Source organism: Zea mays, chromosome 10, assembly GCF_902167145.1.
Source record: "Zea mays cultivar B73 chromosome 10, Zm-B73-REFERENCE-NAM-5.0, whole genome shotgun sequence".
Lineage (NCBI taxonomy): Eukaryota > Viridiplantae > Streptophyta > Magnoliopsida > Poales > Poaceae > Zea > Zea mays.
In genome coordinates, this window is record NC_050105.1 from 150,063,753 (window position 1) to 150,133,371 (window position 69,619).

A 69,619-nucleotide genomic window follows, 5' to 3' on the forward strand; every position below is an offset into this window, starting at 1 on the left:
GTTAGAGCGGATTTTTCTAGGCTGAAATAAATGCAGATGATTATTAGAGGGTTTATAGAACTTATTACGAGCTAAAAAAATGATGTACATATATGTATGCTATGGTTGATGTATATATTTGGGCTGGTGATTATGGTAGAATAAAGTAAACATTATTTTTTCATGCATATAAATATAATTGTGTGTGATATACAGTTGCTTATATATGTCGTTGTTATAGTTACTTATGAAAAGTTAATGTTTAATAGCAAATATAACAATTTTTATTATTTTAAAAAATAGTTATAGACGATTTAATCTAATAAATGACCATCTAAAATCATTTTAATGACGACAGGTCTATAAAATTGTATTCAATTTAATTAGGGTTTCGCTTAAGAAAACTGTCAGCGTAAATAAATTTAACAGCCGCTTGTAAAATTTATGATTTACTGTTCTTTGATACTAGCGGAATCTAGAAACACACGGATAAAAATGTCTTTGAGACCGACGGTACACATGTGGACTGTACTACGAGTGGTACACATGGTGTTTGCACCTGTTCCCTCTTACGCGCCATGCGCCCATGCATGCCCCCTACTGTCGCGTAGACACGACGGAGCAAAGGGCTCAGAGTGTTACAATATTTTGTGACCAATCCAAGGGGCTCGACGAACACATCCCCAAGGGACACACCTCTTGGGGATGACCCCTGTCATTGTATATAAGTCTGTCTTCCCTGCAATAAATAAAACACAACTGTCATTTGCACTATTCTCTTGAATCTCGTTTTCACTGAGTTACAACACGTTATCAGCACTTTTGCTCGCGAGAACCGAGAGAATGGCAGAAGAAAAGGGATCGCTCACTATTGAAGGAAATTGGGGGCTCGGTCTCTAGAACAACAGGAAGGTATGGAACCATTCCCGTTCCTCTTTGCGTTCGCTGTTCCTCTTTGGGTTCTGTCGTTCGCATAAAGAACTTTGTGACGTCGATGGCGTTGTCCGACGACGATTGGCCACGGCGGCACGCACCTGCGCGGACGCTGCTCGGCCGGCCGCTCGGCGCGACTCGCCCCCGGAGCAGGCTCGGCCGGGTACAGGCATGAACGGCCCGACGGCGACCGGTCACAGGCGCGGCCGCGGTCGGCCCTGGGCGCGGCAAGCAACAGCGGCGTTAGCCTCTGGCGGTGCTCCCTGGTGGCGTGCAGGGCAGCCGCGGGTGCGACCCGTCCCCTGGGCACGGGCGCTGCTTGGCCCTGGCACGGGTGCTCCGGTGTGGGCACCCTTGTGCACGGGCGGCGAGCACTATCGCCCTCGGCGCGCGTGGCTCGGCCCCGGAGCGGGCGAGCGACCCCGGCCACTCGGCTCCGCTCACCGACGGGCGCGCCGGCACGGCTCACTGGCGCTCAGCGAGATCGGCCACGGTGCGGCTCACCGGCCCTCGGCGTTCGTGCCATGGCGCAGACGAAGTGCTCCAGCGCAGGAGCGCTCGGACACGACCCGGTTGTGGGCGCGGTCGCCGGCCCCGGCGCACGGGCGCTGCTGCCCCAACGCGGGCGCGACGTCGCGGGCGCGTCCGGCCCCGTCGCGGGCGCGGCCGACGCCGACGTGGGAGCATCCGGCCCCCGGCTCGTGGGCGCGGCTGGCCCCGGCGCGGGCGCTGCCGGCCCCGGCGCAGACGCGGCTGGCCATTGGCGCGGCGGCACGGTGAGCCCGGCGCGGGCGCGGCTGGATCGCGCCCCCCCGGCGGCGGCCGAACTCCCTGGTGGCGGCTACTGCAGGAGTTGTGGGCGGTTAGGGTTTGAAACCCTAGCCGCCCCTATCAGAAAAGGCGTTTTGGTCCCTTGTTGGGCCGCCTGGGCCGGCCAGCCAGGCTGGGCCGGCGTGCAGGCCGTCAGGCCGCTGCCTGGTCCGCCTGGGCTGTTTTCCAGGGCCTAGAATAGACTATTTTACCATTTTTTTTCTGAATTTAAGTATAAGTCTGTTTTATATGTAATTTCAGTTCAAAGTTATTTTAGGCGTCTAGATTCGTTATTTAGATTGCTAAAGATATATGTAACTGTACATATTTGTCCATTTTATTATGGAAATTACAGACTTGTTAGTGAATTATATTTTCCATTTACATTTATAATTCACATTTTTTCGACTTGCTTATGTTTTTGCATTCTTTTATGTTTGCATGAATAACATAGCACTTTAATAAGTCGAAACTGAATGGTCTACATGCAAAATGAGGTTGCAATTTTTGGGGAAAAGCATAGGGTGATGGAGTCCTAAGCACTGGCTGCGCTAAATTCTTTATAGAGTTTAGTAGCCCAGAGACCGTGCTTTAGGCCGCATTTGAAATGCCTATCACTATGAGGTCTACATCTTTCAAGATGATTACCTATACGTGCTATCCAAAAGATCACGGACCATGCAGGCGTCGCGGGCTATGGAGCCAGGCTGGACGCTGCAGTCATGTTGACTGCTAAAAGAATTCTTTTAATTAAGTTCTACTTCATTAAACGATGAATTCTTGCAAAATATGACACATATCTTGAACTTGAGATAATTCAACACATGATGGAGATCTAAGCTTTGGCTGCAATAAGTTCTTGGAATTTATTTGCCCAGAGACCAAGCTCTTAGACAGCAAAATGTTATTTGCCCATCAGTAAGAGGTCTACATCATATGGTTATGATGATTACCTATGTGTTCTCCCAAGTAGATATGTAGGAGACTTGATGTTGGTTATTCACCTTTATGGTGATTACCATTTTGTTTTTGAAAATTTGGTCAAGCACAGGGTAGTGGAGTCCTAAGCATTGGCTGTGGTATGTTCCTTGAATATATCTGCCCAGAGACCATGCTTTCAGGCAGCATAAGTTTGCCCACTACTGAGAGATCTACTCCATTGTTTCATTACATGGAGACTATCTACGTTGTGTCCACCAATTTTTAAAAAATCATTTGGTACACTTTATGTGATACCTAGAATTCTCCAACATATAAAGATATAATATATTTTGCGGCATGATAAAATGGTTAAGCCATTTGAAGGATAATAATTTAATAGAGTTTGATGAACTCGCCTAATGGGCTTAATTATCCTTAATGTTCATTGGATATGATCATTTCATTTTTGCATGATATGGGAATTCGCCTCTCATTTTTGGAGGAAATGAGATGCTCGCTTTCTCTTACGGTTCTTATGAAAAGAACTAATGTGCTTTTGTGGCCTGATGTGCAAGCCCAAAATGAATAGCAAAGAAAATCATAAGACTTGTGGACTTATGAGTATGTGTCTACATTATGTTGTAGACTAACACTTTGTATTCATATATTTTGCTTGAAAGCAAATATATAAGCACATTAAAAAGGGAAGGGCAATGAGTATGACAAACTTTTTTGTCATTACACTATACGTTGTATAGTGTTGTATGCCTAAGCATCTAATCATGTATATGAAATCCCAATAGATGCATACTACTCATGAAAGCTAAGATATGAAGTGTACTTCAATCTTCCATCTGACATGATAACAGTGGTTAGTTGTGTAAATCATGATTTGGACTAATCATGTAACAACACTTCTTTTTCTAAGAGAAGACCACTTTGTTAGATGATTTGCTTTTGAGTAATATCTAAATGATGCATGAGATTTGGTATAATCTCATAATTGATGTTGTGATAGGTTCAACTCATGCGGTGTGAGTTGAACACACTCATGTGATTTGAGTGTAAAAACTCATATGAATTTGAGTTAAATAAACTCATCGATTGGAGTTGATCACTCATGTGATTTGAGTTGAACAAACTCATCGATTAGAGTTGAACCAACTCATCAAGGGAGTTGAAGACTCATTGATTTGAGTTGTGCAAACTTGTACAGGGATTCTTCTAATTGAGAAAAAAAAATGCAATGTGGAGAATTGAGCCACAAACTCTATAAGTGGGGAAACAAAATATTCTCATATTCCTTTGGAAAGAGGAAAGAATATTTTAACAATCGCTTCGCGCGATATCATGATATGTTATTATCATATCCCCTTTGGTATTGGAAGTATCAAGGATGTGTTGATATATCCTAATTGTTATCATACCATATTATAGAGATATCCATATAATTTCTATCATGTGGAAACACAAAGTGATAGTGATGGATATTGCATGTGTTTCTCGGAAACATTTCTTATGGATTGTATTTTACATACATCCTCTCGTACAATGTGTTGCATTTGTTAAACTTTTCATGCGATGTTACTTACCATGCGGGTAAGATTGAATTGGTCACCCCATTGTTGGGATGAAATGAAAAGTTATGGACAATTCTATTGGTCATGTTTTTCCCATAAGATAGATACTTGATGAGTATCATCGGAAATGAGATTTAAGTCCCTCTTATCTTAAAATCTGATCTGAATTGGTTAAGTTCTTTGAATTGTTTCAAAAGAACGAGTGTGGTCCATTACAAAGATGGTATGGACATTGAAGGCTTTATATGGTTCTATGGTGCATCTATATGATGACCTGAAGTGTGTCATTCGGACAACACGTGACCATTAAGTAATAATGTCTCAAGCTTGAGCACATTAGCCTCCACACTGCTGAATTTACCAAATCTGCTTACAATGATGATTGTTTGTCCTGGTATTCAGAATAATATCCATAAAGGATATGATGAATCTGTGATAGATTCGAAAAATTTCAGATCATTAATGACCATCAACAATGAATTGTCATTTCCAACTGGTTATGGTTGGAGTCAGGAATTTTGCACGCTCCTGACTTGTGATTAACTGCATGTACTGTATGTACAAGTTCCCCTATGGTTTTAGTACGTGGGAATCCAAGAAAGATTTCCCATGCGTACATTGGGTATGTTCCCAATCTCACCACCGCAGCGTACATATATGGGCACACAGAAAACTGGGGATCTATGTGAGAATTCATTCTCCGTCGATCATTAAGTTTTAGAATCTCTTCATGAGAATCTATTTATGGCCCGTACGCTTGCTTGAATCATGAGCTTTTCCAGGCATTAGGGGGAGATTTCAAGTACCAAAAATGAATGCCAGGAAATTATAATGAATGCAGTAAGCATTCAGGCTCAGGATCACGTACTAAAACTGAACCTTTGGGTTCGAATGATTTGCAAGAAGTTGCAAATTAACTGCCACGTGCATTTACTATGAGGTGTCACTCAAATTAATCCTATGTGGAAGTGCCAGAAAGAGTGGTTAAATGGAACACCACTAAACTCCCTATTATAATGATGTTGTAAATAAGAGGGGGAGAAGTATGGTCACAAATGGGGATTAAGATGCTTGCAAGCAGCTGAAGGCAAGACCTTCTGAGATAGTAAATGCAGACCAACTATTCGTTGGTAACCAACCTAGTGTTGGTAGACACCTAGAGGATATGGATTATCCTGTGAATGGAAGACATTCACAACCTAGCTCAGTGCGCACTGATGAGGCTAGGTTATCGGAAGCCCTTGATTCTCGTTTTGGGATTTCACGAGGAATCATAAGGGTACATAAAAATGACTTTATGTCAACTAGAGAATTGTGTTATTTAAAAGCTACAAGTGTCGACACATACATCTCAGCAATTGTATATGCACTCCAAGTGATCCAAAAGACTATGGCCATAGCAGAGCACAAGTATGCTCAAATTGGATCTTGTTGAGTGATACAATGTTGCAGAGATAGCCTTGCTCACCGGAAAGAAGTGTAACTTATTTTCACTTCAAGGTATCTTACTGTGGATACAAGTTTGTTTTCATGGACTTGGAAACAATGAGGTGGTGAGAAAGCATGGCTAGTAGCAACTGGGTTTATACGCAAACCCAAGCATTATTTTAATGCTATAAATTCTCTTCTACTGTGAGTAGTTAAATTCCGATACAATAATATGGGCAGTAAATCATCTATCTGTGCAGTTGATAGATGTAGTGACAACATGTGCATATGTGGTCACTGGATTATGGTATTTATGGAGTTTTGAAGGATTCCAAATACATAATCACCAATCACAAATTTGCAATGCTTGGAAAGTCTTTATGACTTAGAGCATCCTGGTCAAATATGGTACATTTGACCTAGTGAATCCTTCCTTCTGAAAGGATACACAAAGTATGGTATGTTCAGTGTAAATATGTGCAACATATTTTAAACATACATTATTTATCGACGGAGTTCGAGATAGAGGATATGAATTGAAAGAGATTTTCAATTCAAACTAAACTATCTTGAGTATCTTGGATACAAAGTTGTCTATATCCAACGTATATTGAAGAAATTCAATATAATGGAATCATAGTCATTTGATTCTTTCAGATCATGAGATGTGCTATTGTATCTTGCAAGAACATCCGGCTGGATATTGCTTTGCAATGATTTGCTAGCTAACAGCACATGAGATCGAGTTATGATCTCCAGGTGTACTCATGCTCTCCTTATGTTTGGATATATTGATCTTGGATATCTATAGAAGATCCCCAGGTACAAGATCAATGACATACTTCTGGTAAGTTGGACCTACTGTTTGATAAATGTTAATCAACAGAGATTAATGGTCACTTACACTAATCATTCTATAGTACACTTCGTGGGATTGTACAGAATGATATACTACATACAGAGGGTATGTGGTGGTCATGATTTTATATCAGTGACCTTATTATCTATGAAGATAATATTACTTTGTGTTGTTTAGATGAAAAACAAGTTACGAACTAAGTCTCTACTTACTCCACATTTTAGATGTGTTTGAGAGCAGGTATGGGATGACTTAGTGTTTTGTAAAGATCAGGGGGAGTTTCCCTCTTGATCGAAAGAACTTGTTTATACATCATGTTGTACTCTTTTCTTCGCATGAGTTTTTCCCTGCTTGGGTTTCTCATTCAAAGTTTTTAACGAGACAACATCAACACAAGGTCTATGTCGTATCATCTATTTTTCCCGTAGAGGTTTTCAAGGATGATATATTATGACATAGTTATTGTTGTATTTGAACTAGGATATGAGTTTATATCCCTAGAGTTCAAATGGATCAACAATAGAGTATGACTACTCTCCTTATTTTTCCCGTTGGGTTTTTAAGGAGACTCAACTGATATGTTGATTTCTCAGATTTTCTGGCAAGATTATCTTGGAGAAATATTAGCCTGAGTTATATGTCTCATCATTTATTTTCCCCACGGGGGTTTTTGAGATGATGGCTATATACATATTATTGTTCTTTGGGCTAGAGGTCCATGGGAGAACAATGGCATACCATGGTTCAATTGAACCACCGACAATTATCTATAAGGATAATTGAGCTTGTGTTGTTCAGATGGAAACATGTTATATCAGGAGCAACATTAATCTGCATATTGCTCCTAAATTGAATTATCCATCTTGCAAACAAAGTCTTGTGATAATCTTGCTGATCTATTCACAAAATCTCTACCATACTCAACGTTTTCAGAAATTTGTTGAGGTGATTGGTATGAGAAGACTTAAGTGCTTGCAAGATCAGGGGGAGTAATTCTCCGTGATATTCGACCTGTTTTGTACCATCATATTACACTCTTTTCTTTGTATGAGTTTTGCCTTGTTGAGGTTTTCTCATCCAAAGTTTTTAACGAGGTAATATCAACTAAGCTATATGCTTCATCATTAAATTTTCCCCACTGGGGTTTTTATGAATGATGATTACATGCATATTTTTCTTTTGGAGGTCAGTGTGAGTTATACTCATAATCCAAAAGATATTGTGTACTCCTTATTTTTCCCACAGGGTTTTTGAGGAGATAATATCTTGGAAGACAGCTGACAGATGATCAAATGAACTTGGATTGATCAAGGGGGAGTGTTACAATATTTTGTGACCAATCCAAGGGGCTCGACGAACACATCCCCAAGGGACACACCTCTTGGGGATGACCCCTGTCATTGTATATAAGTCTGTCTTCCCTGCAATAAATAAAACACAACTGTCATTTGCACTATTCTCTTGAATCTCGTTTTCACTGAGTTACAACACAGAGGACTCGAAAGACCGATCGAGCCCCTCTGTTTGGTGAGGTAGGTTGCTATATATAAAGGTCGACAATATGCCGGAACATGTTTGGAACAGCTTTACGAGTTCTTCGCTGTTACGTTTTGTCTAGTCGGCAGCAGTCCGGTCGTCACGACACCTTTTTTTTAAAGAAAGAAGAGGCCACGTCACCACCTGCTATGCCTACGTGCAGGGTGCAGCTAGCAGTGCAAGTACGGGGAACAGTCGTCGGCAATAACATATACGTAAACGCCCCTGGACCGATCGTGTCGTACGGTTACGTGTGTGTCGTCCCAGGCCCAGCAGCAGCTGCGTGCGCCGTATGGTGCCCATGACTGGATGTTTGTTTGCATCGACGACCTCATGTGTACGTCGTGGTGTCCGAGGTATGCATGGGCCGCCGGCGCCGCGTACGTAGTACGTACTGCTACTGCATGCAGCTGCAAGCACTGCCCACGCATGGGCATAGGGATGGCAATTGGATCCGTGGGTATGGATACCCACGGGTTTCGTACCCGGTGGATATGGATTCGGGTTTGAAATTTTACCCGTGGATACTATCGGGTCGGGTACCCGAAATACGTCGGGTAGGGTACGAATATTATGTTTTACCCATGGATATCCACTGGATACCCGAATTGTGTTTTAGTTGCCCATGAAAAAGAAGCCCAAAGGTTAAATCACTAAACCGCTAACCCTAACTCCCTAAATTCCCTACTCCCTTCCCATCCCAGCTGTCCTGGCCGCCCACCCCACTACCCCAGCCGCCACTCCCAGTCGTCCCAGCCTTCCCTGGAGGCCAGGACCCAGCGCCCCACGCGGCCACGCCGGCACGCGGCACTGCGGCAGTCCCAGGCCCCCAGCCGCGCGCCCCCGCCCAGGCTCCCAGGCGGCGGCCAGGCCCCAGGCCCCAGCCCCGCGCCCTTGCCCAGCAGGCAGCAGCCCGCTGCCCCGCTGCCCAGGACGGCCACCAGTCGGCCAGTCCCCAGGCTTCAGCCCGCTGCCCCGCTGCGACGCTGCCCCGAGCGGTCGAGCTACGCCTGCGCGGCTGCGACCAGCGACCGTCCCCAAGCTACGACGAGCGGTCGAGCTACGCCTGTACTATGAATCTATGGTTTGTAAATTGGTGATGTTGCTTATATATTTCACATGTTGTGATGTTGTTTATTAACTCACATCTGTCATAAACTGTGTTGTTCATCAATTTGCATGCAGATTTATATTTTACAGTACCATATCCACCGGATACCCGATACCCGACGGATACCCGGTGGGTACAGGTATGGGTCCAATTTTTTACCCGATTGACTTGGTGGGTATGGATATTTGTATAAGGGTCGGGTATGATATCGGGTCGGGTATTATCAGACCCGAACACAACCCGACCCGCTGCCATCCCTACATGGGCATGGAGCCTGGCCGTACGCGAAGGAAAGGTGGGGCGCTGCTCCGAGATCCGGCCGGATGGGGGTTGGGACTTGGGGGTGGTGCCTCAGGTGGAGGGCCGCCGTCGGCGGCGGCGGCGGCGCGCCGGGGTACGGTTACGGACAGCAGCGCGACATGTACGAGAGCAACACCGCCTCCTTTATTTGGCTTTTCGACGCTGGGGGCAGGCCGGCAGGGCGGAGAGGGAGAGGGAACAGCGCCGGAGCCCCCGCGCGCGCTATAGCTGCGCCAAAAGCTGGAGGGGCCGATTGCCCTGCTGGCCCTGGTCCGCGCGGCCTGCTGTCCCCGGCCGTGTCCATCGCTCTCTCTGCCGACGACCACCACCACCGTGCGGCCGCCGGGCCCGGCGAGCTGGGGCAGCGCGTCGCCTGCGTGCCGTGCCGTGACGCGCTGCACGCCTGCGACGGCGACTGCGCGAGCGAGACTTGTGCTCAGGCTGGCCGCGCCCGGTCCCCCCCGCCCGCCCGCTTGCCGTCCCGTCCCGTCCCCTGCAGGCCAGGAAGGACGGACGGATGGCGCCGCGCCGCGGGTGCCGTGCGCGTGCACGCGCACGCGTGATCTGCTCGCGCCATCGCACTGTTCTCGGACCAGTTGTCGCATGCAGGCGGGACGGTACTGTTCCGGCAGGTGTAGCTGCAGGCGGCTGGACGGCACCGTATAGGCGACTGCCTGCCAGAGACCGAACTGCGGAATGCGGCTAGTATGTAGCTTGGGCCGGTACGTACGTACGCAAGGCCGGCGGAGCAGAGGATGCATGCGCAGCCTCACGGTCACAGTCATAGGCTGACAGCCAAGTTTGGAGCGGAAAATATCTCCCGCTGCTCGCAATCTCCCTTTGCACCACCGCGGCCCCACGGCGCACTCGCTCGCTTGCCCAATCGCTCACGTCCCCACGGGTCACGGACCCCCCCGGCCCCCGCCCCGAGCAAAACGGTCGGCCCCCGATGCAGGCACGGATCATTTCTCCATGATCTGAGGCCCTCCCCTCCCTAGCTCCGCCCAGGTCCAGGCCACAAACGAGCGCCGCCCCGCCACCGCCACAGGCCAGGACAGCCTTTTGCTTTGGCCATGCATCGCTGCCTGCCTAGCCTTCTCTAGCAGTGGTACAAGTACTCAACCTACCCGTAGTGGCAAGTGCCGGCAGACGCTCCGCGCCTCCGCCCGTCCGGCCGGCGAGCGAATCAAAATGCTCCCTATTCCCACGCGTACGGCGTACCGGTCTCGGATCCTCTCACCACTCACCAGTCACCACCACCAATGGTTCGAGTTCGAGGCCTCCCAGGAATCCGCTGTGCGTCGCAGCGCGGCGACGTCAAGGCGGCGGCCAGCGAGAGTGTGGTGGGGACTGGGACTGTAGGAGGACAGCTAGCTAGGGATGCACATGCACGCATGGACCTAGTGCTGGGAGCCTCCGACATTGCCTGCAGGCTGCAGCTACGATACAACCGCGCGGCTACTTTGACCCCTATGGACATTTATATAGGTATTAAATATAGTTTAATGCAAGGACCGAGGGAGTACCTGATATATAGAATGTTTGAATGATACTTAGAGATATTAAATATATTTTAATTACAACTAATCCGTATCTAATAGGACAATCTAATCTTTTGCTATCTTTACAAGATGGATGTCATAAAAAAATGCTACATTAATGACTAAGCCGTTAGTCACTAGTAATTTAGTGTCATACATAAAGATGACAAAAGATTAAATGTCCCCATCTGATACACGCTACACGCGCACCACGGCACCGCCCTCGTTCCAGTCTGCGTCCTAACTCTAGCCACCCAATGTCTGGCGCATGTGTACCTGTTAGTCGTCGGCTCATCGTTGTCTGTCTAGCGATTACCCTCCATCTCCTCTGTAGCACGTCAACAGTCGACAGATACCCTTACCCATGTCCAGGCTCTAGTTCGGTAGATAGTTGTGTCTAATTAGCCAGGTTGCCCACTACAAGCTGATATCAGCTGTCCGTTGCGGGGTCACCAGCGTCATAAGGGCATGCACAATGGATGTCTTAAGTTGTGTTTTAGAGTGTGTCTAAGGGGGTGAATGTAAAAAAACTCAAGATATGCATCTTGACGAAGACACAGTGTCTTAGCTCTATGTTCGAGACAGGAGACTAGCTGATTGGTCACTTTAATTTATTGAATGCTCTGATTGGTACAATAAATATCGTAAAACACATGTTTTAGATATGATCACTGTATTATGTTGTATTTTAGTTGTGTATTACACTTAGAGTACCGTGCAGCAGTGTCTAGGTTGTACATGCCCTAATTGGTTGGCTTACTATCCTCTCCTTTGATCCATTTGTGATCTATTTCTGGACCTGCCACTTAGTAAAGATGTATTCAATAGATCTTGTATTCAACCGTGTAAAATATATTTTGTAATATAGACAATATTGTTTATAACTTTATATAGCGAAGTTTAAATAGAAAGAGAGCCGGATAAACAAAAGAAACAGAGAGTGCTGCTGCATGCAGCTGCAAGCCTGCAACGTGCAGGCTGCAGCCACACGGTTGCAGCTGGCCACAGCGCGCGAGTTCAGTCGTCCTCGCACATCGGAGACCACGCTGCCCAGCTGCGCGCAGGCAGAGTTGCGCAGGCACACGCACGCACGCATGCATGCGCCGGCGGGCCGCTGCCGCTGCCGCTGCTTGGTCTCGATCGGACTGGTCGGTGGCGAGGCGTGGTGCTCTGCTCCCTCCCCGTGAGTCCGTGACGCGCGAGCGGGTGGCCGTGCATGCATGCACGCACTGGCAAGTGGCAGTGGCAGTGCGAGATGAGTGGAGAAGTGCGGGTGCGGGCGAGCGGCGGGGGGCCATGCGCTTTGGCCAGGTGCGCGTGGCAGTGGGACGTGCACAGCCGCGGCGCAGCCTTTGTTCGCCCCGTGGCCTGGCACTGCCGGCAACTGTGAACCGGCGACCATGCCCAAACCCCACGCCCACGCCCACGTCCCCGTGCCAGTGAAGTCGACCGCCGCCGGGACTTGGGATCAGTCAGAGCACAGAGCAGTATATATATATAATAAAAGCAAAAGCCACCGCTCATCCCTACCACCATTGTCGAACTGTGGTGGACCTTCCTTTCGCGCCTAGGGTTTGCATACGAGTGATGCCATGCCTGTGCATGGATCGGAGGCGGCAGCAGCCAAGCAGGGAGGTTGGCAGCTTGCCATTGCGCTGCTCGTGCGCGGAGACCCCACACAAGCGCACACAGTCCTCGCTGGTAATAATAATAATGGTGGCCGGAACCGGAAGAGAGAAGGTGCGTGCGAGGGTGATGAATGAGCTGATATGAATGAGATGACAACCCGCTGTCTGCCCCCCCCCCCCCCCCCCCCCCCACCGCCTCTATTCTCTCTTTTCTTTACCATGCATTCTCCAATGATTTTCTTCTTTTACCATTCACCATGACTTTGTGGCCATTTCAATCTGGCAAAACATTTGAATTAGCTGCTAGCCGCTAAAAAATCAATAACCTGCTAGTCTATATATAATATAGCTCATAATCGTAGCATAACAGTAGGTAGATTATCACAGCCTCTCTCCCCCTATCCCTCTCATGCGTGTCATATTATATGATAATCTAAAAAGATGGCATAAGTATTACATGATAATCTAAAAAGAGGGCATAAGCTTTTAGCCAAGATTAGCTCCATTATTCTTTCTATCTTCATATGATAAATCAATATAGTCCATTCACCGATAGATTAATTTGAACATTGAGAACCCCACTACAATTTTTTTTTGCTTTAGTATCTTCAGCGAGAGATAACCCTTACAACAAATAATTTAGCAAAGCGTAACTGAAAGGACAACAACAAAAAAATGTTGCTTTAGCAATGGCAAGAAACAATCAAACACCTCTTTTTTTATTGTCATCATCACATCATGCTAAATCGATTTAGAGAGTTGTTTCCATAACTATTGGGTTGAGATAACCAACTTCGATTTCTCGCATGTTTGGAAGTTATTAGCTTCTGGGGATGAATCTTAAACTAAGAAAGGTTATCCTCCTAGGCGCAGCTACAATATAATACGTTGGGCTATATGGCGCTTCCGGAATAATACCCAGTTTGACAAAGCAAAATATATACTCTCTCTGTTTCGTTTTAGTTGTCGCTGGATAGTATAAAATTAAATTATCCAGCGACAACTATAAAGAAATGGATGGAGTATCTTTTTATACAGCTTGACGAGACAAAGAGAGCCGTTCAGAAAATATGTTTATCCTTGGAGATAATATCCATAGAGGTCTACGCACGCCACACATAGAAATTAAATAATAGAATATTTATCAAGGTTTATTTTACTTTGTTTAATATGTGATCAGCTAAGAGTTGATAATTTGCGATAATTAAATGTTGTATGCGTAAAAGCAAAGGCAGAAATTTATTTTTAAAATGTCGTGATTTTCATGATGGGATGGCACAGTAGACGACGAATACTGATTCCATCTATACGACTCGGGCTGGGGTGGCACAGGGCAGATGAGACGACGAAAAAAGAGTTGCGTGGTGGCAGGGGTACACCGTACTGTCAGATGTTAGTGGACAGGCGAGGGTGTACCGTACAGTATTGAGATCTGTAATCTGATCCTACGTCGGTGGATGCATGGAGCACGGGTGTTTTTTTTTTTCCTTTTTCTTTTTTGGAGTCTAGCAGTAGCACGAGTGTTTAGATACAAGAGAGGATCAATGAGAGCCTAGGCCGGTCTCATTGTCTAGACGTCGAGCGGCCTGACCTTCACTCACGTGTGGCTGGTATTGGGCCGAAATCGAGTTCTTGTTTCCTTTCTACGCAGAAGCAGCACGCGACGGAACTGCATGCTTACTCTGTGGGCCGTAACGGGTATGGCGCCTTTGGGCCCACCTTCCTTTCCGGCGTCTGACCTCCTCGCGCCTGCACTGTATGTATGTGGGCGCGGCCTGTCCGCCCCCGTTCGCGCACCAGCAGCATTTACAGGCACAACAATGGAGATAGATTTTTTTTTTAAAAAAAGTATCATTGGTGTAAATCGTACAAATAAACACAACAATCATCAGGCTATTTTGCGCCTAAAGCAGTTAACATTATAAGTCATCAGAGTATTTTACACGCCCATTTACACGACATGTTGGAGATGGTCTAAACCCTTTAGAGACTGCTGCACTCTAAAGAAGTTAACATTATAGGTCATCAGGGTATTTTGCGCCTTAGGAACCTGAGGGCGTAAGTCTTAAGGCCTCTGAGTTTAGGGGCATCTGATGAGGTAAGCCTCTAGGTATGTTTTGATTGGCGCTACCATGTGTTTCCCCCGATCAACATTTGCATATCAACAATCCATACAAATCCACTCACACGAGCACAATGCATGAATATCAAAACATATATTTACACACATATTATGTCCAATAACATGTAAAACACTTTACAATGTCAATATCAATTCTTAAACCATATTCTAATATCAACTAACATAATTTTTTTTTATCATATGCAAGGCTTCACAACAGTACTTAGCGGAGAAAAGAGGACAAATATGAACCGAACTCTTTAGACTCTGTTCTTAATCCGTCCTCCGAAGCTTGACTATCTTGTCTTCTTCGCTAATATTTCTCCTTTCCCAACAGCGTTAACTCCAGGCTTCTCTACTAGCTCCATCTCTTGGATAGAAGGACAACCAAAGATCTTATATTAGAAACCATTTTCAGTGAAAAATAAAGTAGCAGCTTTCTTTTTAAAAAACCCGAAGTACAATTTATGGTCATTAGGCTATCTCTAGCAGATCTCTTATCACATCCCCTATTCCACCCCTATTTTAAACTTATTTTTGCATACAGTGTCATCTATAATTCTACGTTTTCTATTTTAGAGTGACAGTCTTATAACTAGAAGAAGGGCCATGTATAGCACTGTACCAGCCCTCCTGTATATATATCACTGTTCAATTTATGGTCATTTGTCTTATATTTACTTGGCTTTAATTCATACCAGCTTCTACTGTTATAGTTTTTTTTTGTCTCTATGCATTAAAACTGCAGGAGTCCAAACAGCCGGTTTAATCCGAATTGAACTTCTCTGCCGATCTGTCTTCAACAGATCTCCTGTTATATACATGATCTGCTGCACATAATTGAAGACTAAAAAAGTCACATCAACGATTCCACCAATATACATACACGCGAGGAAGAATGACACCCACTGAAGCAGTCTCTCACTCAGTCAATGGATACAGACACCTGAGCGGCAGGCTGCATCTAATCTCGCCGCGGCAGCTACCTCACAAACAAAAATAGAGAAAAATAAAAACTCAAGCTCGGAATGTACTGCCGCCGCCCGCTCGCCGACGCAAATGGTGGTGGTGGGTGTCTCCAGGCGACTAGGCCTCCGCTTTGCTGTTGATCGCCAGCGTGAAGTAGATCAGTATCGTTGTCCCCACGCTCGACCTGTATATGGCGCGCAGGAGAACCAATGTCGGTCGGGCATCAGAGGAGCGGCCAGGAAGGTGGCGCTTACAGGAGAAGAGAGCAGAACTGCCCACTTACAGCGTTGCGAACAAGAGGAGAATCTTCCGAGGGTTGATGGACGTGAACCGGCTAATGAATCTTTTGCTCCTCCCTTCCCCAGAATCAACAAGAACAGGTGTGCAATGTGGAGCGACCAGCGCCTTGTTCTGACCCAGGGGCTGCTGCTCCAGTTGAGACGGCACAACTGCAGAGAACAGCCAATGCACGATTAATAAATGGAATAAGCCATAGCCATTTCATTAAGTATCAAGAAACTGTTACCTTTGATGACAAGTTTTTTCGCCAAATCCTCTTGCTCCTGCTCGCCGCCGCCGCCGCCCCTCCTCTCCATCCGGTTCGAACCCTTACGCGACAAGGCCCTCTGCAGGCGAAGAGAAACCACGAAGCTCAGAAAAACTAAACCATTGCTTGTTCAACAATAATCCTTCGAGTGAAAAGGACGTACGATCATCTTCGGACTCCCAGAGCAGCATTTATCAGGCGGTTGAGGAAGGCTCTCGATATCCAATACCGCATTATTGGCAGTTCTGTCCATGCTCGTGATCGGGGGGCCCTGCCACAGAGAATCGGATCGATTCATGATAAAAGTACTCCCAAATACCCTACCTAGCTACTACCAGCATAGATTTTTTCATCACCAAGGTACCAGATCAGTGGCACCACCAATGTAGCAGCAGATCCAGCAATGTAGGCCACATCCTTCATGGTCATAAATATGAGTTTACCAAACGGAGAATCATGAGGCAAGGCAAGGCAAGGCAATGCGCTGCGCCCACTGACTCTACAACCGAAAAAGGAAGCAAGAAATCAATGGCTGGACCTGGCGTGCTCATATCCTTCGCAACATGCAGCGGCTATGTCCTATCCTATGTGCTAGGATAGGAACACAAAACCTGCAGCTTTGCAGCCGTTTGTTTATGTTTTATACTGGAGTATATATTATGATCCCATTCTACGCGACGTAACGGCCGGCAAAATGTGACAAGTTGGTGGCAGAATAAAAGAGAAAAACAAAGGATAACACATGCATGCTCTCGAGACTCGAGCTCAAACTGGACACATCGCATCGCAGGCTAAACAAAACAAAAGCTGCACAGGTTTGGTTGTTTTCTTTTGCTTTTGGTTTAGGCTCATTTCTTGGACCGTTGCGCAACCAACCTGTGAGAATTTAGAACAGCGGAGACAAGAACTGGGTCAGATCTTAAAGGTACCTGCCCACCGGTTCCCTCGAGCTCGAGGCGGATATCAACTTATTGAGCTTCCTCCACTTCCCAACAGACAGCAAGCACAGCACAACCTTGTTATCTATCTATCTATCTTCGGAAAGCTGAAGAAGGAGGCCCAGAAGTTAACAGTCAGGCCTTGTAATTAACCGGAGGGAAATACGAAAACTAGTAGCGAAAGCAAAACAAAGAAGTAAAGTGGATGGACTGAGCTGACGAATCCATATATATCACATGCATGATATCCATTGCGGAAACAGAGATTTTCGGTTGAGCGCAGGGCAGGGCAGGATTGCGCATAGAGTAGAATGGACAATGCATCGGACTAGCAAGCGGTGGCTTCCTTACCGGTGTCGGAGTAGGTCGATCCAGATCCGTCCGGTTGGATCTCCGCCGCGCCGTGGCGGGTTCGGAGGCGGCGGCGAGAGGAGGGAGAGGTGGGGCGGCGGCGGAACGGTGATGAGAGACGGACGGAGCGCGGAGGAGGGGGAGAGCCTACACGAGATGGGGAGGCAATGAGTGCTCCTTGTACCCGTCGGCGTGTGCTGCCGATGCCGCAGCTTTAACGACGGACTGGTGTGGTGGATGGAGGAGGCGCGGGCAGGAGCAACGCAACGGACGGGAGGTGGTGGGAGGAGGACGACTCGAGTCACTCGAGTGGAGTGGTGCGCGGCAGGCAGGCAGGGGAGGAAGGGAGCAGGACAGGAGGCTGGAGCTGGAGGCGGTTTGGTTTGGTTTGGCTCACTCGAGACCGTATCTTGTACGCAAAGAGCGTTGCTGCTCCCACGAAACAAAATTAATCTAAACCACACCCTCCACATCCAACGGTGCTGCGTCAGGAGGTTTTTATAAAATATATAGAGTTACAAAGAATATTTTACAGAAACCCCCTGACGCAGCATCGTTGAATATGGAGAGTGTAGTCTGGATTGATTTTGCCAGCAGGGATCCTTGCTAGAGATGTCAATGGGTAATTCCCCATCGGGTTATAGCATCCCAGACTCATCCCCATCATGTTTGATACATCCCTATACCCATACCCATACCCATCATGGGTACAAAACTCATCTCATACCCATTCCCATTCGGGTTTCGGGTCCCCAATGGGTCCCCATCCCCAATTAAAGAATAACTAGGTACTAACATCTAGCACAAACTATCCAGATTTCATACATCACCACATCGACAAGCACTCATCTATGAATAATTATCCATTCATCCATCCATCAGAAAAGAAATCAGTACTTGGGACCAATATAAGAAATGGAGTCTGCCGGGTTTGATGGTTGATTCGGCCTCAACTCATTCATACAAACAGGACAGGTGTACGCGTATGAAATACCCATGGGTAATCGGGTTCGGATTATTGCTTCCCAAACCCATACCCGTTTACTCAATGGGTGGAGATTTTGTCTCATATCCATACCCATGGGGACAATTTTTGTCCCATACCCGTACTCTAATAGGGAAATTCCCCATGGGTTATCGGGTATCGGGTCCCCATTGGCATCTCTAATCCTTGCGCAGATACGGTGCCGGCTCACGAGGCGCTCTCCCCCCGGCCCCTCGCGCGCCCGCGCCGCGAAGACCAGGTCCATGAACCGGAGGAGGAGGCGCAGGCGCAGGCCAGACCGCCAGCGCCAGAGCTAGCCCGCAGCGCGGGGGGGGGGGGGGGGGGGGGGGGGGGGGGGCTGTCAGGCGATAGGCTCGGTGCAGCCAAATGGGGGCCAGCCAACCGCACAGCACGGGCGCGGCAACCGAGGCGGTGCCAGTGAGCGAGCGTGGCGGTGTTGGGCTCTTGGATGGATGGCGACCAGACGACGTTTGTTGTTGAGTAGCAGCAACGGCCATACGCTGCCACGAACGGCGCCTGATGGGGACAAAGGGTTACGTCAGTGTGACCGAGAGGGATCCATCACCGATGCGCTAGATCCAAGCTCGCCGATCGGCGGTGTGCATGCATGCATGCTCGCTGAGCACCGCGCTCGTGCACAGTGACGTTGCTGGCTGCACTGCTGCACCTAGCCGAGGAGCTTTTGGCAGGCCACGGGCGGTCCTCGTCGACGACGAACAGCGCTAGCTAGCTGTTCATACTCCGGTCGCCCGACGAGATGCGGGCCGTGCGTTTCAGTCCAGAGGACGCGCACGCTAAAGCTGGACGGATCTCGCGCCCACATGCATGCGCTCGCGGCCGCGCCACCGCACGGCGCCGTGCCATCACGGGCAGCCGCTGCCCCCCACCAACCGGTCCGACCGTCCGATCCCACTTGCCTACCTGCGCACGCTAAGACCAACTCCAGCAGACTCCCTCTCCGTATCCCTAAAACGCGCGGCCAACAGTTTCTCTCTCCTCTCCGTATCCGTCTCCGTTTCCAGCAACACTTCCCATCCCACTCCGCATGCAGTCTATGACACCTGGGGCCCGCCAGCAGCCGCGCGCGCCCGCAGAGAGCTGCGGAGAGGAGAGAGAAAGTGTGGAAATGGGGAGTGCAGGTACAGGCCGTGCGTTTTACGGAGCCGGATGCGAAGCCTGCTGGACTGATGAATAGTGTGCTAGACTCCGCAAAATAGGGATACGGAGCCGCATGCGGAGCGCTGCTGGAGTTGGTCTAAGGCTCCCACGCCGCCCGGCCGGCCGCGCGCAGGCGGCACCGGCACCGGCAGTCCGGCGCCCACCCTCCGATCGGAAGACGACGACCTTTGGTGTGTAGCCATGTGGATACCCGGCCGGCCGCCATGAAAGAATTGCGAACGTGGGAGGATCACGAAGCACGACGTACGCCGCATTTTTTTTCTCTCTTTGAGGGCTCTCAGTCTCACATGTCACTTGTCCGTGCGCGTGCAGTGAGTGGTTAGCACTGCCAGGTGGTGCCAACCTTGACCTCCTCTGCAGCAGCCAGCAGGGAGGGTGCACGGACGGCTAACGTCGCAAGTACAGCGGCCTCGACGCCGACACTCGGCCATGTGAGCCCGGAAATTCCGGCCGCTGAGCCCGGGGCTGGACGCTGGAGTGGCGACCGGCGACATGGATTCCGCTCTAGACAACAAGGCTGTCAACTGTGCTGGAGGCCTGGAGCTGGACTGTTTCAGGCTGCAGCCGCGGTCCCATGCTCTGTGTGGACTGTGGTCGCTGCCTGTGCCTGCCCACTGCATGCATGCATCTTCTTTCTTCCACTGCTCAACTGCGCTCCTTGTCTCATCTGCTGGCTGTTACGTCCGTGTGAATTGTGGTCACACACACACTACAGCTGAGCCCAAGTACAAGGCCTATCTGTCTGTTAGCACTAACCACAGCTGGCCTGGCCTGGCCTGCGCCTACTTCATTAAACCTGGGTGGGTGCATCGAGTTGTTCCTTAGGCTGATTGATCCTTAGAACTGGGGCAACTTGACAAGGAAGCAGGCAATTTGCCACTCCACCCTCCCTCCCACAACACTAAAGCTGAGTTCAAGAACAATTCTTCTTTGTTGCTGTAGTTAACATGGACCACAACGATGTTACTGCTCAGCATGTTGGAGAGGCACCCTTGTCCCTCCCAAGAGAGAGCAATGTAACCTTCAGAACCTCCCACACACCGTGGCAGCAGATTGGAATAACAACCTATAAGCATAACATCCATCATATATGGTATAGCATAAGTTCAAAAGATTATGATGACAATAACTGAGAGAGTATTTATTTACTAACACGAATCTGCACTGTTGGCATCTAAGCATTTCGGCTTGAATTTAGCTGCCTTTCTGTAATCTCGAAAAGAAAAAAAAAGAATAGACACATAGTTTTGCCCCAAGTTTAGCGTTTATGGGAAACATTTGACAGAGTACCCAATAACGTCTGTCTCAGCTATCAAGGTACCATGAGTCCATGACCAGCATTTCATTGGGAGTTTCAGAGAAACTACCAAAGTACCTTGACCAATATTTAATCAGGAGTTTCAGATGTGGCATTGCCCAGATACACGGAGTATCAAAGAACCTATCAATTACACTAAAATACGCAGACCTCTAGGGCCTTGCAAAATGCAGTGCATTCCAGACCATGATGTGAGTGATCTGTTTAGAGGTATACATGTCCTGGTGTTCATCCTCTGATTGCAATGTTTGATAACAGTCCAGACATTGCTGTACGACACGGCAAACTGGAGAGGAAATTCAGCTTTGTTAGTGATGATGGAATGCTCCCATTGAGATCAGCGTTTCGAAGCTTGCCATGTTTGACAACTCATAAGGAATTGGCCCTGATATGTTGTTCCAGCTCAAGTCCAGCACATGAAGGTTGACAGGATGGCCAAAGCTTGACAAGATTGGCCCAACAAAGAAGGTGGGAAGCTGCTGACTTTGATTGTACTGCAAAACTTTGCTAGTTGAATTCTTCTTGAAGATAACGGGAGGCCCTCTGTTGGTGACTGCTCATTCAAGCCATTGGTTGGAACCAAAATCCTCATCCATGTGAAGCTCATGGGAAGCACCCCACTGAAGGAATTGTTTGATAGGTCAAGGTACAAGAGATTCATCAGATTCCCTAGCCAGGGTGGGATATTCCCATTTAACTTGTTCCATGAAATGTCCAGAGATTGATATTTTCCAAGCCCTGCAGCCAAAGCGGAATTATGCTTGTGAGTAAGCAGTTTGCAAGGACAAATACCTGCATCGAATCCATTAATGCCATCGACTAGCATTGCCTCATCACCACGGGAATTCCCGGTAACCACCAAACTTGAGAGGTGTTAGATGCCTATGCATGTGTTCTTGTTGTATTCAGTTTCATATATAGAGTTCTTGTTAGATGTCTATGTATGTGTCCTTGTTGTATTCGGCCTTGTATATAGAGTTCTTGTTCTACATAGTCCCCATCCTATATCGGTGTATATATTTGGGCCTACTAGCCACATATTAAATATAGCAGTGACGGACGCAGGACGAGAATTCATGGGGGACCAAAAAACCATGTGGCAAAATTAAGCAAGATCGAAAACTAGTGTTGCATAGAATTCAAGTTTCATATCAATACACGATACAAGTTAAAATAAAAAAAACAATATAAACAAAAAAATCAAACATGTCGCTAAGTTCTTGTTGACCGAGTCGAAGCCGTACTTACATGTCCAATGTTTATCTCCTTGAACGGCAGGGGCATCGGGAAAGGGACGGTGTCAGGTGGCCTCTCCGACAAGAAGCTAGGGCTCGCTGGTTCACCAAACTCGCCGACCGCCGAGAATGGGTCGCATCGTCGCGACGAGCGAGATGGGACCTGCCAGATGTGTCGGCGTCGTGATGATGAAAAATGGGGTGAGGGTGTCAGGAGGGTTTGGGGTCGAACGACGTCGCGTGTCGGGAAGGAGGCAGCGGCAGGCGGCATCGGGGCAGACTGGCTCGAACGACATCAATTTTCAGTGTGTATTTGACAGAGGACAAGTTTTATAGCCAGAAATTCTACTGTTCATGATGGAGAATCTGAACAGAAGCAAATAGGCACATTGCTTAGTAGGCACATAGAATAGAACATAGGCTCAAACTTGCTTGTTTGTAAGCATACCTCAAAAATTGTTGGACGCTTGATATATAGCTTCTCCTATCATTTGTTGTGCTGAAAAATCTGGTTATACTCATCAGCTTTCTTAGTGCCATGAAAGAAAGCATGTCATGCAACAGAAATAAGTTCATAGCAACTTAGGCATTTTCTGACCAAGTCAACCCCATTTCCATTAACAACAAAGGCAACCTAACCATTTAACACTATTTCATTTTCATAACTATCCAACAGTACCATGTTTTCCATTATTCTAAGTAACTCATCACGACAATCATCAATGCGTGTGTGGCATTCATCGTCTGCAGAAAACACATGTACCATTTTCTCAATCTCAATCCAGCTAAGCCCAGGCTCCTTTTCAATCATGAGCCCTCTGATCTTTCTCCTAATTTCAGACACACTATCCCATTTTCCTATAGAAGCATAAAGGTTTGAAAGCAGTATATGTGTTGAGAGATCATCTGGATCCAGCTCCAGTGCTTGTTCAGCAGCATGAACACCAATTGACAGATTTTTAAATGTCACACTAGAGCTTAGTAGAATTCTCCATAGCTCAGGATATCTCTTGGCAGAAGGGGATTTATTAATTAACTCAACTGCTTCCTCCAATAAACCTGCCCTACTCAACAAACTCACCATGCTAGTGTAGTGTTTGAACCCTGGTACAATGCCGTCATTTATCATGCAGAACCAATAAAGCTTTCCTTTCTCAACCAGTCCACAATGGCTACAAGTAGAAAGGAGTGAGATGTATGTTACATGGTCAGGTTGCAGATCACTACGAATCATGTCACCAAATAGTTTGAATGCCATTTCAGAATCCCCGTGGTTGCCATATCCTCCTATCATAGCATTCCAGCACTTCAAATCTGGCTTCTGTATGGTGCAGAAAACAGAATAGGCACGAAGAAGAGTACCATTTTTCGCGTACATATCAACAAGGCTTCCAGAGACACAAATATTTCCTTCATAGCCACTTTTTACCACTTGAGCATGGAGCATTTCCCCTTGCTTAAGACCTGCAAGATCTGCTGCGGAGTTCAAAGCACTGCTAAGAGAGAAATTATCAGCCTTGTGCCCAACCTCCAGCATGCCAATAAAATATTTCAATGACAATTCTCCTTCACCTAGTGCAGAATGGCCAGCTACCATCTCAGTCCACATGATAACATCTTTCACCATAACGGAATCGAACAAAATGTGAGCAGACTCTGGATCCTCATTTGTGAAATACATATTGAGAAGTGTATTCGCAACAAAGACGCTGCTCTCCAACCCAGCCTTGATCACACAAGCATGAAGCGGTTTGCCGCTACACATTGCTGGTAAAGAAGCAGCTGCAGCCACCACTGCCGCAAATGTGTACTCATCTGGAGCCAGCCATTCAGAGGACACAGCCTTGAGCTTCACAAAGGCCTGCACTGCGGTCCATCCGTCCGCAACGCCAGAAAATCCAGAAATTATGGTATTCCATGACACCAAGTCTGGTGTTTCGATCCTCCGAAACACAAGTACTGCAGTGTCTAGATCACCACAGCAGCAGTACATATCAAGCAGCGCATTATGCAAAGGCAAATCAGGATCAAGCTCCTCTGATTTCACCACCCATCCATGTAGCGCACGCCCATGGTGCAAGTCCCCAGAGCGCCCGCACCCACTCAGCACCGAAGAAAGGGTGCTCTCTGTAGGCGCCAGCCCAGTGCTCACCATCCGGCAGAACTTCCGCAGGGCGCGGTCCAGGTAATCGTACCGTACGTTGCAGTGCATCACGCAGTTCCACGCCACCACATCCGGCGTCATCATTTCGTCGAACACCTGGTTAGCGTCCCTCGGCGACCCGCACCCGGAGTACATCTGGAGCAGCGCGGTCGGCACAATGTCGCTGGCGAGGAAGCCGAGCGCCGAGGCATGCGCGTGTGCCGCGGCCCCCGCGCGGCCGTCGCGCAGTGCGCCGGCGGCGCGGAGGACGGCGCAGAGGCTGGGGGCGGTCGGGCGGAGACCCGACGAGTGCAGGCCGCGGAAGAGCCCGAAGGCGTCCTGCGCGTGCCTTGGGGTGCGCGAGAGAGCGGAGAGGACGGTGTTGTAGGAGATCACGGAGGGGCACGGCGTGGAGCGGAGGAGGGCGAGGGCGTCGGGGACCGCGGAGAGGCGGCAGTAGAGGGCGAGCAGCTGGTTGACGAGGAAGGTGGGCGGGCGGGGCGCGGACGGCAGGGACGAGACCACGAGGAGCGCGTGCAGCGCGCGCGCGCGGCGGAGGACGGCGCGCGGCGGGGAGCGGGTGCCGAACAGCGCCTCGGCCGCCGCGGCGAGCGCCGGCTCCAGGTTGTGGAAGCCGAGGCGCAACGACATGGAGAGCGGCACGCGCGCTGGGGCAGTGCACGTGCGCGCGCAGTGCTGCACGGGTGTCCGACAGTGCCGAACCATCTTGCATTTTAGACAATAGTTCCTGCACTGCACAACCCTCGTTCTCATAATTGAGGACATATCCTGTGCAATCACTCATTTTGGTGCAAGCGTGCAATCAAACTATCCAGAGCATCCAATCTAGATCCAACGGTTTCATATGGAAGGGGTTAAAAGTAAAATAGGTACCATGTTTTAGATGGAAGGGGTTAAATATAAAATAACAGTCATCATTAGATCTAGATCGGATGCACCAGATCGCTTGATTGCATGCTTACACCAGGATAAGTGATTGCATAGCATATTTTCCCCTCATAATTCATCTATAATTTCAATACACGTAAACAAAAAAATCATCATAATTCAGTTTATGCATCGCATACCTATATAAATTTATATGTCCACATCCATTGAATTCACGATTACATAACTACATAGAAAATAAGTTCATACAATGCCATATCCTGACAAACGAAGTCTGTGCAACAACTGCATGCAGCATAGAAACAAAGATGTCACTAAAGGTTGACCACCACCATCATCTCGTTGATTATTTGAGTTTTGAAAGCTACATCCACCACTAACGAATAATTGATTCGCCCATTGATTCACTGGATCATAAACCAGTGCATCCCCCTCGGCCCTCGGTGCCGCTAAGTAAGGAGTTCCAAGGTCGTGGGTACTCAAGGGAGACGTCCGTCACAGCTAGGGGCTCCGGATAGTCAGGGGGGCATTAGAACTTTCTGGAATCCTATGTGTTCAAGGGTTAGCCACCTTGGCGTACTTCTAAATAGGGCTAGACGAAATGCTCGTGACTCGCTGGCTCGCTCGGTTCATAGTCAGCTCGGCTCGGCTCGTTTAAACTTTTTCACGAGCTGAGCTGACAACCTAGCTCGGTTCGTTAACGAGCCAGCTCGCGAGCTAAACGAGCTACCATATTCCAGCAAAACAAAACTATACGCATATCATTTACAGAATAATTGATGAACATGTTATATATATGTGAGGTGCCTATGGCTTATGAATCAATATAATAATTAATGAACTATGTCTATGTGTTAATTTGGTCTATGCAAATATAATTATGGATTAAACTGATGAACATGTAAGTGAATTATGAATTAATGAGTGATGAATTGTGCTAATTTGGTGTTATATTGACGTGGTTTGTGAAACTATGAATATAATTACTATTTCTATTGTTAAATTAGTTTGAAATTAACTAAAAATAATTATTATATATATTTTATTTTTGTTCTGTTCTGGCTCGCTAGCTAAATGAGACAGCTCGAGCTCGTAAACGAGCCGAGCCGACTCTATGACTCGTTACCTTAACGAGCCGAGCTGGCTCGTTAGCTTAACGAGTCAGCTCGAACTCGAACGAGCCGACTCGTTGTCCACCATTACTTTTGAAGTGGTGAAAAAAAAGAGTAGAACATCTGGACAACAAATGTTTGGGTTTCCGTGTCCAATTAGTCAGAAAATGGAGTCGCTACTGTATACAGTTACATATTGGGAGCAATGCAACCCTGTCCGGTGACCGGGGGTGGGGGAGAAAAGAAGAAATACATTCATGAGCGATCAGAGAAACAAAACATGGAACGCCAGCAGCCGTCCGATATTTACAGGTCATTTGCAGAGACCAGGATCCACTGTCTGATACTCTGGTCTACATGCTGGATAACGGAAACAGAAACAGCAGCAAATAGCTTGCGGCTCTCGAACCACAACTGCAGACTTCTTCCAAATGCTTCAAGAATTGGTGGGCAGGCAGGCTGGCAGACGGGTTGGAAACAATCAGGTCACTGCGAAAACATTATCTGGAAAGCAGTGACTGTTCCTGGCACTTGGTTAGAGTATAACATGCAAGACTTCCTCAGCAGCACGTTTACAGAATTGCAGGAGGGGTCCGGCCATCTGGTCCTCTCATTTTTCCCTGGGTTTAGTAGACTAGCTTCATGGCTCTTGCTTCGTATGATGGGAAATGCTTGTTGTGCCATATGATGCAACCTTTCAGGATAAGATAATGTTACTTAGACATAATTGAGAGCCTGCTGTTAACGTCGCACAGAAATATCAACCATCTCTCCTGTTTGCTAACAGATTGTGTGTTCTTACCAGTCTGTTCAGTTGAATAAGAGAATTTATATGGTCTTCGTTTATGGATAAAGGCAATGGGGGCATCTGACTCATGATACCAGGCGTTTCGCTCATTCTGAAACAGAGTACATAAGAATAGACGTTAACATCAGTAGTGCCAGGTCTCAACTCAATGTTGTAATCAATTGCAGAAGGTTTCAAAACTCAATGCGGTACCTGCTTAAAATTGTTTTGATGTTGTTACTCGTGCGGAGAAAAAGATCTGTGTTCTCCACTGTCTGCAAGAAAATCAGGCATGAAAACAGTTATGATCAGTTGGATTACTAAACTTATCATGTTTTTTTTTCTAAAATGCATGGAAGCTACTTTAGTCCTTCATCAAACCAATAAGAGCGACATGTTCCAACAAGTTATATAATGATAGACACATTTATTTCACATGATATCATCAGATATGAATATTCTTGATGCAACAAATATCAAAACTAAACATCCAAAGAACAAGATTAAATCACGGTCCCTGAAATGTTAAATGAAACTCAAAGTGGTGGACTTCGATGTGTTCATGGTTGTACACAGGCAGTGAAAACGAAGCCAAAAGCACCTTTACAGCTTATATTACAGGTCATCTAAGGCATCTACTCTTTATTGATTAATTCTACATTTTCCATTTAGTTTCAATGTTTCATCCTGGATCCAACTAATAACAACTATAGCGGTAAGAGTATAATATCCATTTCTGGTGGAATCATGGACAAAATAGTGATGTAATTTTAATAGACGGTAATTGTATGACTAACAACCATAATTAAATATGAATAATTTACAGGTACCATGTACCATGTGGCTGACACTCAAGAGTATGAAAAGGGCAAGTGTAGACCATACATATGACATGTATAAATAAAAACAGACCTTGAATGTTTCATTATTTGCAGAAATCTGGTTAAGCAACTGATTATTTTCCTCCAGGAGACGCTGGGTTGCACTGTCGACAACAGGAGCTGCTTCAGAATGCAACCACATGAGTATTATTAGAAGTAAGATCACCATCAGATATATGTATGCAGGTCCACAACAATGAGTTTTCTTTTATATTACTCATCATACTTTCACAGAATTAATAAATAGAAATGGACTTTGATGGAAGAAACCAGACCAACAATGTATAGAAAGATGCAGTTACAAAAGGAAAGTCCACTTTTTAATTTTCCATAAAGATAGATGAATCTTTATGAAAAAAAATACCTACATGCTATAAATATGCATTGCATCATTAATAAATCCCAAAATTTCTTAATGTGCCAACTTACTTGAATATTACATAGGAGGACAATAGCAAAAGAAATCTGGGTGTATAGTGTAGGCATGGTAGCAGGTTATTTGTGTTATATGGAAATGACCTTTCATAGCTATAGTACAGCCCTACAAATTTATCTTTAAAGCAGCGAGTCACTTGCTCATCCAGTTGTGGCATATCCAATGGCAGTATAAGCTTGTCGCCATGAAATCAGTAAAGCAGATCCCCTAAATGTGATAGGGAATGGGACCAATACACTTTTCTGGTCGGACAGATGGTTAAATGGGAAGATGATACAAGAGTTCCCCTGAAGTTGTCTGTATGGTGGGCAGCAGATCCATTTCTTCAAGAATTGTTGCTCAGGCACTGGATAATTGGCAATGGGTTAGCGACATTGTGAATCCCTTATCTTTGATTGGGCTGCAGCAGTACTTGCAGTTATGGGATGCTTTAAGTGGGGTTGTGCTTACCCATGAGGAGGATAGACATGTGTGGGTGTATTCGGGCTCTAGGCAATTATCCTCAAAGTCTTGCTATAAGGCGTTTTTTATGGTAGCTATTTCCTTTGAGCCATGGAAAAGGTTGTGAAAGTCGTAGGCACCCCCTAAATGCAATTTTTCCTTCTGTTGGCAACAAGGAATAAATGTTGGACTGCTGATAGGCTTCAAAGAAAAGGATTACTGCACCCGGTGGTATGTCCTTTATGTGACCAAGAACATGAAACTATCCTGCACCTCCTATGTACTTGCAGTTTTGCTAGACAGTTTTGGCATGCTATCTTTTCGTCTCTGGGGATGGGCCATCTCACTCTTGATAGAGATGTGAGCTCCTTTGTTGTGCGGTGGGGCAAGGTGCATAGAAAAGTGCACAAACAAATCAGAAAGGATATTCATAGTATCATTATTCTGGGGGCCTAGTGCTTATGGCTCCATCGCAACAGGGTTGTTTTTTATGGAACAAGTCCTTCCTTGAGGACAATTCAAAGACTGTTTATGGATGGAGTGGAGTGTTGGAGTAGAGCTGGTGCAAAGCAGCTTGAGAGCCTTTAATAGGGTCAGGGCTATTTCAAGCGGCCGGGCGGACAACACTGGTGAAGTTTGTTCTATCGGCCATTCCGACCTATCTCCTTATTGCTATCAATGTCCCTCAGTGGGTTATTAAATCAATTTATAAAATTCGGCGAGGATTTCTTTGGAGAGGAAGAAAGGAGATTAATGGTGGTTGCTATCTTGTTCCATGGGAAGTTGTCACGAGGCCTCTGAAGTTTGGCGGGCTTGGGATCCCCAATCTTAAATTCAAAAGCTAGGCTTTGCAAGCAAAATGGTTATGGTTGGAAAAGACGGACCTGAGCAGACCTTGGCATGGGTTGTCCCTCCCAGTGCAGCGACAGGTTAGACAGTTTTTTGATTTGTCGGTATTTACCATTTTAGGGAATGGTGCTACTACTCTCTTCTGGTCGGATAGATGGATTCATGGGAATACTATCCAGGACATTGCCCCTCAGGTGGTGGATATGGTTGGCCGCTGTTGGAACTCGCTCTCTGCAGCAAGAAGGCCAACAAGGGTGAACGGTGGTGACAACAGGGTTACGCGCACGGGGGCAATAGCTCTGTTGATCTAGCCTCTCACGGGCACTGTGCGGGGGTATTTATAGGTATCTGAGTGCCCAGCGTCTTGTGTTAAGGACGCATGTGCCCTCAGACACCTATTTTATCCCCAGAATATTCCCATAAAGCAGGGTTACAGACCGTAATTACAAGTACTCCTTTACAAGTCAGGCCCGTAATACAGAGGCGGCCACGCGGGGCCCGTTACAATGGGCCAGATCGCACGTGGGCCTTGGGACTGAACGAGGACGCGCCGTGGAGGACGTCGCCGCAGGCCTTCGTCAAAGTGCCGAGTCTTGCGAAGGGTGTCCCTGCCCGCTTTGTCTCTGTCGGACCAGCGGCTGCAGCGAAGGCCTCGAGCGAAGGGTGGCGTCTTTGCCTTCGCCCCAACATTTGCCCTCCGAGGGACCAGTTCGACAAAGTCACCTGGTGCCGAAGACGTCGCTAGATGGCGGAGACGCTGCCCTCGCTCGAAGTGGTTCCGCGGGGGTTTTTGATGTGACCGTTGATGGACGGCGTACTGTTGGATTGCGGGTTTCCCGAAGCGTCGCGGCCTGTCGGATTGCGGGTTTCCCGAAGAGCCGCGCCCCGCCTATAAAAGGGGGGCGGGGGCGGCGCTTTTTGAACTCTGCCTTCCGCGCTCCGTAAAACCCTAGCCGCCCGCCGTCTTGCTGCTCCTTTTCCTCCGCTGCTCCCTTAGCTCGCCGGCGTTCTGGCTCGAGTGAAGCAGACCGCCCGCCGCCGACGACGGTACGTAGCAATGCCATCCTCTTCTTCCTCCGCCGACGCCGCGTCGCCGGCCGCCGCCTCGTCTGAGGAGACGTTGAGTAACGTGGAGGTGGAGGAGTTGCGCGCCGGCGACTCTGTTGAATTTGGTGTGTCACGGATGACGTCAGCCCGCATTGAAGATATGCAGCGGTTGGGCTACTTTGGCGGCGGGGTCGCCCGTGCTCCGGGGACGGAGGAAGTCCCCGAGCCGGAGGGCGAGTTGGTTGTTTTCGAGGCGTTCTTCGTCGCCGGACTCCGCTTGCCGGCGCACCGTTTTGTCAGCGAAGTCCTGCGTAGATTCAGCGTTCAAATACATCAGCTGACACCGAACGCCATAGTGGCGCTGGCGAAGTATGTCTGGGCGACGACTTCGTACGGCGGACAGCCGTCGGTTGAAGTTTTTGCGAAGAATTATTGTTTGCATTGGCAGAAAAGGATGGTTGAGGACGGAGTTGCCCAGTTCGGGTCATGTACATTCACGCCGAAGACCGGCAAGACCACAATGCCAGTAGTGGAGTTGGTCCCGTGCGCCCGCAACAAGTGGGGCAATTGGAATGAATTTTGGTTTTATGTTGCTGAGGCTACTGTCGAAGGCCATGAAGGGCTCCCCGTGTCCTTAATGTGCTCTCACTATTACTCTGCGTATCCACCTTATGAAGTGGCAGAAGAGGATGCAGACGAAGGGGCCCTTCGGTGCGCCGCCGGTCAGAGCAGCGGTCGAGATTTAGTTGAAGAGTTCGTGGCGTACGGGGTCTGGCCCTTGGCGCACGGCTGGGCGCTGGGCGAAGTATGCCCTCGCCAGATGCCCTTTCACGGAGGGAGGGTGGTGCGAAGTCCTGCCTTCGCACTGAATTTGCGAAACCGTGACCCGGCCGCCTTTGTGCGTGATGCGGAGGGCTTGGCGGTGCGGCTCGTGGGGCGTTACGTGCCGAGGACGGAAGGCCAGCGCAGCTTTGACATCCGCGGGTCAAATGAACGTTTGAACAGGGTCTTCGAATTAAATCAACTGCCGTACGACGGTTACCCTGGTCAAGACGAAGCGGACCGCCGTGGGAAGAAGCCGGCGGTGGAGACTGGAGGCGACCCTGCGCTGGTGGCCGCCGCCTCCTCGAAAAAGAGAAAATTAGGTACTGCGATGGGAAGACTTGGGGTGTCTGATAGTTTCGCTAGAGATTTGATGAGGACGTGTGCGGCCCCGGGGGAGAGGATGTCTTCGCCCGAGCTCCGGGAGTCTTCGGCTCGGATGCTGAGGGTTACCGGGGGTTGTTGGCCTAAAAACATTCCTATCCCCTGCGCGGCTGAGGAGGACTGTTTTACATCTCGTATGGTTCATCGGTGGAAAGTTTTTCCTTATGGGCGAAATATCGGTCATGTTGTGTGGGCAGTGATGGACAAGGATCGCCAAGGCGCGGCGCGAAAACGCCAGGCGACTGTGAGGGTTCACGAAGCCCGGCCGAAAAGGCATCGGGGAACGGCGAAGGCTGAGGCCTCTGGCGGAGGCAAGCCGCCGCTGCCGACGAAGGTGGGCGCCTCCGCGCCTGGCAAGGCGCCGGAGACGACGGTGGGCGCCGGAGGCCCCAAGCTGTCGAAGGTGGTGCCGTCTGCCAGCGGGGTGGCGGAGGCTGCGAAGGCGGCCCGATCGCTACCGCTGCCTGGCAAGCGCGTTGCCGACTTCGGCACCGAGATTGATGTGGACGACTATCTTGGGGGTAAGTATATATGAATATATATACCTCTTCTTTTTTTTTTTAATTGTTGACGCGTTGCAGGGTCGGACGAGGGCCCGCTTGCTCTAGTTGTGCCTGGCGCGGCGATCGCGACGGCTGCGCCAGCGCCGAAAGCGGGGGGAGAGACCCTTGGCGCCGGAGGCGAGGTGTCTGCCCTCGCGCTGGTCAGAGACGAGGCGGGCGTGGCGACCCGTCGGCTGAAGGGAGCGACGGAGGCGTTGAGTCGAGCGACGGAGGCGCTGAGTCAGGTCCGCCGAGCTATACATTTTTTTTTTACGCAACGACCTTACGTGTGTTCTGCAGGTGGCTGACTTCACCAGCCGCACTGCGTCGGGGGCCCTTACGGCAGCGTTGTCTGCCGAGGTCGAGAGACTTCGGACGCAACATGCGGACGCTGTCCGTGAGAAGTCGGCCTCCGACAGCAAGTGCCGCAAACTGGCGGAGAAGGTGGCCGTCCTTGAGAAGGAGAAGGCTGACCTCCGGCGCCAGCTGGCGGGGGAGAGGAGGGAGGCCAACGAAGCCATCGCCAAAGAGCAGGCTGCGCAGGCGGAGGCCAGGTTGGCGCGGGCGAAAGGCAATATCGCCAAGGAGCTCGCCGGAGAGCTGCAGCGGCGGCTTACTGCCCAGGAGAGCCGCGCGGAGGGGGCCGAGGCTGCGATGCGAGCGGAGGCCGAACGGACGCGCACGCAGCTCATGACTTCATATCGCGAGCTGGGTGTGCGGACGGGTGACTTCGAGGTGCCGGAGCGAGAGGCCGGGCTTCGCTGCCTGGAATGGGTGCAGGAGGAACTGCAGGAGCTCCCCACTGTCTTGGCGGGGTTGATGGCGTTCACCTCCCTGGTCACCTGCGAGGCAGCGATGAACGCGCTCTCTCGCGAAGGCTGCCGGCACTTTGAGGCCCTCGACCAGGTGGATGAGGATTTTGGGCGTGATATCTTTGAGGTCGAAGACCCCGTGGTGAAGGAATCCGCCGGGGCCCTCTATGACCGGATGTGGGGTTCATACGGTCGTGAGGTGGTCCGGGCGCGGGCCGAGGCTGCGAGGGCTCAGGTAACGCTGTCGTTTGCCCGGCGTGTGCTGGATGCGGTCTGTGCGTGTGTTCGCTGAGTTTTTGTGCGTTTTGTTTTAGGCGGAGCGCGGCGAGCGGGTGGACGACTTCGGGGCGCTGAACAGCGAGCTGCCTGAGCCGGAGACGACCCCTGCGGAGGCCGCGACTGGAGTCGCCCCGGGACCTACCCCGGAGACTGCGGAAGATGCTCCGGGCGCTCCTGCATCTGCCGCGGCCGGCGAAGACCTTCCCCCAAAGGTGGCCGAAGGCGCGCCAGATGCCCCCGCAGCTGCTGTGCCGAGCGCTGAGGATCCGGCAGAGGCTGCGGCGGAGGCTCCCGCAGCGGCCGGGCCTTCGCAGGTGGCGTAGGTGGTGTTTAGGGTTGAGGGATTTTTGGATGTTGTACTGAATTTTGGTTGCTGCGCAGGTTCAAGATTTTGGGCCTGCGCACGCAACCGCTACCACTGAGTTTTTGGCGGCTTCGACCGCGGAAGATGGAAATGAATGTGGTGGGTCTGTTTCTGAGTTTTTTGATGTTACTGACTCTGGGAGCTCGGTTGAGTGGACTGAGGAGTCGTCGGAGGAGGACTTGGATTATTTTGCGGCCTTGGACGTGGCTGCGGCGGAGGCTGCACCACATGCTGCGGACGCGCCAGGCGTGCCCGGTCCTAGCACCGGGCACCGACGACGAAGGGCGGTTGCAAAGCGTAGGATTAGTGCGGAGGAAGGGGCTCGGCTTCGCGTTAGTAGGGCTGGCCGGCAGGAGCTGCTGTCTTTGCCGGCCGCCTCGGGTGTAGGGGAAGGGGAGCTGCGAAGCCTTTTTGCGGGTGAGGAGCTTAGGATAATGTTATTTAATTATAGAGAGATGGGGATTATTCCTAAGGTTGAGCCGATGTAGGGCGAGGTGCCCTCGCTTGTGTATGTGTAAAGGCTTGTAAAATGGAGTTGTGTGCCCTCGCGTGCCTGTGCCTGCGAGGGCGCTGTGTACTTTGTCTGGTGTGATTGATTGATTGGTCTTGCTGTTGTTTCTGCTTTTTGTTATACTGTGCTGGCTGCGCCCTTAGGCGGTTCCTGCGATAGACTTCGGATTTTGCGCACTTGTTGTGCTAAGTCCGGCTGCACCCTTAGGCGACTTCTGGGCGGATAGTCTTCGCGATAGACTTCGTTTTTGCGCACTTGTTGTGCTAAGTCCGGCTGCACCCTTAGGCGACTTCTGCGCGGATAGTCTTTGCGATAGACTTCGGATTTTGCGCACTTGTTGTGCTAAGTCCGGCTGCACCCTTAGGCGACTTCTGCGCGGATAGTCTTCGCGATAGACTTCGTTTTTGCGCACTTGTTGTGCTAAGTCCGGCTGCACCCTTAGGCGACTTCTGCGCGGATAGTCTTTGCGATGGACTTCGTTTTTTGCGCACTTGTTGTGCTAAGTCCGGCTGCACCCTTAGGCGACTTCTGCGCGGATAGTCTTTGCGATAGACTTCGTTTTTTGCGCACTTGTTGTGCTAAGTCCGGCTGCACCCTTAGGCGACTTCTGCGCGGATTGGTCGCACGCGAGGGTGGCTAGCGCTTAGCCTCGCGGTGACTTCGAATTGGTCGAATGCCGAAGACCGTTGTTGCGGTCTTTTTTCGACACATGCTTTTGTGGGGGATTTTTTCTCACATATATTACATGGCTCCGCCTCGTTAAAAACCTCACCCCCCGGGAGGAAAAGAGTGCGGGCCGGTACAAGATTGTTTGCGGCGAATTACAAGGGCGAAATCGGCCCTAAATGGGTCAAACAAAAAATTTGCGAAGGTTGTCGACGTTCCAGGAGTGCTCTAGGTCCTCGCCGTTTGGCGTTGTGAGCCTGTAAGCACTGGGGGAAGCTTTTGACTTGACTATGAAGGGGCCCTCCCACTTGGGCTCCAATTTGCCCTTGGACTCCGTCCGAGCTGTTCGGATGAGTACGAGGTCCCCCTCGCTGTACTCCCTCGGGATGACTGCACGGTCGCGCCATGCTTTGGTCTGGGCCTGATATTTGTTCAGGGCCTGTAAGGCGAAGACCCGGTCTCCGTCAATGAGATCTTTTGAAGTTGGCTCATCCACGTCGGGGACGGCTGACGGAACTGTACGTGGGGACCCATGCTTTATTTCTTGCGGGGTCATTGCCTCCGATCCGTATAGAAGGCGGAAAGGAGTGAACCCGGTTGCTCTGCACTCGGTTGTGTTGAGCGCCCAGACTGCCTCTGGTAATAAATCGGTCCACCTGCCTTTTCTTTCATCGAGGAGCATCTTTTTGACAGCTGTGAATATTTTCCCATTGGCGCGCTCCACGACCCCGTTGGACTGCGGATGATAGACTGAAGCGAAGGCAAGCTTGGTGCCGATGGAGAAACAAAAATCCTTGAAATCTTGGCTGTTGAACTGCTTGCCGTTGTCGACTGTTAGCTCGGACGGTACTCCGAAGCGGCAAACGATGTTCTGCCAGAAGAATTTTTGGGCAGTCTTTGATGTGATTGTGGAAACAGCCCTCGCTTCAATCCATTTGGTGAAGTATTCGACGGCTACGAAGGCGAACTTAAGGTTCCCCTGAGCGGTGGGCAGGGGCCCGACGATGTCCAGGCCCCAGCGCTGGAGGGGCCATGTATGGGCAATCAGCTTTGTATATTGCGAGGGGTTGCCTGACCGAGGGGAGAACTTCTGGCAGGCTTCGCAGGACTTCGCGACCCGATTTGCGGCGCAGATCATTGCGGGCCAGTAAAACCCTTGACGGATCACCTTGGCAGCCAGGGCCCTTGGCCCTGCGTGCGAGCCGCACGTGCCGCTGTGGACTTCGCGTAGGATCTGCATGCCTTCGGTCTCGGTGACGCATTTGAGCATTGGCTGGCTGACCCCTTTCTTGTACAGTTGGCCTTCGATCAGAGCGAAGTCCCGGCTTCGATGTCTGAGGCGCTTTGCCTCACTGACGTCGGCTGGATGATAGTATCCCTGTAGGAACAGGGTTATTGGTGCCCTCCAGTCTTCTGTCATGATTAGGTTGACTGTACGGTGGCCTTCGCTATCATTAGTGATCTGGAGCCCTTCGGGGCTCCGGACAGCTGGAGTGCCGATGGTGTGGAAAAACACGTCGGAGGGCAGGGGCTCGCCCCTGGCGGCGGCCTTGGCTAAGGCATCGGCCTCCTCGTTCTTGGCCCTATCAACATGCTGTAGGGTGAATCCCTTGAACTGTCTCTCGAGACTTCGGATAGCCGCGAGGTATTGCATGAGCGCGGGGTCTTTTGCTGCATAGTCTTTCTCGACCTGACCAGCAACTATCTTGGAGTCTGTTTTGATGATACATGTGGTGACTCCGAGGGCCCTTAGTTTGCGGAGACCGAGGATGACTGCTTCATACTCTGCTATGTTGTTTGTACATTTGTCAGATTCCAGAGCAAAGCTGAGGCGTGCTGCGTATCTGTGTTTGACTCCGGCTGGTGAGGTTACGACTGCAGCGACGCCTGCCCCCGCATGACACCATGCACCGTCGCAATGGATAGTCCAGACCTTTTCTGTGGATGGGTCCGGCTGCGTTATTGGCCCTGTCCAGTCGACGACGAAGTCTGCCAGGACTTGCGACTTGATAGCTGTCCTGGGCTCGAAGCTGATGTGGTAGCCGGAGAGTTCGGCTGCCCACTTGGCAATCCTCACTGATGCCTCCGGGTTCCTGAATAATTCGCCGAGCCCCCTGTCTGAGGTGACTCGGACCTTAAATGCTTCAAAATAATGGCGCAACTTGCGCGAGGACATGACAACTGCGTAGGCAATCTTCTCCAGCTCTGTCATGTTGCATTTGGACGGTGTCAGGACTTCGCTGACAAAATAGACAGGGCACTGTTTGACTGCGCCCTCGACTGTCTGCTCCTGTACCAGTGCCGCGCTGACCGCGTGCGGCGAAGCCGCGACATAGAGCAATAAGGGGAGCGAGGAGTCTGGGCTTGTGAGGATGGCCAGCTCCGCCAGGTACTGTTTTAATGAGGCGAAGGCCGCTGCTTGCTCCGGTCCCCAGGCGAAGTCTTTCGCGCCGCGGAGTGTTTTGAGGAATGGAAGACTTCGCTCGGCGGACCTGGAGATGAATCTGTTGAGAGCGGCCATCCTGCCTGTCAGGCGCTGGACGTCCCTGGCCGACTGCGGAGGCGACATATCGACGATGGCCTGGATCTTGGTTGGGTTGGCCTCGATGCCCCGGCGGGACACCAGGTAGCCCAATATCTTGCCCTGGCGAACACCGAAAACACACTTTTCCGGGTTTAGGCGGAGTCGTGCATCTCGCATGTTCGCGAATGTTTCTGCCAGGTCGGCGAGATGGTCCTCCTTATTTTTGCTGGCGACGACGATGTCGTCCACATATGTGAATATATTTCTGCCGACCTGCCCCTCGAGCACTGTTTTGGTGAGTCTGGAGAAGGTGGATCCGGCATTCTTGAGACCCTCCGGCATTCTGACAAAGCAATAGGTGCCGAAGGGTGTTATAAAGCTGGTGCTGGCTTTGTCTTCCTCCTTCATGTATATCTGGTGATAACCGGAGAAGCAGTCGAGGAGGGACATGACCTCGCATCCGGCCGCGCTATCGACTATTTTGTCGATCCGCGGCAACGGGAAATTGTCCTTTGGGCAGGACTTATTGAGACTGGTGAAGTCTATGCACATGCGCCATTTTCCGCTTTTTTTCTGCACCATCACAACATTGGAGAGCCACGTGGGGTAAGCCACTGGCTCGATGAATTTAGCCTCCAGGAGGCGATGCACCTCCGCCTTGGCGGCCTCTGTCTTCTCGTCTGACATTTTGCGAAGCTTCTGCTTTTTGGGTCGCACCGAAGGGTCAATCCCCAAGCTGTGCTCAATTATGGCTCGGCTGACTCCGACCAGATCGAGGGCAGACCAGGCGAAGACATCTTTATTCTTGGCCAGGCAGCAGAGAAGTCTCTCTTCTTCGAGTGAGGTGAGGTCTTCGCTGATAGTTACTGTCTGCTTGGGCGTGGCCTGATCGAGGGGGACGGTCTTGGTCCCATCTTGGCACTGCAACTGTGCCTTGTCGTGCTGCTTGTCGGTTGGGCTGGCCGGCGCAGGGACCTCGCGCTGGGTCGTGAGACAGTGTACGTTTCTCTGACCGGGCACGAAGTCCCGCTCAATGTTGCGCGCCGTCTGCTGGTTGCCGTAGACTGTGATGGCGCCTAGCGGGCCTGGTATCTTCATACATAGGTACAACCCGTGGATGGCGGCTTCGAACTTGTTGATGGAGCCCCGGCCCATGATGGCGTTGTATGGATATACCATGTCGACAATGTCAAAGGTTACTTGCTCACTTCGGGCATTGGGCGCTACACCGAAGGAGAGGGGCAACTCTATCTTGCCAACTGGGAAGGTGCCCTTGCCGCCGAAACCATACAACGGGTTGTCCGAAGGCTTCAGCAAGCTGTGGCTTATACCCATGCGGTCGAAGGCGTGGAGGAAGATGATGTCCGCCTGACTGCCGTTGTCGACTAGGACTTTGTGTAAGTCCCAGCCTGCCACGCTGCAATTGATGACCATAGCGTCGATGTGGGGGGCGCTGCGCAGGTCGACGTCTCGTGCGTCGAAGGTTAGCGGTATGTGGGACCACTTCGTCTGCACGACTGGGCCGGTGACGGCGACATGGTTGATGCTGCGGTAGTGGTCCCGCTTCTGCCGCTTGGTGTCGAAGTCAGTGCTAGACCCCCCTGTTATCATGTGAATGACTCCGCGATATGGTTGATCGGCGAAGTCTTCCTGCTTTGGGGCATGGGGGTTGTTCTGATGTTGCTGGTGTGGTGGTGGGGGTGGAGGAGGTACGATTTGTACTTCCTGATGGTGTTGGTAAGCGTGGTGCGGTGGATGCGGAGCGGGAGCGTGAATATATGGTGGAGGGGGTGGCTGGTAATTATGCGCGACAATTCTGGGGTTGTCGGCTGGCTGCGCCCGCGCCATTCTGTCTCTGGTGGCCTTCGTCTCGGGGCAGTCTTTGGTCTGGTGGGCGCAGTCTTCGCCGTGGAAAAGGCAATAGAATCGGCGCGGCGGCTGTTGCGCCCGCCCTCGACCCCTGCCGCGAGTTCCGTTTCCGCGGCCCTGAGGGGGATATTCCTGGCGGCGAGGGGGATCAGCAGCAGGCTGTTGGTTGACGATGTTGTGCACTTGCTGTTGACTGCGGCCATCTCGACCGGAGTCTGGTTGCGGAGTCCTCGTCCAGGTGCGGCTGGACTGCGGGGCATCTTTGGGCTTCCGCTGTGACTCAACCTTGCGCTGGTGGAGCTCTTCGGATTTGGCATATTTTTCGAAGAGCTGATATAGCTCCTGCAAGCTCTTTGGTGGATCTCTGATACAATGGCTGTAGAGGACGCCAGCCCGAAGGCCATTGATGGCGTAGTGGATAGCGATCTGATCGTCGACAGAGGGCAGCTGTGACTTGAGTGTTAAGAACTTGCGGTAATACTCACGCAGAGTCTCTTTTTCCAGCTGTTTGCAAAGTGAGAGCTCGGCCAAAGCGTCGGTGTCTGGACGGTAGCCTTGGAAGTTGAGGAGGAACTTGTCCCTGAGACTTCTCCACGAATCGATGGACAGCGGAGGCAATCTGGTGAACCAGGTGAGTGCTGGGCCCTCTAGTGCGATGATGAAAGACTTCGCCATTGTGGCGTCGTCTCCTCCGGCTGATGCAACGGCGACCTGATAACTCATGATGTACTGCGCCGGGTCGGTGCTGCCGTTGTACTTGGGGTATGCCCCCGCTCGAAAGTTAGCCGGCCAAGGCGTCACTTGTAGGTGTGGCGCCAGGGGACTTCGCTCGTCGAGGTAGTTGACCCCTTGGAATGGCGCGCCGTGCTGGGAGACGTAGTCATGCTGGGGGAAGCGCGGGATCTCCGGCTGCGCCCGGTGTTGCAGGGGTGGGCCATGCTGCCGGCCGAGGTGGCCTTCGCGCGTGTCCTCCGGTTGTGTGCGCTGTTGGAGGGGTGGCTCTTGCTGTAGACCGAGGTGGCCTTCGCGCTGCATCAGCGCGATCTCGCGCTCGAGGTCTTGGGCTTTCTGCTCCTCGTCGCGTATCATTTGCCGCACTTTGGCTAGTGCGGACACACGCTGGCGCTTGGCCTCCAGTATCTCTTTCTGCCTCTGGAGATTGCGGTTCCTGAGGCGCAGGGCGCGCAGCTGCAGCTGTTCTTCTGTTGAGACGCCGAGGACCTCGCCGTCCTCGGTGAGGTCCGCGCCCTCCAGTGGGGCGAAGCCTGGGGGCGGCTGTGACTGTCCTTCGGTTCCGCAGGTGCGGAAGGTGTCGTCTTCGCCGGTGTGGGGAACATTGTCTTCAGTGGGCTCTTGGTGGGTGGATTGGGTGAGGACGAGGGCCTTGCCCTTTCTTGCGGCCAGCAGTGCTGCCTTCGCAGCCTCGTCAGCCTTGGGGTTAGCTCTCTTGGGTGCCATCGCGGGTGGTTTTGTCGTAGCACGAACGGTGGGCGCCAAATGTTGGAACTCGCTCTCTGCAGCAAGAAGGCCAACAAGGGTGAACGGTGGTGACAACAGGGTTACGCGCACGGGGGCAATAGCTCTGTTGATCTAGCCTCTCACGGGCACTGTGCGGGGGTATTTATAGGTATCTGAGTGCCCAGCGTCTTGTGTTAAGGACGCATGTGCCCTCAGACACCTATTTTATCCCCAGAATATTCCCATAAAGCAGGGTTACAGACCGTAATTACAAGTACTCCTTTACAAGTCAGGCCCGTAATACAGAGGCGGCCACGCGGGGCCCGTTACAATGGGCCAGATCGCACGTGGGCCTTGGGACTGAACGAGGACGCGCCGTGGAGGACGTCGCCGCAGGCCTTCGTCAAAGTGCCGAGTCTTGCGAAGGGTGTCCCTGCCCGCTTTGTCTCTGTCGGACCAGCGGCTGCAGCGAAGGCCTCGAGCGAAGGGTGGCGTCTTTGCCTTCGCCCCAACAGCCGCAGAGCGTATTCTTCCAGAACTGTGGCACAGGCTCTAGATAATTGGCATTGGGTCAGCGACATTCGTGGTCCTCTTTCCTTGAGAGGGCTGCAACAATATTTGTTGTTATGGGATACTTTGGGAGAAGTTATGCTTTCTCAAGATGCTGACAAACATGTATGGATGCACTCTTCTTCTGGGAAGTTCTCCTCGAAGTCTTGCTATAAGGCTTTTTTCATGGGATCCATTTCATTTGAGCCATGGAAACGTTTGTGGAAATCCTGGGCTCCCCCAAAATGCAAGTTCTTCCTCTGGTTGGCGATAAGGAATAAGTGTTGGACTGCTGATAGACTAAGAAGGAGAGGGCTGCAACACCCGGTTGTTTGTGTTCTATGTGACCAAGAACAGGAAACAATGCAACATCTTCTGTGTACTTGCAGTTTTGCCAGGCAATTTTGGCATGCTATCCTTTTCCCCTTGAGTCTAGGGGCTCTCACCCCTGCTGTTGATGAAATCTCCTTTGCTGATTGGTGGAGGAAGGTGATTAAGAAGGTGCACAAAAACAGAAGGAAAGGCTCCAATAGCCTCATTATTTTGGGGTCATGGTGCTTATGGCTTACTAGAAACAAAGCTGTTTTCGATGGAGTGAACCCTTCCTTGAGCTCTGTTAAAAGTTTGTTTCTGAATGAGTTAAGTTACTGGGATAGGGCTGGGGCTAAGCAGCTAGCAAGATTTGGTCTTCCTGCTATTATTAGTAGGGTCTAGAATGTGGTCAAGTGTTTTCGGATTGCCCTATGGGCATTGAATTTTGGTCCTCTTAGACCTTTTTCCTCTCTTAATATAATGACGTGCAGTCCTCCTGCGCGTTCGAGAAAAAAATTGTTGTGGCAGATAGGGTCGTCCTATTGCAGCATGAGATAAGGATAGAGTTCCCTGTTTGTTTGCTGTTCTGGTCTAGTTTTTTCTTGTGTTCTTTTGCCTTGTTCGGGCATTGTATTATGGTCCATTTTAGACCTTTCTCTCTTAATATAATGATGTGCAGCTCGTTTGCACGTTCGAGAGAAAAATCAGTAAAGCAAACTAGTCCTACCTGCAAGTGTATTTCAGCTATAACAGGTCCTAGGGAGTAGGGATATATGCTCAGGGATAGGGTATCCATAATCTGACTTTGCTTAATCAGGACCATGGAAGTGCAGAGTACGATTTATTTCCATGTAAGAATATGCTACAATAAAATGAAGTATGTTGCATAATCTTGGAAAAATGGAAAACATCAACTTCTACTTAAATCATGTAAGACCATGATTAAACAAACAGATCAACCAGTGGAAAACATATTGTAAAGCTCCAAAGGCATGACACGTAAACAAGGTCCACGTCACTAAATTAAGAAACTACAGAGAGTAATGATCAACCACTGATTTCTGACATTTCACCCCACTCACGGTCTAATGAGATTATTTTTGTGACCTTTTTTTTACTAAATAGAACATAAGACCTTAAGACCTGTCAGATGAAGTCAAGATGATATTATGAACAGATGGTAAAAAACAAGAGACGGACGGAGGCTAACCTTCTTTGGGAACCTGACTTTGTTGATTTGGATGCTGCGTTGATACCGAAAAGGGGATTACATTGGTTGTAGGTGTCATGTGAAAATTAGCTATTGGGACTGATGCAACCATTTTGTCCTGGATTGGCTGTTGAGAAACTTTGTTAGAAACAATATGATTGACATCAAGAAAAGAAATAGAGAAAAGATTAGGGAAGTGAAAACATCGCTGATAACAAGAGTGATTCGAATGATCTACACATAAATTCAGAACTACCTTCACGTCTCTCATTTTTTTCCCTGTGTAGAATCCATCAGGTTTCTTCCTTCTCTCTTTACCCTGCTATAACCAAAACAAGTCAGCAGACCATCGTGGCCTACCTTATACTAATGCAGGTAATAAAGGAAAAGTGTTGGCAAAACAATGTCAGAACAAAAATATGCAGCAACCTCCAAAATAATTCCCCAAGACAGCACTCCCAGCTGTCCAATATTGGAAGCCTAGGCCCAGGATGGGTTCTCTGGCCAGGCAAAGCCTGGGAAACACTCCCAATTCCCATACAAACATGCCATCAACATGTTTACATACAGATTGAAACTCTCATGAGCATCGCATAAACTTCTAGCCAAGAAAGCCACCATTATATGCTATACTCTATCTACACCTGGTGATTGGTCACCAAGTATAAGTGTATATAACTTCAAAAGCAGTATCCAAGTTCCCTTCTTCCAAGCCAGATTCTAGGTACAATATATGATGCCAGATAAGCAAATAAACTAATGCACCCCTTGATATAGGAAATAGAAAGAAAAGAGGGAAGGCCAGAAGTGTGTTCACAAGTTGCAGATCTTATCATTCTTTTTTTCTGGCAAAGCTAAGAATGTGTTCACAAATGGAGTGAAGAATAAGGCCAGAATGAACATTGGAATAAACAAGCAAAGAGGGGAAATATCAAAATATCTAAAAGAAACGACTTAACTGTAGCCCAGCAGCATCGCAGCGCAACATCCCTGATGGTTCTGTTAGGAAGCATAGCTGCTATCTTAATGTACCTCATGATACTAGGTTCACGAGCATATCTGCCAATGGTGATTAAGGAATTAAAATTGGAAAGGAAATGAATAGTTTCTCAGATCAAATATGTCAAGCAGACAGCAGCACTTGTCAACAACTAATACACTAGAGTTTTGTGGCTCGATTGGTGATGGAAAAAACATGGTCACAAGGCACTAGAACGTGGCTACAAAGAAGTGCTCATGGAGAAGACAAGTGCCGTTCCACAGTAACCTGAATAGCGACACAAGCACAATAGAGAAAGTTCAATTTTTAACTCAAAACCGACCAAGTAAAGGTCTGGTTGCGTAATAATTGCTTTAGGTTCGTAATTGGTGCTCCACAACCTTGGAACACATTAAAGGTGCGAAAAGAAAGCAAACCAAGTTCCATATGTGCAACAGTAGAGAAAAGTACAGTACAGGCAAAAGCAATTCAGGAAGCAAAATGGGGGAATGAATTAACCTCACAAGCCCTTCATTCAGTATGTCTACCTCACGGTCACTCCAATCGGAAGGAGAACCAGTGACATACTTATACTTGGGCGTCCCAGTGCCACGGAACGCATCCCCCGACGAGTTCATTAACGGGGCAACCCCCGGTGCGTTGCCGACGACCCCTGTGTTTGGGGAGAGGAACAGCCCGGCGTTGCCACTGCCCCCACTCACACTCCCCGGGGCCATGACCATGCCACCGGTAGCGTCGTCGCCGCCGCCGATGCCGACGTCGCTGTTGGACTGGAACGAGAGCATGTGATGGTTGTACAGAGAGGCGGTGATCCCCTGGTGAAACCCCATGCTGGAGTCAGCTGCCATCGCACCGATAGCAGCTGAGAAATCACCGGACCGATCTACCCGCCCATAAAAACGCCAACCAAATCCAAGAGGAACCCGAGGCGCTCAAACCAGGATCAGCGGCCTGCAACAAATCGAACACAAAAGCAATCAAACAGCAGAGCGACACGAACTTGTCAGTGGGGAAGCTCCCCCAGCCCACGAACCCTGCACGGGCACCGAGGAAACCGCCCGCCTCGGGAGCCGTGCCCCGGCACGCCGGGCTCCCGCTGGAGCCTTGCATTTCCCCACTCCCGAGGAGGATCCGATCGAGACCCTGGGCGAGTGGGCGGCGGCCGGAGAGGGCCCGAGCCGGCCAGCCGCCCCCACCCACCGAAGCAACCACCGCAACCGGTACGAACACACCCGCGGGAATCCGGGCCAACTCACCGCTCAGTCTCGGCCGGCTTCGTACCCCAATGGCGCGAGGCCGTCGACCCTCCTCGCGCGTCGACCGCAACACGAGCCACGGCCTCTCACCACCACACGGGGATGCGGCGAGAATTCCAGCCCCCGCCGAACGCAGCAGCCGCAAGTCCAGTTCCAATTCCAATTCTAGCTCGGCTCGCTGGGGGCGAATTCACGAAGAAAACCGAATCGAGCAACGAGATGCTCCTGTCGCGTGCTAAATAGAAGATCGGCGCACGCGAAGCCAGTCGAATAAAACTAACCCCCCTTTTTCCACGGCCCCGTTTGATCTCCCTTATTCTCTTCTCAGTGAAAAAGAACACCACGCCGCCAGAAAACAAAAAGAAAAAGTCGCGTCGGTTATTATTATAAAATTCTCTACCGCTAGGCTTCCTAGATCTAGTAGGCCCTCCCATCCTAAAAATAAAATATTTCTATAAAAATCTCTACTACACTATAAGGCTGAGTCCAGTGCACAGCCTCCCTCTCGCCCCTGCCACGTCAGCTCTCGCCTCCACTCTCGCCCCTGCTACTCCAGTGTACAGGCTGCAGCAGGCTACAGCCTCAGGCTATAGTCACGTCAGCTTTTCTATTTCACTCAGGATAAACTACTATCCGTACATATCCGCCCGTTTTCACTCCTAGGTGGACCAACTGGAATGTGCCAACTCACTCTCGCCTCGCGCTCTCGCCCGCCGCGCCAGCGCGTCGCCCCGCTCCCGCCCTCCTCTCGCCCGAGCACGCTCTCCAGTGCAGGCGAGAGCGAGGCGACAGGCACGTTGTCGCCGGGCGACGCGGCCATCGCCCACTCCCGTTCTCCCGTCCCTCTCCCGTCCCACTCTCGCCCCCGTACGCTCCTCTCGCCCGTGCTTCCCGCCTGCACTGGCACCAGTCTAAACATGTAGGGTTTGTTTGGTCAGTGGTCAATTATGTCATATTTTGTCTAGGTTTAGTCGTTCAAATTAAAAAAACTAACATTAGACAGAAAAGTTATGCAAAGTGGGATAAGTTAGCCAACGAATCAAACATGCATGTAAAGTAGAGTCGACAATGTGCATCGTACTGCACCCCCCCCTCTCCGTCGATGGAAGGTCGCCAATCCAGGATGCCCTCGCGGCCGACCCCGCTCTTGTGATCCTCGCTCCCTTCTAGCCCCGCCAATCTCGTGCCTCCTCCAGTGCCAAGAAAGGCATCCGCCGTGATGACCGCACCCCGGCCGATGACCCCGCCCACTGTCCTCACCGGACCCCAAGCTATTCGAGCGCGAGCCATGTCAGTACACCACTATCAGGAACATTATAAGTCATATCATTACATGGTGTTATATGTTGTTTTCTACGAGCATAATGTTTTTCTACCACAACATCACTCTGATTTTTAGATTTAGAAGCGAACCCCTTGAATAAATACACATCGGCATGTGCTATTAGCTTTCTATATAGAGATTAAACAACCTGATTGTCCATGAGTCATCATCACTATTTTCAGCTAAATTCTTTTAATTCATTCGTCGACTTATGTTGAATTTGGTTGGTTCTTGCAAACTTGTTAGTGATAACTGGATAGAGCCACCTAAAAGATAAAGGAATAAAAGGTATACACCTCTTTTATTTTTTAGTCATGACACACTATCTAATACTTATTTGGCCTTATTTGAATTGTCGTTAGTAGTTACTCTCGGTCTACGATGTTAAGCAAGCATTTCGCCAAGGTACACCAGCGAAGCCTTAGAAGTAGGGAGCCAAGGATTCCAAGTATGCCGCACTTGTAAGTATCTTACCTGACTTTTCATTTTTGTTAGGCATGATTTCCGGTTGTTCAATAACAAAATGTTAAACGAATTGTACTAAATGTTAAATGATTTTCAGAATTCAACCAGTTTATATTTTTCATAGCTATGGTGTAAGAATATAACATGTTTGGATAAAAGTGGCTATGGCAGGTAAATAACTCTAAACTCCATGTCTAAATTGTTTTTTATAGATTTTGGAGCAGCAAAAGAGATAATCCAAAAAATTGTACTGCAACTCTGAAGTTATAGTGTTTAGCAGACTATGGTCAGCTTGTTCTTAAAGTTTTGCTGCGGAGCCATGTCAAACTTGTCCTGTGAGCAACTTTAAGAGACTAGAGAGATCGTTTTGTAAAGATAAATTTTTCTATTATTAGAAGAAAAACATCTTTAATAGACTCTATAAATGATTCTTTAAATTTAGTAAATTTCTATCCTACACATTCACTCTCCGTCTGATTGGTTAGCTGACGAGCGTATCCACGCTCGCCCGATCCAGGCTGACCGGAAACGAGTATTTTTCGCGTATGAGTGGATGCAGCCAAAGGGCTTCAAAATGATTTGTTTTGCATTCACTCGTGCAACCCATACTCTAGATATATAGGCAACCAAACAAATACTCAGATAAAGTCAATGTACGCAATGACGCAGGACCAAACGATGTAATCAAACAATCAGACGGACTCTATTTTTATATATCACTAGTCGATTGCCCGTGCGTTGCGACGGCTTACAACAATACCCACGTAAACTATCTATCAAAAAAATTCAAGATTTTTTATTGATTATCTCCGCTCTCTGTATAATATATTTTTTTATTTGGCTAACTGATGTTATTGTTTACTCTATACAAATATGTCTTGGTACAACACGGTCAATGAAGTGAGCGATTATAAGAGAGTTCACAACGATTGACTGAATGATAAAATAACATAATTCCATCATACAGAGACCAAATAAGAGAAAGTTTGTGAGATCAAGTTTCTAAAATAAGTCCCATGAAGTTAAACTTATAAAAAAGATATATCAAAATATGGAGTGATTGCTAAAGTCAGGCATCAATAAAAACTGGATGCGCTCCATATAAATTATGTTACTTCATAGCAATTACTAACGTTTAAAACCAACAAATAACCTTTCATTTTGTTGTTAGTGTGACAAATCATTGCTGCTCCATCCAGCAACCTCAAACACCATGTAGTCCATTGCGTCAATGTGGTCTCAGAAACGACCTAATGCTTGCATGAGCCAAGAACGTCGTGCCGTGTTTGGGCTGTAGCCTCGGCCCGTAGTGCTGGCTCGGCCCGACACGATTTTTTTTATTTTACAAAAAATATATATACACCTATATACAATTTATATTCAATATTAAAAATATCATAGCGTGATGTTCTACTGTTTAGATAGTTTCACCCAGTGTCTCCCGCCCTTCTTCCATCAGGGCATGAGTTCGAACCCCATCTCCTACATCGTTTTTTAATATTTTACGCTGATTTAATTAAATGGATCGACCGGCTAACAGGTTCGCTCGACACAGTTAGCAGGCCGGCATGACGTGTCTGTGTCATAGTTGTGGCTCGCGTGCATCTACGCTAATTTAATTAAATGGATCGACGAGCTAACGGGCTGGTCCGACACAGTTAGCAGACCCGCATGACGTGTCCGTGTCATAGTTGTGGCCCGCGTGCATCTAGCCCGTGTCGGACGTCGTTTGACATCTATAGACGTGCAGCGGATTAATTTGAAATAGTTATGAGAGGTGGCCGTTGAAACTGGTACTTTAAGTATAGTATAGATATAGATATAGATTATTCAAATTCACTGAGTTTGTTGGAATAGTTTACTTATTTTTATGAAATCTATTATAAAGAGTATCTAAATCAGTAACTTTGGCTAAAAATATTTATAGTTAATCTATTGAAGTTGCTCTGAATAAATAGGGGGCTGCGGAGCGGAACCGCACTCGTCGTCGCAAACCTGCAGCTGCAGCCCTGCAGCGCAGGGTCGGGCGGGCGGGCGATGCGCGCATCCGGGTCGTCGACGCGCGGACGACGGGGATGCGGGCGGAGGGGCGCATCGGACGGGCGGTGCGGGCTCTAGGGGCCGGAGTTGAACCGGGCGGGATGGGCCGCCACGGGGCGTGGGCCCCCAAGGGGAATCTCGAATCTGGCTGTCGTTCGTGGCATGGAATCACGGACCGGACAAACAGTAACCACAAGGGATTGGATGGCTGGCGCGCCTGCTCTCTGCTCTTGCTCTCACGTGGGAGGGCTTTCCCGATGGGTCACTGACATGTGGGACCAGACTGTGGTGGCAGTAGAACGGTCCCAGCTGTCGGTGTCTTGACTCCAGGAGAAAAAACAGCTGTGCGGGGACAGTGAAACTGGACTCCTCTCCTGTTGTCCTTGGCAGGGGCAGCTGCTGCACGCTCGTGATCGTGGTGGCCTGGTGGGCGCAGCAGCTCAAGCCTGTGCATGGTAACCAATAAAGCACTGCACGGTCAAACAAAATATATGAAAATCTATGGCGGCTATGGCCCGATTAAAAAAGAATAAAATATTTTGCCTGCGAATATAAACCTAGGATAGTAGTGGATTGGACGTTTGGAAAGGGTTTCTGAGAAGTGAAAGCCTCGTAATAAAGATGAAACATGTGCGGACCAATAAGTTAAACTAAAATGGAATCATATATATTGGTATGTTGCCTAGTTTTTTTAGATAATCATTAGACGCTAGCTACACCCAGCAATCATTATTATCAAACAAGCGTCCATGTTGCATGTCATATACGGAGTAGTTTATTATTATTCGCGTCCCTTTGTTGAGTTGTTTGGGCACAATGCCCTGGTTGGCCTCCTGCGGATATATTGGATCATAGTCAAGCAATTTTATATAGTCCCAACTATTATTCTACAGGATGTTTTTGTGGTATATATTTGTCCATGTGTTTTTAGGTTTAAAAGTGCACAGGTTGAGACATAAAAATAAATTAATTAATTAATAAATAAAAAGCTAGGCGGTTTCCTTTTTGCTCTTTGAATGTTCACGAGCTATCCAGGGCTTGCTTGTGTGGATGACCGATGACGAGGGAGATGGCATGGCATGTAGCGTACTAGCGAAGCAAGGGAACAAAATCAAATAAAGGGGAAAAAAAGAAAACTTAAAAAGAAGAAAGGGCGACGGGCGATGGTGGGGCATGGTGGCTGTTTGTTTCGGCTTCTGACAGCTTCTGGCCACCAAAAGCTGCTGCGCACTGCCAAACGCTCAGTTTTTCAGTCAGCTTCTATAAAATTCGTTGGGCCAAAAATCATTCAAAATCAACATAAACACGTAATCGGTTGAGTCGTTATAATAGTAGAAATCCGTCACTTTCTAGATCCTGAGCTCTATAAACAACTTTATCTTTCTTCACACATAATCGTAATGATACTCAAATTTTCCCCACAGTCAGATTCTTCCTACAACCAGATTTTCAGAAAAACTGGTCAGAAAAAAGCTGAACCAAACAGGCCCATGGGCTGATGGCCGAAAGCCAAACACTGGGTGCCAAACAAAAAATTCCTGTAAGAAACACCGCACGCACGCACGCCGTGCATGGGCATCACCTGTCACCATCACTGTACACTTTTCAAAGGGGCCGGAGAAAAATAGGGATCAAAAAACCGCTGGCACGCACGCCATGCCCACCGTTGTACACTTTTCGAAGAGCTGGAGAAAAAATTAAAGATGGAAACAAAAGGGAAATGGAGCCGTGTATGCATGTAGGGCTGCATGATCCGCGTCTCTCCCAAACCTCGTGGAAAGGAACCAAATCTTAGGGCCTGTTTGTTTAACCCCATGGATTATATAATCTAGATTATTTTTGGAGGATTATATAATCTGGATTATATAATCTGGATTATATAATCTGAGTAGTGCCATTTGTTTATCCAGATTATTTGAGTTGTTAATAGAATTCTTTTGTATGAGGAAGACAATAATGCCAATGGTGGGTTATAATGGCAATGGTGGGTAATTTCTAAGAAACTTGAAAGGGTAGTGGGGAAGTGGGAAAAAAATAATCTGAAATAAGCACCTCCTCACTTGCTTATGGATTATCATAATCCAAGGGGTTAGATTATATAATCTCGGCAAATAAGCTGGACTGTTTGTTTGACTCTTAGGATTATTTAATCCAGATTATATAATCTGAGGGGTAAACAAACAGGCCCTTACACCACTCCATCCACCGAAGCTGATGCCTGATCTGATCATCATCCGGTCTTTTTTTTGTCGTCTGTCCCTTTTTCCATAGCAATCTTTCCCTTTTTTATTTCCAAAAAATGTCTCTTTTTTAATACCGTATATGCGTTTCTTTTTAAAAGAAAAGATATCTGAGGGAAGTATTATGCATAAGCTACAATAATTTTATAACGACGCACCGCAACGATAACTAATATGAATCGTTGGACGGAGATGCTAAGCCTGAAAAGCAGTTACTCGTACAAATACAATAATAGGAGAAACAAAATAGGTAATATGTTTTTTTGGAACGTAGAAATTTCATACGAACAATCTAGAAATTTTACAGGAATTAGTTTTAAAACACAGGATTTAAAAAATAACCCTTCAATCCAAGGATGACTTTAGTTTGGCGGGTGATATTCTTTCAGTATGTTAAAAGAAAAATAGCTAGTGTCGTATATTGTTATGGTTTCGATATAGTATATACGGGTTTTTATATGATACAAACTAACATAGGTTGTAGTTACTAGAGACGAATGTTTTGTACCTAGAGACCGGTTTGAATTTCAACGAAAACTCTAACTCCAACTTAAAGTGTAGTGATAGTGATATAACTATAGGTTTTGTATAGTAGAGTTATTTTAACACTATCAGCATTTTATGTCCACATCGTTATTTCTGGCCACTTTTTTTTTCCTTCGGCAAGACACGCCAACTTGGGATTGTGCCTGGGCCCATTGATCTCGATGGCAGGCAGCCAAGCACCAGGCCACCAGTCATGCAGTTGAAGACATCCGTATCCGTTCGTACGTGTCGCCGTGTCAGTTGTCTGCTGGGGATCCTCGCGCAAAGTACTGGTGCTCCACTCGTCGATCGGCAGCCAACATGTCACCTATTTGCCGTTGATCCGTTATTTATCTTCATATCTATACTACTTGCTATGTACTTTCTCACCTCGAAAAAACTAACTTAGAGGCTCTAGAACTAACAGTTAGCTACTAAAAATTAGTGGTTAGATTTCAAACTCTCTTAGATAATACTTTTTTTTTTTCGTAGGCATCCCGCACTATGCGGATCTGGAAAAGGGTATCATTAAGCGCCAAGCCTTACCCGTATAATATGCAGAGGCTTGGGCTCAGCTAATACTACAACTAATTATTAGTTACCTCACAACTAACAATTAGTCCATTAGCTGCCAATGTAGTGGGACAGCTGCTTCGAATTATAGGTCATTTAGTACAACAACACGGTCTAAAAATATACTTTTTACCAATATTTTTATTAAAATATGAGTCATCTTAATACATATATATTTATGTAAATGTATTTTTTAAACAAATCGGTACTACTATTATGTTTCAAAAATAAATAACAAAACAATTATTTATATCTATAGTTTTACAAGTTTAACTTAAACCTCGTGAAAACGACGTGGAACTATAAAAAAGAAAACATGTATATTAGACATGTTTAGTTCACTGCGTAACTTGCCACAATTTACGTAATTTTTATATTTAAGATTAGTTCTTTAATTCGAATGACTAAGATTAGAGGCCCCTTTGGTAGGGCTTATTTTTCAGCTTCGGTTCTGGCTCATGCAAAAGTTGTGTCAAACACCTCTTTTTCAAATGGCTTCACCAGTGAAATGCTTTTCCAAAATGAACTAGAGGGCATGAGCCAAAAAAAGTGGCTCACCCGGCTTCAGCTCACGTCATTTTTGCACAATAGCCCTCCCACCAGTCCAAATTATTATTTTTGGTCCTACCCTCAATCCCTAGCCACGTACAATAGCCCTCCCACCAGTCCAAACTATACAAGGGTCTTTCTGAAAAACAACCTATAAGCCGTTTTGCCAAATGATTTTTCAGAATGGCTTTGGCTCATTTAAAGAAGTGGCTTCACCTCGTGAACCAGAGCCAAAGCCGTTTTTGGAGAAGCCAGAGCCCTGCCAAAGGGGCCCTAGATAAAGTGTGGTGTAGTTAGTCAGAAACCAATCAACCGGCAATACCAGACCCCACCAGAGACACGCAACGCGGCACCACTGTGACGAGAGCACAAGCAGGTGCGTGTCGTTGCCTATTAACCTTCCGCGCGCTGCGCCGCTCCTGTCTTTGCGGTCAGTGAGACTAATTCGTATGCTGTCATCTATACGCCACCGATCAAATCTCCTTTCTCGCCAAAAAAAAAACATACATACATGACGCAAGAACACACATCACGGACTCACGTCACTAGCAAAAGCCTCTATTCCACACCGCATCTGTCTCGCTCAAAAAGTTTAAGACAGATGTGCCTTGTATGTCAAAAAGAAAAATGATAGTTTGTTAGATTAGTTAGGCTTATCCATAACTAGTCTACTCCCGCCATCTCTCTGAAAATAAGTTTTTGTTGTGTAAGTTTATTGTGAAAACAAATTCAAATATATATCTAATATTATTAATTATGTATTGAAAATATTAATGTTTTTACATATCTAGTCAAATTTTAAAAAACGTTTTGATTTATCGAAAAAACGAGAACATCACTTATTTTGATGGAGCAGAGCAATTAATTAAAGAATTATAAGACCCACAAGTAGTGCTAATCGAGAGTGTGATTTATATCACATAGGGAAAAAAGCACTAGGAAGCAGGTGCTCGAGTTTTTTTTAGAAACATTTGTCCAAGTTAAATAGAACAGCAGTGCGTGCATGCTTGTTTATATAAGTTGGGGGCGGAAAGTTGAACACACGCGCATGCCGTCGTGCAATGTCCGTGGGCTTTAGAGTATATATCCAACAGTGTGCAATAACTACTAGTTCTAGTACATCAAAATTAAAATAAATCTGTTCTTTTTCCAACAGCAAGGAGACAAAAACCGGGACAGGATAAAGAATTGACCTGCCTCGTGCTAGATTGGCTACCTGCCACTTGATCGAGATGGGTGGAATGGAATTATTGTCTGGTGTTAATGATGGTGGACGACGCGCATGGCCAGATAAGCACGCATGTTTCCAGCCAATGCGTGCTGTCGAGTGTGGATAAGTTACCTTGATGGTCTGGTCCACACTACAGAAACCTAAGGGAATTAAGATTCTCGCGACGAATGAGAGCGCGCGCTCAAGCTGCCGCTGTGAGCTAGTACGCCGCATCAAGGGCTGCACGACGACTAGTACAAGCAAAGAAGATGTGGTCAACTCGATCACCAATCAACACGAGGTAACCTCGATTGCCCCCCCCACCCCCCCCCCCCCCCCCCCCCCCCCCCCCCCCTAAAGCAACACGACAAAATACACTAGTACTTCTACTACTACTACTACTAGCAGTAGAGTACTGGACAGTAGTTGGTTTGTTTATGCCAAAGAGTAGCTTTGTTGGTCGCCGGTTTATTTGTTTTGTACGTGATGAAAACGTGATCCAACAAGCCAAGGGTCAGGACCACCTCGAACGCATGCAAGCATCTTGCAAGTCGAGCACTACGGTGCATGCATTGCTCAAGCACGAACGATCGAACTTGTTGTGTCTTAAAACAAAAACCTACCTATCCTGGGACCATCCAACTGGAATAGTACATATATAAAAAAAAACCACGCATGACGTTGGGCGCCCGTTTCGGACTTTCGGTTCGGCCTGCCTAATTAACAACGTGTAAAGCGCCCAACCGAACCAACCAACGCCCAAAAGCGGCGGCTCGGCTCTAACAAATATCCCAACGCGCCCAAGTTGACGTGCCCTGCCCGCCGGCGTCATTTAGCCTGCACTGCAGATATCATCATCTCATGGGCCAAAAGGCTTGCGGGCCACGAATTAGCCTGCTCTCATATATGGGCTTTTGTTTTTTTTATTCAGCCCGTGGAAACTAGACACGGAATGTTTGGCCTTTCCAGCATTCTCTTGTTCGGGTCTTCTGCCCGTAGCTTCGAGGATGATGCAGTGAGTGGCAAAGCAAGACACTGGCTCGCGGTTCGGGGAAATTTTTAACGCGCGGCGCAGATCGGGATCCCGTTTTAGAGTACGATGGACACGCAATGCGTACGTGTGGATTCTCGCGAGAAATACTGGCTCGTCGACACGTACGCTTGCCCTGGCCTGCCTGACTGCCGCCTGTGCATGCAGTGTGACGATGGCGCGGACGTTGAGAGAATCTGAGGAGCTATAGCTATAGGAGCAGGGATGGAATGAAAGCTGCTGCTGGTGGTGGTGGTGAGAATCTGACGTGGAGCCGGCACGGATGGAGAAGGAAGCAAGCAGGGCCCTGTCGTCGGTCGAGGCCTGTGTGCTGTTGACCTGTTGTCGGTCGGGGGCATGTGATTGACAGAGGACCATCAGAATCATGGGTGCGTGCAGTGCAGATGATTCGAAGCGGAGAGCATGTGCCAGCTCTCTTGCTTCATCCGTACTCCTACAATACTAGCAAGAGAAAGAGAGAGAGAGAGAGAGTCTCAAGGAAGAACTGATGACGATGCCTTACTGACGCCTAACAATATCTCGTCCCCCATGTGATGTGAGTGAGTGAGACATGCAAGCAAACGCAGCGAGCTCTGACTTTTGTGACGCACAAGCTTGAAGCTCCCTACCAGTAGCAGTAGCAGACACAGGAGGAGACTTTTTCCTTGTGATCTTTCTCTATACTTTGACCGGAGACAGACCGCTGGGATGGAAGGAGACGAGAGAATAAAAAAAAATAGAATTCTGGGAGCGGGGCCTGGTCGGTCAATGCAGGTTGGTCGTTCGCGCAACAGGGAAGACACTTGGGGCCAAGATCGAATCCGCTGGGATCCGTGTTTGACGCCAGCGGATCGGATACGCATTACATAAACCAACGCAACACGTACTGGGGGTCTGGAATAATTGCAAGGCGGCGTGGAGAAAATCGTGGTTATCTATTATGATAATCTGGTTATGGAGAAAATCGTGGGGAGAAATCTAAAAATAGTAGAGCTTTTATTTCTCATGGGCACCCGAAAAGGCTGAAAATCTCATTTCTCAGGCGGTATATGGATTAGTCCGATAGCTTTTTATATTGACCTATTGAGTTTACATGCTAGCGAGCGCATATATAAGTATAACAATACAAACATACTCTATCCATGTGATTGGTTACCCGCGCCATTTAATCCTGAGTTATCGTATACATTGACTTTATGTAAGCACCTGTTTGGTTATGTGTATGTGTCAGACATGCGCTGCACGAATAGATACAAAATAATTCATTTTACAGCTATTTTTCTGCATCCACCAATACGCCAGAAACGTGTGTATGCAGCTGGCCAGGCTCGCGGCCGGCCAACCAATCAGCCCGTATGTGATTGGTTGTGGTATGGTGGTAGACTAACCCAACTTAGACGATATACGAAGAGTCAAGCTACCTATGATCAGACGTGATGCGTGCGTAGGCTTTTGTTTGGTTGTTTGCATGAGGAAACAACCATCCACCTCCCTGTCGGCCCCTACCCCGGTGGCCGCAGCCCTCTACCCCGACTTCCCTTCCAGTGCACTCTCCCTGCCCCGACGCGACCCTATTTCGCTCTCAGCTGTTGGCACCGGGTTTTCCCCATGTCCCGCTCGACATGCCAGTTGGGACCCCATGCGTGACCGTCCACCGCCACTGACTATCTACAACCAGCCCCTCCGACATCACATCATCCATGCGCGCCACTTCGGATGATGCCACTGCCCTCCTCGCCGCCACCCGGGCCGCCGTTACGACAGCTCGCCAGCGGGCCCAGAACGACACCCGTGCTCTTAAGCAGCAGCAGGCGGTTGTCGACGCCATTCAACTTGTATATGTGTTCCAAAGCTCTTGCAAAAGTTTTTTCATTCTGGTTTGGCTACTAACCATGTACTGAAAAACTATTCTCACACAAATTTCATCGATTTGGACCTTGTGCTAGATACCTTCTCCTCGACAACAAACCCTCACGACAGTTTCTATAGCGAGATCAAACCGCGAAATCTGCTTTAAAGGGTCTCTGAAAACATATCCCTTTTAGTTTGTTATTGAGAACGGAAAGTACAAAATAGTTGAATTGTGTTTGAAGGTATATTTTTTTTGCTAGATGACAACGAGTACATTTTGTGCATGACCGTCGAGTTGTAAGCGAATTTGGTTATATAAGGAGGTGAGGCCCGCTATAGCCCTACAAAGTTTATTGCTTGAGCAAGGTTGTGTTAGAACTAAGGACTTGTTCGAGTACTTTTTTTGCATGACCCTTTATTGGTGAGTCAATCTGAAGCATCTCCAATAGTTATGTAAACAAGTCCCTAAATATAAATTTAACAAGTTTTCGAGAAAAAACTCTTCTCCAATAGTTATGTAAATCAGTTCCTTAAATTTACAAACTCTCTACAAAACTCAATTTCATCCCTACATTTACCAACCTTGTTGGGACTCCCTAAATCAACGTAGGTACTAAATCCATTGTGAAAATCACACTTTTGCCATTGTTTTGCGTTGTCCCACTGTCCTGTTGACCACAAATTCATCTACAGTGCCCAGATGTCTTGATGCCGCCACTGCTAGACAACCTTTTATGTCGAGGCGTCGTCAGAGCACATCCTGTGATGTCTTGAAGCCATCACCGTGACGTCTGGTCTTCCATCGATAACTTTGACCTCTCAAGACATCAAAGAAGGTTGTTGATATAGATTTCTACTGTCGGCTCAGTTAAAAATAGAAAGCATGCTCGTTTATTTTATGTTGTCATAGACAACTTTCAAAATTCGCAATCAATAAATAGGGAACTGTTAGAGCACATACATTTTTCTACTCCTTAAAGTGTTTAGCAACTTCTTAAATCTATAATTTAAGGCGCTAAATGTACATAACTATTGGAGAGAGGTGAGACCTGCTATAACCCCCACAAAGTTTATTGCTTGAGCAAGGTTGTGTTAGAACCAATTACTTGTTTGGTTAGAAGAAGTTTGGAAGGGTCAAGAGGGATTGATGGGAGAAATTAATTTATTTTTCCCTTAGGACATCCTTTGGGATCGTAGGGGATTAAATGAGCGAAAATATCTTTTTGTTCTTCCAAACATGTTTCTAATCTCTACCGATCTATTTCTAACTAAACAAGTCCTAAGAGTTCGATCACGACATTGTGTCGTATTTGTGTACTTAAACCCCATATCCCACTACTGTCACTTTGAAATTGATCCGATCATACCCACCTCTATTTGTTGTCGTTGTAAATGAACAAAACGACAGCAACAAAAAAAGGAAAAAAAACTCAAACAACTTGTCCGCATGAGTATGACCGTATCCAAACAAAGCATATCCGGATGCGTACTTGAATATAAAGAAGAATTGTTTTAGAAATCCGAGGAGATTTGCCTTGAAGAATTTGTTTTGTACATCCGAGGAGATTTGTCTCGAATATAAAGTAGAAATATCGTGGAAATCCGAGGAGATTTGCGAACAGCTAGCTAGCTGCCTTGCTCACCTAGAAAGGGTCGCTCGGCGGCGTGCAAAAGGCGAAGCGGCACCAACTCACAGGGATGCGCACGCAACGCAAATCTGGCCAGAATCCGAAGATGCAAATACCAGGGGGCCAAAAGAAGGCGCGCGTACGTGGGTGGGCGGGCGGTGACAGCGAGAGGCGAGGCAGGGAAATCCCTTGCGTATCGCCGCGCGGGCCCCGCCGCATGGGCCCCCCCGCGGATCCGCGCCCCGGATCGGCCTGGCCCGCGTGCCGTGCCGTCCTATACTCGATCCGCGCGCCTCGGATCCCCTCTGAGATTTGCCCCGCCACCACCACCATCCCTGCTTGCTAGCTACCCGCTGCTGCCGTGCCGTGCCGAGTCTCCTCCTGACTGACTGACTCCTCCCCTGCACTGCACCTGTGTATATATACACGCCCGCCCGCGCCTCCGACTTCATCGCCGCAACCGCCCGTCTGCTCCTGCTTAGTACATACATCCACACTCGCAAGAGAAGGAGAAGAGATCTCCGCGTCCGCAACCGCATCGCTTCCCTCCCGGCGCAAGAAGAAGATTCGGTTGGATTGTTTGTCTCTTGCAAACTGCAATGGCTGCTGCTGCCACTGCTACTCCGTCCGTGGCGCCGGAGGCCGGCGACCGGAAGGCGGTGGCACCGCCGGTCGACGCGGTGGATCTGGATCTGGAGCTGGAGCTGGAGGAGAAGCACGTGCTGGCGGTGGACGACAGCTCCGTGGACCGCGCGGTGATCGCCAAGATCCTGCGCAGCTCCAAGTACAGAGGTGAGCACCGAGCAGAGGAAGAAGCGGTGCCTGCCTTGGCTGTCCGCGCCCGCGCAGCAGCTCGTTTTATTTGAACCATGCAGCTAACCTCCTTGGATTTTACGTGTGCAGTGACGACCGTGGACTCGGCGACGCGCGCGCTGGAGCTGCTGGCGCTGGGGCTGGTCCCCGACGTGAACATGATCATCACGGACTACTGGATGCCCGGGATGACCGGGTACGAGCTGCTCAAGCACGTGAAGGAGTCGTCGGCGCTGCGGGCGATCCCCGTGGTGATCATGTCGTCGGAGAACGTGCCCACCCGCATCAGCCGGTGCCTGGAGGAGGGCGCCGAGGACTTCCTCCTCAAGCCCGTCCGCCCCGCCGACGTCTCCCGCCTCTGCAGCCGGATCCGGTGACCGCCCGCGCAAGGATGGAGGATCTGGTTGCGCGCTCTGACTTAATTAGAGGAGTTGTTAGGATCCAATTTTTTGTGTGTTCGTTCGTTCGTTCGTTCTTTTCTTTCTTTCTTCTTGGACATAGATCTGCCGCCGCCGCCGCCGCAGCCGCTGCCGTCGACTGAAACAAGAAGCTAACTTAGTTTTAGGATCCAGGTTGTTGTTGTTGTTAGGAAGGGGAGTCGTTGGGGGCATTCACGGATGTTCTTCTTCGTTTCCCCTCCCTCCGTGCCTGAGGCTGCAAAAATATGCCCCCCAGACATGAAGAAAACAAGACCTGTTAACAATTCCAAGATCAGAGCCTTATTGCTTCTTTTCTTTATCTTGTGATCTTGTCTCTTCGTAACATCAGTTTCAGTTCCGCTCTTAGCTGCCGTTGCATAGCAAGAACGACGACAGGTAGTAGGCTGTGCGAATCAGATCGGAAAGAGATTGTTATTCCTCTCTTAGCGCTGTGCGTATCGTATCGTATCGGCAAAACATATGATGGAGTAGTATATATTATTTAGGTGGTCAGCTGCTGTTGCATAATGCGAGTACGGTGTGCAAATTGCAAATAAAACCTAATAGTAAATAAATAAATAGAGAGGGGGAGAGGCCAAACGAAAAGAAAAGTCCACGGCCCCACTCGGGAGGATATGACAGCGGAAGGATCTGTTGAAGGATTTGCTTACCTGGACTGGACGCAGCAGATTGTGCAGGAGGGACCCTGTCCTGTTCTGTCCTGTTGGTGGGTGGTGCCCAGAAGCTGCAGGATCGGATCGCCAGAGGATCCGCGACGAAACCCATCGGTACGCACACGCCACCAGATGCTACTACAGCAGGTTTTTTTTTGGCGTCGCACGGCCCCGGATCTTCATCGATCTTCAATTTCTCCTTTCCTAGAAGACGACGTCAAAGCTAAGCTGGTGTCCCTGTGCTGTGCGTTCGCTTCGTCGATGAAAGGAAAAGTCCGCGCATCTGCGTTCTCTACACATTGACTGATGCATGGAAGAGAACCAAATGACTCATGTTCCGTCTTTATATTTACTTCAACGAAATCCACTTTTTCATTTGAAAAAAGAATACAAAAGACTGTTCCGATCCCTATATAGCTTAATTTTATGTATTAGAGTTTGATTTTCCCCCCTTCTTCATAAGAAACAACCTTCTTGCTTATGATGACCATCTCGTGGAACCTTTGTCGAACAAATCGTCTTTCTTTTTTGGTAAGACAAAACATTATTTCTGACTTTATAGAGATTAGAGACGACCTATGTGCCGGGGGGCCGTGGAAGACAGAAACGGTCAGCTTGTCCGGTGCCGGCGTTTTCTCCGGGTAGTCTAAGTTAGGCCTCGGCAAAAAGAACCGGAACAGAGGAACCGAACCGAGAACCGAAACCAAACTAACCGAACCGAGAATCGAAACCGAACCGACCGAACCGAAGGAACTGTTATGAAATTTGGTTCTGGTTTTTGAGAACCGAAATAAATGAGATATTTTCGATTCTGCACTCCAAAGAATCGAAAGAACCGAAAAATCTAAAAGTATTAGATTCAATTTGTTACATGTGTTTTTAACTTCGGATGTTGTTTTATCGACTTATGTTGAACCTCTAATAATTTATGTATTGTCTATGAAATTATGGTCATTGTGCACTTGTGGTTGTTTGTAGTGAGATGTTGCTGAAATTTCTCACAAAAGTTGTCATTATTCAAAATTTTAGAGTGGATGTTATATTTCGGTTATAATCGAGAAACCGAACCGAAAAATCGAGAACCGAACTAGTCGATTATGGTTTCTTTATCTTGTTATTTTGGTTTTAATTTTTTAAGAATCGAATTTTTAAAAAACCGAAAAACCGAACTGAACCGAAGAACCGAACTTCGAGTCTAGTCTGAGTGACCACGCCCGATCGGGGTGCACTGCGCTCATGCCATCCTGAACAAGCAACACGCGTCTGGATGCCAGGATGCGTCTGACGTGCAGAGCACTGCTGCTTGCTTTCTCCGTCACAGTCTTCAAGGCAGGCAGATCCGATCCGCGCCGGGAAAAAAGCAGATTGTTCGCACGGGAACTGGAACAGGAGAATGGCACGCACGGCTCTGTTGCCCGTCCCGTCCGTCTGGTATGCACATGCACCAGCCAAACAACCAGGGAGGGAGAGGTAAGGCACGTGTATCTCTTTCGTTTCAAGGTAGGCACGGAAGATAAGATCTGATGAATCACGTGAGGGTCACTCACTTCGAAACGAAGAACAAAGCACGCATCTGGTCTTGCTCTGTCTGAGCTCATCAAGTCTTCCAGAGAAGTGAGATAAGCCCCTCCCCCTACCTTGTCTTGGATTGAGCAGAATCTGCCCCGAAGAACGAATACTGATCCTGATTTCTTTTGCGTGATCCAGTCTTAAATGACTGCATCTACCCCCATCCTTTTATTGGCACGCTGGGCCTGGGCCCCGCAATTGCTGCTGCCACGGAGCATACGGTTTCCACCAGGCTGCAGAATGTGGCAAAGCAGCCCACTGGAATACCTTGGTCCGGTCCGGTCCATGTTCTGGCACCCCCAAGAGCTGTGCTGCAGGACGTGACACGCAAAGGGCTTGTGAAAGTTTAAATGCCCTACAAATTCGAAACGCCGGGCATAATACTTTTGCCATCATGTCGTCACATGTGTACGCGCCGAAAATACGTACATCGAAACAATACGGTTTTTTTGGGTGGGGGGGGGGGGGGGGGGGGGTGCAAAATCCAAAAATTAAATAAAACAAAACAAAAACTCTTCTCGCAATCTTCTCATTCTCACCACTAATTTCATTTCATCTACGAAAGACACGCGCGCCTAATCGCAAACAATGGAGAGCGCCATTAATCGCAAACTCGCCCCCGCGAGTGAGTGATCACTCAGACGCCGATGGCGATGGCCAGCAACGCCATGGCCAGTGCCGCGATGGCGCCGCTGGTGGTGCCTGGCGCGGCGCTGCCGCCGGTTGGGGCCGGCGGGCTGGGAGGCGCCGGCGGGGGCGCGCCCTGGCCGGCGACCCTGACGACCATCCGCTGGCCGCGCTCGCAGTGGCCGGTCTCGCCGCTGATGAAGTAGACGGGGCCCGGGCGGTCCAGCGTCACCTCCGTGTCTCCGTTGTTGGAGAAGAAGACGGGGTGCGACGCGCGGCAGCTGTCGTAGTCGGCCTCCGTCACCACCAGCACCGAGTCCTCGCTGTACTTGAAGTCTGCACGAGTTGAGTTGGCGGACCATGCATGAGTTGGCGGCGATCGAGAAGGAAGGAACGAACGAACGAACGAAAGGATGGGGTTGGGGTCGGAATGGGTCTCTCTCTCTCTCTCTCTTACGGACGACGTCGCCGACGAGGAAGCGGTTCTTGGACGCCCACTGGTTGTACCTGCCGCCGTCGCTGGCCGGCGGCACGACCCACCCGTCGTCGCCGCCGACCTCGAACGCGGTGGCATCGGCGCGGGGACACAGCGCGCAGCCGAGGACGGCCAGGAGGAGCGCGAGCGGACGGAGGAGGTTGTTGGCCATCGCGCGCTAGCTCTTCGGATCAGCAGCGAAGCCGCAGGGCGAAAGGAGGAGAGAATTATTAATAGCGGGGAGGGAACGAGCCAGGTGGTGGTCTCGCGGAGAGGGAGGGGGGATCGGTCGTCGAGACCGCCTCGCAGTCGCAGGACGGTTCGCATGCTCTTGTGTTGACCAAGCGTGCGGAGCTCGCGGTTGCGGGCCGGCCCGTTGCTGGGCTTCTCTGTGCGCATGCTATGGGCCTGTTTTATCTGCAAGATTTTATGAACTGGTAAGTTAGTTAAAAGATATTTAGAAACTTGTGAATTGTGGGTTGATGAGTTCTTGCTTGTTCTGGCGGATAGCCCGAGAGAACGTCAGATACCACATCAAGATACTCAGCGATCAGCATGATGGAACGGTCTGCGCGGCACTTTTAGCTCCTAAATGTCCAAGCTTCGGTGTACTTCAACCCATTCCTAAGGGTAGCCATAGACCGAGGCCTTTGAAAATAAGATTTTTGATGATTCAAGAATAACGTAATCATTTAGACTAACATTATTTACTGGTATTTCAATATAGTTCAAAACATACACAAGCGGACTTGTACTATAGCAAAGTGATGATACAGACTATCAACACCTCGAGTGAGACATGTTGAAGACCCATTAAACACATGCAAGATTCCAAAACACATGATAGAAGAAACACTACACCAAAATCATACACTTCCTACGGTTTTTTAACTTTCTACAGCTTTTGTAACAAAACGTAGGAAATAAATAACTTCCGAGAGGCAACTGATAGCTCTAGGAAATAAACATAACTTCCTACGGTCTTTTATAAAAGCTGTCAGAAGTTAAAAAACTGTAGGCAGTTAGCTAACTTCCTATGGCCTGCTCTAGGAAGTTAGGTTTCAACTATTGACCAGTCAAAAGAAAAGCTAACTTCCTACGGCTGGCTCTAAGAAGTTAGCTGCCCAGCTAACTTCCTACGGCCTCTTTTAGGAAGTTAGGTTTTTGCTGTTGACTAGTCAAACGAAAAGCTAACTTCCTACGGCCAGCTCTAGGAAGTTAGATTTCAGCTTTTGACCACTCAAACGAAAAGATAACTTCCTACGGTCGGCTCTAGGAAGTTAGTTAACTTCCTAGAGTAAATGTACAAACTCTAGGAAGTTACGTAACTTCCTACGACTTTACTCTAGGAAGTTATTTTTTATTTTAAACCTCTCCTCAACCTTATCTCTTCTCTCACATTTCTCAACCCCATCTCTCTCGCCTTTGTCTCTTCCATGGAGCCGCCCCCCGCCAGCCGCCCACGCCACCAGCCGCCCCGCCACGACCGCCCTCGTCCGCTGCGGACGCCCCTGGCCCGGCCCCGTCCACCGCGGACGCCACCGCCCTCGGCTCCATCCACCGCGGCCGCCCCCGCCTAGGCACGCCTCCGGCCCCGCCAGCCGCCAGCCGCCCTCACCGCCCACGCCACCGTCACCGTCGCGAACACCATTGCCGCCAATCAAGAGGACAACATCCTCAAGTAAAGAGCCTCCCTCTCTCTCTCTCTGTTTCTTTCTTCCCCTTCCTGTCCATCCGTGAGCAGCCGATGGGTGGGTGCTCGTGGCGCAGGGGCATGGGACGTCGGACCAGGACATGGAGGTGGTTGCGATGCTCTGTGGGGTGGTGGAGCGGGTCAACAAGCTGGTCTACGTCCGAACTCTTCGCGCGTGGCTCTGCTCTGTTACTCTCCAATACCGTACCTATTCCTCTGCAAACTGTGGAGGAATTTGGTCCTGGATTTTTATCAGTCGGTCAAATACACTGAATTGTGTTGTGAACTTGTTATGCTGAATTTAGTGTTTGGTTGATATTTAGCCTGCAAAATCTAGGTTGTTTTTTCTGGATTCGTATGTTTGGTGAATAATATTACAAAGCCTATATTTGTTGGCGCTAAAGTAGTGTGGTTTACTTGATCTTATTCCCCACACTTAATGTTTTTATTTTACAAAAATTAACTCACAAGAAAAAGAACTTAGCCCATTTTGTTCTCTTTGACCCCCCTCAGATACAAGCCGGAGGTTGGTGATATCATAGTTGGCCGTGTGATTGAGGTGTGTAAATTCATGCTCATTTTTTTTGCAATACTTGGATGTTCTACATTTAATTGGCGTAGAGTTTTTGATCATGAAATCCAGAACATTTTTCCATGTTTTATAAAATGCAGATATGAGAATGTGTTTTCCCAGAGACTGCATAGATCAAACTTATTTTACCTGTATGTCGGTTAAGTCTGTAGCTCTGACTAATTATAGGTGTTTAATGACCAATGGCCTTTTGATGCATGCCCATTCGGCGATCAGAGTAATTCAGCAAGTTTGAATTTTATATAGCAGTCATTTTTGTCACTCAAAAATTGAACATTATTTTCTTTATGGTGCAAACAACACACTGCATTTTATACCACAATTAATTGGTTTGTGTTTCTCAAGATTGCTCCTAAGCGATAGAGGTTGGAGATAAATTTTAGCCAAGATGTTGTTCTGATGCTTTCATCTATGAATTTGTCTGATGGTATTCAGGTGCGATTTTCTGCTTTGGCCTGTAACTCCTTAAAATTGAACAGGGCGACAGGCTATAAACAGTTTGTTTCATATATCATTCTGGAGGATAGATAATACTGAACGCTTAGCAGTAAGCACCATGTAAAGTTTTGAGCACATCATAATCTCTACCATCAGTATGTGCACCTCGTCATGGAGCTCGGCGGCGGCGGCGAACTGTTCGACAGGATTGTGCAGAAAGGCCACTACACCGAGAGGAAGGCCGCCGAGCTCGCCAGGGTCATCGTCGGCGTCGTTGAGGCATGCCACTCCATGGGCGTCATGCACCGGGACCTCAAGCCGAAGAATTTCCTCTTCGCTGACCAGAGGGAGGAGGCCGCACTGAAGACCATCGATTTTGGTCTCTCCATTTTCTTTCACCCTGGTGAGTTCCATTCATTCAAAAAAATAAAAATAAAATCCTTACATGTCGACGCGAATTTGTATTTTTTGTACCTTGTTCCCCCCTTTGACTTGATCCAGATTTAGTTATGTTCTCTCATCGCATCAACGTTTGGTCAACAATATCAGCATTATGTGATGCAATGCAATGCTTCTCAGTATCTACCAAAGCAGTTACTATTCAGTGATTTACATGTTTGAATCGTCAGTGCTGTTTGATGACCCTGTTTCAGTAAGTTACAGATAAAATGGTATCTGCTACTCAATTTACCGGCATTATCATGTAAAATTCCATGGCCGATCTCTTGTACTAACCATGCACACTTGTTCACTTGTTCGTCGAGCAGAGAACGAGCAGGGCATATTCGAAGAGGTTTTGCATGGGAGGCTCGACTTTGAGTCGGAGCCATGGTCCAGCGTCTCCGAAGGCGCCAAGGATCTTGTGAGGAGGTTCGTCGAGGTCTGCTACTTGTAGCTCCCGTTGCTCCACTCAAGATCTAGCAGAAGTGGAGCAACTGCGAGAAGAACTTAGGCGACATCAGGATTACTTGAGGCAACAAGCTGCGCAACGTGAATACTACACAGATTCAACAACAATAATCACTCATACAAGTAAGTTTAAAAGATAATAGCTTTCACTTTAGGATATGTATTGATTTAAAACGTTGATGTGAATGAGTTTGACAATTTTGTAGCAACTAGCACAGGCCCAAGGGTTACACGTCTCGGTGCCCCCCCCACCACCACCACACCTCTGTTACATTATCCTTAGGCTTCACCTCCGCCTACACCTACATCTCCACCTACCGAACATCAGGTATGCAAATTCATCATCATTTACTTGTTGTTAGTTATATTGTGGTGTAACTCAGCAAATGTCATTTGTACATGTATATTAGACCCCTCCAGCTACCTTACCGACGCAGGAACGAGAAGACAGGTTAGACTTTGTCGAAGCCCTCTTCGCTAGTGGAGGTATCGACCATCACTCGTCACTGTATCCCGATGGTGATCGGCGATCGTGAGCTTCCATGTTATGTGTTGTGATACTTGAGACTATTATTATGACTATATATGAGATATTGTCTCTTATTATGATTGGATGAGATGTGTCTTATGAATATGGATGAGACTTTTGTGATGTAATAGATGAGACTATGGATTTAAATATTGTTATGTGATTGTGTGTGAGATATTTTATGTGAAAATATGTTGTGCTATAGCTGTTAATATATTTGTTATGTTGTGGAATGTGGTATATAATGAAAATAAACAACATTTGTAATGCTGGTCAAATTAACTTCCTAGAGGCCAACTAGGCCGTAGGAAGTTAGCTGGCCAGCTAACTTCCTAGGGGCTACAGTAAAGCTGTAGGAAGCTAGCCAGCTAACTTCCTAGGGGCTACAGTAAGCTGTAGAAAGTTAGCCAGCTGACGGCGCTGACGGCGTGAACCTACTAACTTCCGAGAGGCACCGCTGGCTGTAGGAAGTTAGCTAACTTCCTAGAGGGCTCTAGAAAGTTAAGCTAACTTCCGATAAAAAATTCCCGAGAGCCAAACTTCCGACGGGATGGCTTAACTTCCGAGAGTTTAGCTAACTTCCTAGAGTTTAGTGCTAACTTCCTAGGGTTTAGGCTCTAGGAAGTTCACTATTTTGGTGTAGTGAAATGAATGGGAATGCATGCCACCCGAGAGCACCAGACATAACTAGTGCCACATTGGACATTACACCGAACAACACAACACTGTGTCAAATAAGGGCATCAAACATGCAGGTGTGCATAGTATACAAGCTATGTACTAGTGGAGCATTGGATATGGATTCGGACATGCTACTTAGAGAGGATTGCAACATGTAAAGAAGGTCATAAGACATCATACATGTTCGATGAAGCATCGGGTATCCTACTTTGGGCAGAGAGTGGAGAAAGGGTTGCAGTGTGTGGCATGATATTATTATGACTAACATGTGTTTTACAGAAACATGGTAAATTAGGTCACAATAATGTAAAATGATGGAGCTTATGGGGTATTCATGTCCTTATCGTTGCGCCGCTGAGCGATCAAAATAACATGAGTTTAGGAGTAGGAAAGACGTTGGGTAGGCTGGGATGCGATGACATTTGATTGATTGCGGATTCACCCAACCAAACAGTGAACAACGGGATCCGAAATAACTGTGAACCGTTGACGGACATGAAAATAAAACGCCGAACCAAAGATAGGTTCTACACAGTATTTTTCTTAGTCAAGATAATATCATGATATTTTAGACAAAAATGTGTTTAAAAGCATATCTAAAAACTTTGAATTTTAAATCATGGTTTTACCAATACCATGGTATTTTTGGGTAAAAAAAACTTTGGTGTGGAACAATGTTTTGGTTTGCAGGCAGTCTTCACCTGTACTATAACTGAAATAATTTGTTTTCAAACATATGTTAGATTGGACTAATATAAAATATAGTACAGTTATGTTATGGCGTAAAATAAAACGTGGTATTATAAAACGTTGTTTTGAACAGTTATGTTATTTTTTGAGAAATAGTATTCTCCCGTGCGCGCGCGCTCTTGCAGGCTTGCGTAACGGCTGCGGCCACCGCATGTTCGGCAGCGCGGCGGGGCACTTGACCTGTGTGGGTGACGTGAAGACCTCGCGCGCGCGGCGGACGCCTTTCTGGCAGAGAGCCGTCTGCGGGTCTGCCTCCGTGCCGGCCGGCGTCGTCGTGTGCCTCGAGGCTGACATTTTTGGCGTGCGTGCGGGTTGCGTCCGATCGCACGCAACGCAATTCTTCGGTTGCCGGTGCCCCTCGCGTTGCCTGGGATCCGAACGAGGAGCCGCAGCAAAGTGCAAACGCGGTTCTCTCTGTCCCAGCCCAGCTGATGAGCTGACGAGAAATGGATGGAGAGGAAAAGGGAAGTGCAACTCACTTCTCCACAAATTATACACACATACTGTTGTTGTTACGTGCCGCGAAACTGCACGGCCAGATTGCAACGTTCTCCCCTTCCC

At 48.5% G+C, this 69,619-nt stretch overlaps 6 protein-coding genes across 19 annotated transcripts in view; 1 reads left to right on the forward strand and 5 right to left on the reverse strand.

Moving 5' to 3' along the window:
• Positions 1-15,512: 15,512 nt before the first annotated feature.
• LOC100276102 (uncharacterized) lies at positions 15,513-18,022 on the reverse strand. Of its 6 annotated transcripts, none has more exons than XM_020544973.3 (7): positions 17,554-17,933; positions 17,194-17,309; positions 16,629-16,681; positions 16,428-16,535; positions 16,244-16,343; positions 16,001-16,166; positions 15,513-15,901 (listed from the first exon to the last, which is right to left on the reverse strand). In XM_020544973.3, the coding sequence occupies exons 4-7, from the start codon at positions 16,515-16,517 to the stop codon at positions 15,835-15,837; spliced, it is 423 nt and encodes a 140-aa protein (XP_020400562.1). In that variant the 5' UTR covers positions 16,518-16,535; positions 16,629-16,681; positions 17,194-17,309; positions 17,554-17,933; the 3' UTR covers positions 15,513-15,834. The 6 variants fall into 6 exon arrangements, with proteins under 6 accessions (XP_020400562.1, XP_020400561.1, XP_020400560.1 ...); XM_020544972.3 differs by having other exon boundaries at positions 16,629-16,763; XM_020544971.2 differs by lacking the exon at positions 16,629-16,681 and having other exon boundaries at positions 17,554-18,022.
• A 2,833-nt stretch (positions 18,023-20,855) lies between these two features.
• Positions 20,856-25,187, reverse strand: LOC103642187 (pentatricopeptide repeat-containing protein At3g50420). Of its 3 annotated transcripts, XM_035963583.1 has the most exons (4): positions 23,864-25,138; positions 22,740-23,784; positions 22,305-22,657; positions 20,856-21,794 (listed from the first exon to the last, which is right to left on the reverse strand). In XM_035963583.1, the coding sequence occupies exons 1-2, from the start codon at positions 25,083-25,085 to the stop codon at positions 23,777-23,779; spliced, it is 1,230 nt and encodes a 409-aa protein (XP_035819476.1). In that variant the 5' UTR covers positions 25,086-25,138; the 3' UTR covers positions 20,856-21,794; positions 22,305-22,657; positions 22,740-23,776. The 3 variants fall into 3 exon arrangements, with proteins under 3 accessions (XP_035819476.1, XP_020401486.2, XP_020401487.1); XM_020545897.2 differs by having other exon boundaries at positions 22,740-25,187; XM_020545898.3 differs by lacking the exon at positions 22,305-22,657 and having other exon boundaries at positions 22,740-25,138.
• A 1,373-nt stretch (positions 25,188-26,560) lies between these two features.
• On the reverse strand, positions 26,561-45,901 carry LOC100273567 (uncharacterized). 7 transcript variants are annotated; one of them, XM_008663390.3, is made up of 9 exons: positions 45,455-45,901; positions 44,697-45,149; positions 44,158-44,257; positions 43,455-43,517; positions 43,199-43,325; positions 28,155-28,243; positions 27,456-27,517; positions 27,258-27,354; positions 26,561-27,149 (listed from the first exon to the last, which is right to left on the reverse strand). In XM_008663390.3, exons 2-9 carry the CDS (start codon positions 45,044-45,046, stop codon positions 27,096-27,098), a joined length of 942 nt encoding a protein of 313 aa, XP_008661612.1. In that variant the 5' UTR covers positions 45,047-45,149; positions 45,455-45,901; the 3' UTR covers positions 26,561-27,095. The 7 variants fall into 7 exon arrangements, with proteins under 7 accessions (XP_008661612.1, XP_008661610.1, XP_008661608.1 ...); XM_008663388.2 differs by having other exon boundaries at positions 43,455-43,520; positions 45,455-45,897; XM_008663386.2 differs by having other exon boundaries at positions 28,155-28,246; positions 45,455-45,836.
• A 13,305-nt stretch (positions 45,902-59,206) lies between these two features.
• On the forward strand, positions 59,207-60,411 carry LOC541624 (cytokinin response regulator 2). Its single transcript, NM_001111379.2, has 2 exons — positions 59,207-59,681; positions 59,793-60,411. Exons 1-2 carry the CDS (start codon positions 59,489-59,491, stop codon positions 60,077-60,079), a joined length of 480 nt encoding a protein of 159 aa, NP_001104849.2. The 5' UTR covers positions 59,207-59,488; the 3' UTR covers positions 60,080-60,411.
• A 2,291-nt stretch (positions 60,412-62,702) lies between these two features.
• On the reverse strand, positions 62,703-63,723 carry LOC100285354 (uncharacterized). The gene is made up of 2 exons (NM_001413710.1): positions 63,449-63,723; positions 62,703-63,327 (listed from the first exon to the last, which is right to left on the reverse strand). Exons 1-2 carry the CDS (start codon positions 63,636-63,638, stop codon positions 63,002-63,004), a joined length of 516 nt encoding a protein of 171 aa, NP_001400639.1. The 5' UTR covers positions 63,639-63,723; the 3' UTR covers positions 62,703-63,001.
• A 5,814-nt stretch (positions 63,724-69,537) lies between these two features.
• The window catches only part of LOC100275789 (uncharacterized), a 1,353-nt gene continuing 1,271 nt past the window's right edge, over positions 69,538-69,619 (reverse strand). Inside the window, exon 1 of the mRNA NM_001149788.2 lies at positions 69,538-69,619. This exon is cut by the window's right edge and continues 1,271 nt beyond it. The gene's annotated coding sequence lies outside the window, so the exon portion shown is untranslated.

Coding starts and splice junctions, on each gene's coding strand:
- LOC103642187 (XM_020545897.2), bottom strand. CDS start 25,160: ATGGTTCGGCACTGTCGGACACCCGTGCAGCACTGCGCGCGCACGTGC.
- LOC100273567 (XM_008663384.2), bottom strand. CDS start 45,046: ATGGCAGCTGACTCCAGCATGGGGTTTCACCAGGGGATCACCGCCTCT. Junction 27,518..28,154: donor CAAATAATGAAACATTCAAG/GTCTGTTTTTAT, acceptor ATTTTCTTGCAG/ACAGTGGAGAACACAGATCT. Junction 27,150..27,257: donor TTATTCAACTGAACAGACTG/GTAAGAACACAC, acceptor TTATCCTGAAAG/GTTGCATCATATGGCACAAC.
- LOC100276102 (XM_020544969.3), bottom strand. CDS start 16,562: ATGAATCGATCCGATTCTCTGTGGCAGGGCCCCCCGATCACGAGCATG. Junction 16,167..16,243: donor GAAAAAACTTGTCATCAAAG/GTAACAGTTTCT, acceptor TGTTCTCTGCAG/TTGTGCCGTCTCAACTGGAG. Junction 15,902..16,000: donor CTCCTCTTGTTCGCAACGCT/GTAAGTGGGCAG, acceptor CGCCATATACAG/GTCGAGCGTGGGGACAACGA.
- LOC100285354 (NM_001413710.1), bottom strand. CDS start 63,638: ATGGCCAACAACCTCCTCCGTCCGCTCGCGCTCCTCCTGGCCGTCCTC. Junction 63,328..63,448: donor CCTCGTCGGCGACGTCGTCC/GTAAGAGAGAGA, acceptor CAACTCGTGCAG/ACTTCAAGTACAGCGAGGAC.
- LOC541624 (NM_001111379.2), top strand. CDS start 59,489: ATGGCTGCTGCTGCCACTGCTACTCCGTCCGTGGCGCCGGAGGCCGGC. Junction 59,682..59,792: donor GCGCAGCTCCAAGTACAGAG/GTGAGCACCGAG, acceptor TTACGTGTGCAG/TGACGACCGTGGACTCGGCG.